This window comes from Salvelinus fontinalis, chromosome 16, assembly GCF_029448725.1.
Source record: "Salvelinus fontinalis isolate EN_2023a chromosome 16, ASM2944872v1, whole genome shotgun sequence".
In the NCBI taxonomy this organism is placed as follows: Eukaryota; Metazoa; Chordata; class Actinopteri; order Salmoniformes; family Salmonidae; genus Salvelinus; species Salvelinus fontinalis.
Window position 1 is genome coordinate 17,681,275 of NC_074680.1, and position 72,089 is coordinate 17,753,363.

Here is a 72,089-nt window from a genome sequence, read left to right on the forward strand (position 1 = left end):
GAGGCTTTTGCAGCACTGAGTGTAGCTGACAGTAAAGTTTATGCTAAAGTTAAATCAGCAGATCTGAAGGTCTACGAGCTTGTGCCAGAGGCATATCGTCAACGTTTTCGTTACAGGAAAAAGTTAGATTCACAAACCTATTCTGTGTTTGTTTGTGATTTGACTTCTGCATTTAATCGTTGGTGTACAGCTTCTGAAGTTAGTACTTTTGAGGGTCTGTCTAATTTGATTGTGTTAGAACAGTTCAAAAATTCTGTTTCTGACCAGGTTGCTACATACATGAATGAACGGAAAGTTAAGTCTCCAAGTGATGCAGCAATCCTTGCAGATGAGTACAGGCTAACACATAAAAGCCATTTTGAGTCAAACAGTGACATGTACCATAAAAATAACTTTACTCCTAGGAATAGGAGGTCACCTTTTTTTGGAGATTTTTTCAAAAGACCTCGGCAGAAGTTTAAGTCTGGAGGACTTAAAGGACCGGTTAATGCTAATACCTGTCGCTACTGTTTAGTTGAAGGACATTGGAAGAAAAATTGTCCTCTGCTTAAATCAAAACAGTCAGTTCAAGTTAAACCTGCTGTGATGGCAAGTCCTGTTACAGCCTCTGACCACCAGGGTGAGCTGTTTCAGCCACTAGTTGAGTTTGATTCTCAGTTTTCCCGCTGTGATTTTTCAGCCTTTATTTCAGATGGTGTAGTGTCCCTGGTAGATGGCAACCAGAATGTTAAAATCAAGATCCTAAGAGACACTGGAGCTTTAGATTCTTTTATTCTGGAATCTGTTTTGCCGTTCTCTAAAGAGTCTGATACTGGCCGTTGTGTAATGGTATGTGGTATGGGTTTAGTTCCATTCTCTTGTCCTTTACATGAAGTTACCCTAAAATGTGGTCTGGTAGAGGGTGATGTAGATGTTGGGGTTAGACCTCAGTTGCCAGTAGAGGGAGTACACATGATTTTGGGGAATGACTTGGCAGGTAGTAAGGTGTGGGCAGATGGCAAATTAAACATCTGTAAGAAGCAACCTTCAGTGTCCCCTGCAAGGGAATCTCCGGATCAGAACTGTGTGTCTCCTGAGGTATTTCCAGTTTGTGCGGTTACCCGCGCAGCCTCTCGTAAGGAGATTGAGAGTAAGCCAGAAAGTCTTGAGTTGCCAGTCAAACTCCAGACAGAACAGTTGACTAGTTCTAGAGATTCATTGATGGCTGAGCAAAAAGCCGATATTACTTTGGCTGATCTGTTTGATAAAGTGGTTCCTGATTCAGTGGTGAGGAATAGTGCTCAGTGTTATTTTCTTCTTGATGGGCTGTTGGTCAGGAAATGGGTTCCACACTATGATCAGGGTCTAGGAGAACCAGTCTTTCAAATAGTTGTACCTACTACTTTGCGAAATAAAGTGTTGCAAACTTCACATGGTGATGTGGCAGGTCATATGGGTGTTCGTAAAACTTATGATCGCATACTTCGTTATTTTTTCTGGCCACGTTTAAAGCGGGATGTATCTCAGTTTATTAAAACTTGTCATACGTGTCAGTGTACAAGTAAGCCAAACCAGGTCTTACAAGGTCGGTTGAAAAACTCTCAGACTTTGCAAAACCTTGGTTTTGGTAGATCATTTAGACTCTGAGAAACGTGATGAATTGGTAGCTCTTATTAGAAACTACCCTGTTTTGTTTTCTGACACTCCATCACAAACCCACTTAATTGAACATGATATAGACATCGGAGATGCTAAGCCTATCAAACACAGATTTTATCGTGTATCTGAGGAGAAGAGACTAAAACTGGAAACAGAGATGCAGTCTATGTTGGACAATGGTATTGATTTGGCAAAATGTGAGTTTGCCAAAGCTACAGTCACATACCTAGGCAAGGTTGTTGGTCAGGGATTTGTCTGTCCCGTAGAAGCCAAGGTTCAGGCTGTGAAGCAGTTCCCACAGCCCTCTACAAAGAAAGAACTGATGCGCTTCCTGGGAATGGCGGGGTACTACCGTGCTTTTTGTAAAAACTTTTCGGTAGTAGTGTCCCCACTGACCAATCTGTTGAAGGCCAAGGCTGAATTTATCTGGTCCACCCAGTGTCAAGAGGCATTTGATGCAGTTAAGACTCTTTTGTGTTTGGCACCTGTGTTGGCAGCACCAAATTTTGGGAAACCTTTCAAATTGCAGGTAGACGCCAGTCAAATCGGTGCTGGGGCTGTGCTTCTCCAGGAGAATGACGACAAGGTTGAGTGTCCAGTCAGTTTCTTCTCCCGAAAATTTAATAAGAATCAGAAAAACTATTCTGTAATTGAAAAGGAGGCTTTAGGTCTCATTTGGGCTTTACAGCACTTCGAGGTCTATGTTGGTTCTGGTTTGACCCCTTTAACTGTGTTCACTGACCACAACCCACTGGTTTTTCTGAGGTCCCTGCAAAACCCCAACCAGCGCCTGATGCGTTGGGCTTTGTTCTTGCAACCATTCAACCTTGATATTAGGCACATTAAGGGTAAGAATAATATCATTGCTGATGCTCTGTCCCGTGCTCCTTTAACCTAGCTTGTACCTTTTCTCTGTTGACCCCTACGGGCTGTCTGTGCCTCTTTTCTCTTAAATTGCTCCCCAGGTACCAGGGCTGCTGAGTTTGAGGGACGGACAGTCGGCTGGGGGACACGGGGCTACTGCTAGGAGCCGGGATTGTTTTGTTGTTTATTTGTTTTTTTGGGAAATTTGAATTATTTTGAATATGTTGGAGGAAGTTGGGTTGAGGGTGGGACCCTCATTTTAAGGAGGGGGGTGTCACGGCTCCTCCTCTGCAGTGCAGGGGGCGGTTCCTCCTGCAGGCAGAGGAGGGTCGTTAGTGATTGGAGCCACCTGGGCTCAGGGTATAAAACTGCTTACTAATCACCTCTCTCTCTCTGTCTTGCTCTCTCTCTCTCTGCTCCTCCAGGTATGCTCATGATTTGTTTGTTCCTTTTTAGTTTTGCATAGTTTCCACTCAGTCATGTTCACACACACATATTCATGCACTCATGCACTTTACATACACCTTACATTATGATACATCCACACCTCATTCCTTTTTCTTAGTTTAAGTTCATAGTTTGTTTAATAATAAAGAACACTTTTAAATTGGCCTATACCTGTTGTTCGTGTCCTCTCATTTGTCACAGGCTATGAGCCGGCTTGTGACAAATGTGTATAGCCGAATCCACTAATTTGAAGAGGTGTCCACATACTTTTGTATAAATAGTGTATCATCACGTGGCTCCAAGTTTACTTCGATATAATGGTAATTATATCAACATTTGTGCATAAAGGAGTTTCCACTGACATTTCTCACATAATTAATTTTACTCGCAAAAAAAGATTCCACTATGTGGAACAACCAAATTGTCTGTCGGCATTTATAAAATTGTACCGGTATATCCTGTTTCCATCAGCCCGGTCATTACTTTTTTAATGCTTCGTCTGCAAGAAATGGTTGGATGGAAACTTGGTTACTGTCCCAATGCTTTTGGAGATCACTGTATGTATTGTTGATGACACAAGTTTACTGGAGAACTGAGACGAAGTAGAGACTCTGGACAGGGTGGATATTCGTATAATAAAAAGCAGTTTTATTCAGAGGTAAAGATATCTGATACAAACATGCATGGACTCGTTCATTCAGCTCGTAAGGAACCTGCAGACAGAACCCAGATAACAGAAATACATAGTCATTTTATACAGCACAGAAAGTAGGTTGAGTCTGGTAGATCTGGTTTTCTGGTTGGTCCTGATCAGGTTGTTGTCTTCTCAGATTGGTCCGGATGAGCTGTGCGTCATCCTTCTGAGTCTTGTATCAAAAGTTCTTTGTTACCAAATGTTCAGCTAAAACAGGAGATTTAGGTGTGTGCGCAGATGTTCCTATCTAATCGGTGTTTATGAAAGGTTTACGTCAGCCCTCAGTCCTTGGTTATGTGTGTGTCTCATTATTTCGTGAAATACAGACCCAAGCACTCTTGCTCAAGGCCTTTCCTGCCTTATCAGTGTTGATGAATGTTCTGTGTCAGCCATCTGTCTCTGGGTGTGTGTGTCTCAGTTTCTGCTTGTGAGAAACCCTGTTTTTTAGAAAGAAGTTAGTTATAACAATGTAATAGCAATATGCTTGTGTTATTTACAATGGTATTTCTTACAGTATACAATGTATATTTTAGTATTGATATTATTTTGAGTTTATATAATACATTATTTATATTGGAATTTCAAATGTTTTTGTCACCTGGGTAATGGGTCAAACAATTGGCTTGACCAATACTTGGGGGTGCTAAGAAAATAGTTGATTTTCATGACTTCAGAGTTATAAGGAAGTTCTCGTTTTTTCAATAAAAGCAGATATGGCACACAGCACATTCGATATAAATGTAGTTTTTAATTGAATTTGGCCAAAGAATATTCAACAAAATAGCTATAAGCATAATACAAGTGACCACAAGGCAATGACAAAAACGTCTTTCACGTGCAAAGATGAAAGACTTCAGCTCATCCTCATTCTCAAGTCTTTTAGCACAATACAACACAATACATCCAAAATGCGACAACAACAAGAAGTGCATTAATTCCATTTGCATAATCAGACAACTGTGCATTGGTAATGTTTCGGATGAAATGGCTATCATAACGTCCAAAATGAAATTAATAATATCCAAAGCGCAGCCACAACGAGAAGTACAATGCATTTAGCCTACGCCTATTAACTGTGCACACACTTGTAAAACTAACTGGCTATCACAATCTTAGTGATTATATTTCTATTGCAAAAATACATGTAGGCCGACAATACGCATGCGTCTTCTTGTTCCATCCAGATCAGCGCAATTGAATCATGTTTCCGCTACCGGACAGGCGCGCTCTGTCAATAAATAAAAGGCCTTTCAGTTGCAAATTTAGAATAATAGATGAGGCTACGACAGGTGCACAATATACAAAATTACCCAACTTAATACCACATAATAATTTATCCTATGGCATATTTATAATAAATGAATCAGTTACTCACCAAGTGTAGTTTTATAGAAGGACGATGCGTCTGTTGTGGTTCAGTGCAAATGAGCCTATAATTTTCTGGACATCCAGGGTCTTGGTTCTTTCTGCGTGTATGGACAGGCAGGCAAGGTTGCTGAGTGGAGGGTTTGCCATTCTGTTTCTCAGGTAGGTTTTTACACGCCGCATGCAGGAAAAACTGCTCACATGACGCGGAGGTTACTGACAGTGTGACAGATACGTGTGACAACAAAATCCCCCGCTGGCTTCACGTTTCTGACACAGTCCACCAAAACAAGATTGAGACGGTGTGCGTGGCAATGAATGTAGATTGCCTGAGGGACCTCTTCTCTGAATTTCTCCTGGGCCCCGTTGTGAACGCCGGACATGACGGCGCAGTGTGATCAATGTTACATTTACTAACGCTTCGAACACACCGGCTGCGTCATTGCATCACTGCTGCATAACATTTTGCGCAACTAGGCAACTATACTGATGCAGGTACCTTTTGCAAATGGTCGCATGCGGTTGGACACATGGAGGAGAGAATAATTTTCGCAGTATCCTCAAAACCGTGTCTTTTTGACACAGCTGCTGACAGCTACAGGGACATAAACACAAAAAATGCTGCTTGGAGACAAGTGTCCACGATAGTAGGATTGCCAGGTCAGTTTAGTAGTGAGCTTGTGCTAGATGTGGCTAGTTAGCGTTAGCTAGCTAGCTAACCTAGCTTGCTAACCTAACCAATGAGGTGTGGGTGAAAGAAATAGTCATACCACCTTCCTCAACGTTGGTCTCATTGTTGAAAGAGCCTACTCTGCCTATCTTGACTATTTATTATTGCATTTCGCTCAAACTGCATTTTGGAGGGAAATTATATTATAGGCTCTCACAATTAATTTGAGGATGTCATCGAATAAATAATATACTTGGCAAATAAATAAATAAAAAATGTAAAGAAATTATGCAATCAAACTGTTTTTATGTAATCCCACCTTTTTACTGAATATGTGCAACAAAAAAAAATCTACATTCATATTTTGCTACTTTCTGTCAAGTCCACTCATACAATTTGATGCATACGTTCGATTTATCGAACGTATGCACCACACAGAACGCACTGCAACTGCCTCTGCAACGCAATGCTGCAAGGCAAATGCAGCGTTCCATTGGAAATGAATGTACTTCTGGTGTATCGAAACGCAATGACGCAGCCGGTGTGTTCGAAGCGTAAGAGTCTCTTTGATCGTAGCGAAAAGCGACTCGGGATCTAAAGAAACTCCTGAGGTCCTTACTCTCATCTACCATCAATGCAAACAGCTTAGCATCTTGTATTTCACCACTTATCAGATCCCTAATCTTATTTGCCATAATGTCTAGTATTTCATTCTGTATATCATGATGCGTGTACTTAGTATTTCTAGGATTATCTGATATTTTCTGTGCAACTGTTTTGTCGAATTTGCCTATGACCTGTAAAAGGTCAAGGAAGTTTCCCTGGTTGACAGCCATGTCGTTTTCTATGTCTCCTCTCTGTGAAAGTCCCTGGTATGCAGTGTAACGCAATGACTTCACAACTGCTCTCATATACTCTCTGTTGTCTCGGACTATTTTCGAATGTTCATCACTTAGAGCATTGCATATTGTTGAGCCAGACACTTTCTGAATAGTCCACTCATTCCACGCTGTCATTGCATATTTATGCTCCACACTAGCATTGTGTGTCTTGAACGAACCTGTCGCCTTCTTCCAGTTCTGGTTGCCATCGTGGGCAAATGTCGCTTTCTCTCCACCATGGTTTCCTGGACGTTAAAAGTGGCGGCATGCAAAGCAGAAAGCATGCTCCTTTGAAATATACTATTTCAGCCATGTATAATCCTCATACATCTATGATTGAAGTAGCGATCCTGCTGTCTAACTTTTGTGGCTGGAAAACGCCGAAGAAGAGGGCGCATTGGTTCTTCAACAGGTGACTGGCTTAAATCGGAGGGGGCGGTGGCTGTGCTAACAGTGCAAGCTAACGGTGGCTGACGAACTGCTCTGGTGCTCACCCCTCACGTCGTGGCTCCCGAGTTTCTCTCTACGACTTCTTTTTCTTATCTCCCTCTTCTTCTTTGGCACCCTCGGAGACAGGATCTGGATTTTCAATTTCTACCCGAACTCTTCTCTTGATCAGAAAACAGCCCATTGTAACGGGGCGAGATGGGCGACTAACAAGCTAGAAGTTAGTTCATTTAACGTAGCCTAACGTGCGCGAGCACACTGTTGGCCTAAAACATGTATTGTCAAATAAGTAAAAATAGCCTACATGAAGCCGACAAATAAAAACACAGTAGGAAATATACTGATTAAAATTCTGGTTATTTCAATCACATTCATCTCTCTACTCAGCCTGTCTTCCTCCCTTTTGATCTGTCTTGACTTGAGTTATCGCTAGCAAAATTGCAACATTGTATCAACTCAGTGCTTCGCAGTGCAACAGATGTCAGATGCAACAATATAGACCCAGGTTTGGTCCCGGGCTGTATCACAACCAGCCGCGATCAGGAGTCCCATAGGGCGTCGCACAATTTTCCCAGCGTCGTTAGGGGAGCGTTTGGCCGGGGTAGACCGTCATTGTAAATAAGAATTTGTTTTTAACTTTCTTGTCTAGTTAAATTAAATAACAGCGCAATAATTGTCGGGAGAAAGTTTAGTGGATTCTGAGAGCTGAGCGCATGCATTCTGGAGAGAGATGCGCCTATAAACTATCTTTCGCCTCACATCTTCTTGTCTCAACATTTTAAATTAGACTCGAGACACATTATCTTCACACATATTTCAGATGCTTTTCACTGACAGTCGCAACTCAATAATCACCTAGGTCTGGTGTGTGAGCTGCATTGACCATCTCTGAGTTCCATGCGCTCGTTTAGGCCGTTTAGCCAATGATCACAGTGTATCAATGTGTCCGTATGGCAGAGGCTAGTGCTTTCACATTAGTTAAATTTTAACTTCGATATTTGTGTAATTTGTAGTAAAATGTTTATGATTAACCACGTGAAACCATTGTCACATGGTTAATCATAAACATTTTACTACAAATGATACAAATAAAACTAAAACGTTATTATTGAAATGGAACTGTTCCACATATGAAAATCAAAACTGACACACATTGAGGCAAATTCAACACAATACATTACTGGTGTTAAAGAAATTAAGAGAGTTGCATTCACTTTTTAAATACAATTTTGTTTTCCGGTCCAACTCATCCCAAACCATCTCAATTGGGTTGAGGTCGGGTGATTATGAAGGCCAGGTCATCTGATGCACCATTCCATCACTCTCCTTCTTGGTCAAATAGCCCCTACACAGGAGGTGTGTTTTGGGTCATTGTCCTGTTGAAAAACAAATGATAGTCCCACTAAGTGCAAAGCAGATGGGATGGTGTATCGCTGCAGAATGCTGTGGTAGCCATGCTGGTTAAGTGTGCCTTGAATTCTAAATAAATCACAGACACTGTCACCAGCAAAGCACCATCACACCTCCTCCTCCATGCTTCACGGTGGGAACCACACATGCAGAGAGCATTCGTTCACCTACTCTGCGTCTCACGAACACACAGTGGTTGGAACCAAAATTCTCACATTTGCACAGATTTCCAGCGGCCTAATGTCCATTGCTTGTGTTTCTTGGCCCAAGCCAGTCTCTTATTATTATTGGTGTACTTTAGTAGTGTATTGTTTGCAGCAATTCGACCATGAAGGCCTGATTCACACAGTCTCCTCTGAACAGTTGATGTTGATATGTGTCTGTTACTTGAACTCTGAGAAGCATTTATTTGGGCTGCAATTTCTGAGGCTGGTAACTCTAATGAACTTATTCTCTGCAGCAGAGGTAACTCTGGGTCTTCCTTTCCTGTGGCGGTCCTCATGAGAGCCAGTTTCATCATAACTCTTTATGTTTTTTGCGACGGCACTTGAAGAAACTTTCAAAGTTCTTGAAATGTTCCTGATTGACTGACCTTCATGTCTTAAAGTAATGATGGACTATCATTTCTCTTTGCTTATTTGAGCTGTTCTTTCCATAATATGAACTTGGTCTTTTACCAAATAGGGCTATCTTCTGTATACCACCCCTACCTTGTCACAACACAACTGATTGGCTCAAATGCATTAAGAAGGAAAGAAATTCCGCAAATTAACTTTTAACAAGGCACAACTGTTAATTTAATTGCATTCCAGGTGACTACCTCATGAAGCTGGTTTAGAGAATGGCAAGTGTGTGCAAAGCTGTCATCAAGGCAAAGGGTGGCTAGTCGGAAGAATCTCAAATATAAAATATATATTTTGATTTGTTTAACACTTTTTTTGGTTACTACATGACTCCATATGTGTCATGTCATAGTTTTGATGTCTTCACTATTATTCGACAATGTAGAAAATAGTGAAAATAAAGAAAAACCCTTGAATGAGTAGGTGTGTCCAAACTTTTGACTGGTACTGTATATATACAGTGCATTCGGAAAGTATTCAGACCCCTTGACTTTTTTCTCATTTTGTTACGTTATGGCCTTATTCTAAAATTGATTTAATAGTTTCCCTCCCCTCATCAATCTACACACAATACCCCACAATGACAACGCAAAAGCAGGTTTTTAGTAGACATTTTTGCAAATGTATTAAAAATAAAAGACTGAAATATCACATTTACATAAGTATTCAGACCCTTTACTCAGGACTACGTTAAAGCACCTTTGGCAGCGATTAGAGCCTCTAGTCTTCATGGGTATGACGCTACAAGTTTGGAACGCCTATATTTGGGGAGTTTCTCCCATTCTTCTCTGCAGATCCTCTCAAGCTCTGTCAGGTTGGATGGCGAGCGTAGCTGCACAGCTAGTTTCAGGTCTCTCCATAGATGTTCGAACGGGTTCAATTCCGGGCTCTGGCTGGGCCACTCAAGGAGGTTTGGTGGTTCCAAACTTCTTCCATTTAAGAATGATGGAGGCCACTGTGTTCTTGGGGAACTTTAATGCTGCAGAAATTGTTTGGTACCCTTTCCCAGATCTGTGCCTTGACAATCCGGTCACACACCTGTCTATATGTGGGGTGGCAGATAGCCTAGTGGTTAGAGCATTGGGCCAGTAACCAAAAGGTTGCTGGATTGAATCCCTGAGCTGACAAGGTAAAAATCTGTCGTTATGCCCATGAACAAGGTAGTTAACCCACCTGGAAGGCCGTCATTGTAAATAAGAATGTGTTTTTAACTGTCTTGCCTAGTTAAATAAAAGTATAAATTATTATTTTTAAAAATAAAGGTCCCACAGTTGACAGTGCATGTTTGGGCAAAAACCAAGCCACGAGGTCGAAGGAATTGTCCGTAGAGCTCCGAGACAGGATTGTGTTCGATGCACAGATTTGGGAAAGTGTACCAAAAAAATGTGTGCAGCATTGAAGGTCCCCAAGAACACAGTGGCCTCCATCATACTTAAAAGGAAGAAGTTTAGAACCACCAAGACTCTTCCTAGAGCTGCCCGCCCAGCCAAACTGAGCAATCGGGGGAGAAGGGCCTTGGTCAGGGAGGTGACCAAGAACCCAATGGTCACTCTGACAGAGCTCCAGAGTTCCTCTGTGGATATGGCAGAACCTTCCAGAAGGACAACCATCTTTGCATCACTTTCCGTATGCACTGTAAATGTAAAATAAATAGTAATTTATTCGTATAACAAATCCCTAATTTTGTGGATTATTTGCATCTCAGGTTAGCTCTGTCTCTTGTAAGTAGGCCTAGAAGTTTGTTGAAACTGCTATAATATTGTAGTTGCACTGACCATAAGGATTGCTGTGATGGCTGCTGGACCTGCTGATGTCCTCTTACCACGGAGGAAACATATTTTGGACCATCACAAAAAAATATTGCCTTTCAAACAAAAAACATTTACTGCACTTCATAAAGCAGAAAAAGGGAACAGATTTATGAATTGATTAATTCATGGATTTATTGGCTTTATATAATTTTACACTGTCTGCAATATTTTTCCTACAGTATGAGTAACTGCTGTATTATTTTATTGTTTGTTTCAAACAAAACAATGAAGAATAGAGGATGGTGATTGTCTTGACAACGAAACCAATGGCATTGGGAAGAGAACAAACAGATCTGGAACCAGGCTAGCTAGTCTGTTCACATTCTTATCTAAATGTGTTGCCAAGGGTGCACATTTTATCCAGTTGTATCTGATTACTGATGATGGGCAGTTGTTTGCTAAGGAGTGGACTCAACTCATTCACTGTTAACTGTAATTTTTAGATTAAAAAAAGAGCGAAAAAATCCCATGGAATCGACGGTAAATGTTATTTTACTGAGCAAGTGGTCTTTTTGAAAGCTGAAAGGGTCCTACAGTATCAACCAAAAACTCCTGCTTCAAGGTTTTACCCAGAATTGTAATATATTTTCAGCATGTCTTGGTTCACATGATTTTGTCATGTGCTGGTGTCACAGGTGATAATACAGTCATGTTTTTTTTTTAAACAAAGTTGTATGTGTTCTGAGTCCATCTTTGACAGATCTATGTGTTGACTCAACATAACTAAAGCAGAATATGAAATTGAGTTTGACAATGGTACAGTGGGGCAAAAGAGTATTTAGTCAGCCACCAATTGTGCAAGTTCTCCCACTTAAAAAGATGAGAGAGGCCTGTAATTTTTATCATAGGTACACTTCAACTGACAGACAAAATGAGAAAAAAAAATCCAGAAAATCCCATTGTAGGATTTTTAATGAATTTATTTGCAAATTATGGTGGAAAATAAGTATTTGGTCACCTGCAAACAAGCAAGATTTCTGGCTCTCACAGACCTGTAACTTCTTCTTTAAGAGGCTCCTCTGTCCTCCACTCGTTACCTGTATTAATGGCACCTGTTTGAACTTGTTATCAGTATAAAAGACACCTGTCCACAACCTCAAACAGTCACACTCCAAACTCCACTATGGCCAAGACCAAAGAGCTGTCAAAGGACACCAGAAACAAAATTGTAGACCTGCACCAGGCTGGGAAGACTGAATCTGCAATAGGTAAGCAGCTTGGTTTGAAGAAATCAACTGTGGGAGCAATTATTAGGAAATGGAAGACATACAAGATCACTGATAATCTCCCTCGATCTGGGGCTCCACGCAAGATCTCACCCTGTGGGGTCAAAATGATCACAAGAACGGTGAGCAAAAATCCCAGAACCACACGGGGGGACCTAGTGAATGACCTGCAGAGAGCTGGGACCAAAGTAACAAAGCCTACCATCAGTAACACACTACGCCGCCAGGGACTCAAATCCTGCAGTGCCAGACGTGTCCCCCTGCTTAAGCCAGTACATGTCCAGGCCCGTCTGAAGTTTGCTAGAGAGCATTTGGATGATCCAGAAGAAGATTGGGAGAATGTCATATGGTCAGATGAAACCAAAATATAACTTTTTGGTAAAAACTCAACTCGTCGTGTTTGGAGGACAAAGAATGCTGAGTTGCATCCAAAGAACACCATACCTACTGTGAAGCATGAGGGTGGAAACATCATGCTTTGGGGCTGTTTTTCTGCAAAGGGACCAGGACGACTGATCCGTGTAAAGGAAAGAATGAATGGGGCCATGTATCGTGAGATTTTGAGTGAAAACCTCCTTCCATCAGCAAGGGCATTGAAGATGAAACGTGGCTGGGTCTTTCAGCATGACAATGATCCCAAACACACCGCCTGGGCAACGAAGGAGTGGCTTCGTAAGAAGCATTTAAAGGTCCTGGAGTGAACTAGCTAGTCTCCAGATCTCAACCCCATAGAAAATCTTTGGAGGGAGTTGAAAGTCCGTGTTGCCCAGCAACAGCCCCAAAACATCACTGCTCTAGAGGAGATCTGCATGGAGGAATGGGACAAAATACCAACAACAGTGTGTGAAAACCCTGTGAAGACTTACAGAAAACGTTTGACCTCTGTCATTGCCAACAAAGGGTATATAACAAAGTATTGAGATATACTTTTGTTATTGACCAAATACTTATTTTCCACCATAATTTGCAAATTCATTAAAAATCCTACAATGTGATTTTCTGGATTTTTTTTCTCATTTTGTCTGTCATAGTTGAAGTGTACCTATGATGAAAATTACAGGCCTCTCTCATCTTTTTAAGTGGGAGAACTTGCACAATTGGTGGCTGACTAAATACTTTTTTGCCCCACTGTATATGTCAGTATGCTTAATGTCAAACATGTTTTGTCAGTCCAAGCTGTCATTTGTCCACTTGCTCTTAGTTGGATGTAAATTCATATACAGTTGAAGTCAGAAGTTTACATACAACTTAGCCAAATACATTTAAACTCAGTTTTTCACAATTCCTGACATTTAATCCTTGTAAAAATTCCCTGTCTTAGGTCAGTTAGGATCACCACTATATTTTAAGAATGTGAAATGTCATAATAATTTTTAGAGAGAATTATTTATTTCAGCTTTTATTTATTCCATGACATTTCCAGTGGGTCAGAAGTTTACATACACTCAATTAGTATTTGGTAGCATTGCTTTTAAATTGTTTTAACTTGGATCAAATGTTTCGGGTAGCCTTCCACAAGCTTCCCACAATAAGTTGGGTGAATTTTGGCCCATTCCTCCTGACAGAGCTGGTGTAACTGAGTCAGGTTTGTAGGCATCCTTGCTCGCACACACTTTTTCAGTTCTGCCCACAAATGTTCTATAGGATTGATGTCAGGGCTTTGCGATGGTCACTCCAATTCCTTGACTTTGTTGTCCTTAAGCCATTTTGCCACAACTTTGGAAGTATGCTTGGGGTCATTGTCCATTTGGAAGACCCATTTGCGACCAAGCTTTAACTTCCTGACTGATGTCTTTAGATGTTGCTTCAATATATCCACATAATTTCCCTCCCTCATGATGCCATCTATTTTGTGAAGTGCACCATACACCCTCCTGTAGCAAAGCACCCCCACAACATGATGCTGCCACCCCCGTGCTTCACGGTTGGGATGGTGTTCTTCGGCTTGCAAGCCTCCCCCTTTTTCCTCCAAACATAAAGATGGTCATTATGGCCAAACAGTTCTTTTTTTGTTTCATCAGACCAGAGGACGTTTCTCCAAAAAGTAGGATCTTTGTCCACATGTGCAGTTTCAAACCGTAATCTGGATTTTTTATGGCGGTTTTTGAGCAGTGGCTTCTTCCTTGCTGAGCGGCCTTTCAGGCTATGTCGATATAGGACTTGTTTTACTGTGGATATAGATACTTTTGTACCTGTTTCCTCCAGCATCTTCACAAGGTCCTTTGCTGTTGTTCTGGGATTGATTTGCACCTTTTGCACCAAAGTACGTTCATCTCTAGGAGACAGAACGCGTCTCCTTCCTGAGCAGTATGATGGCTGCGTGGTCCCATGGTGTTTATACCATGGGACGTGGTACCTTCGGGCGTTTGGAAATTGCTCCCAAGGATGAAACAGACTTGTGGAGGTATACAATTATTTTTCTGAGGTCTTGGCTGATTTCTTTTGATTTTCCCATGATGTCAAGCATAGAGGCACTGAGTTTGAAGGTAAGCCCTGAAATACATCCACAGGTACACCTCCAATTGACTCAAATAATGTCAATTAGCCTATCAGAAGCTTCAAAAGCCATGACATAATTTTCTGGAATTTTCCAAGCTGTTTAAAGGCACAGTCAACTTAGTGTGTGTAAACTTCTGACCCACTGGATTTGTGATACAGTGAATTATAAGTAAAATAATCTGTCTGTAATCAATTGCTGGAAAAATTACTTGTGTCATGCACAAAGTAGATGTCCTAACCGACTCGCCAAAACTACAGTTTGTTAAGTAGAAGTAGAAAAAAATGAGTTTTAATGACGCCAACCTAAATGTATGTAAACTTCCGACTTCAACTGTAGCCTATATGCTGTTCATATTGCATTTATCTCCTGGGTATTTAGTGGTACAAAGCTCCTCTATGTTGAGTTGCAAGGCCAAATGTTTATTTGTCATGGTTACTAAGCTGCCAACAAAACTGGGTGTGTGTCTAGTTCAAAGGAAAGAAACCTGTTCCGACATGAATAGTGGTTGAAAAATTTGTTTTAATGACGCCAACCTAAGTGAATATAAACTTCCGTCTTCAACTGTATGTTGAAGTATGCACAACAGAGAATTCTTAAATGTTTTTACAATAATGGATGCGTCTCTGTTGGGGGCTATAAACAAAATTCTTTTTTATGATCAAAATATAATGGGGTTGGATCTTGATTTACAGCAAAAACTGAGAAGAGAAGTCATACAGGAAACACTACCTTTTAAGGAATGGAATGGAGCGTCATGGAACCTGTTAGAGGGTGCAGTCAAGGTGTGAGAAAAAGAAGAAAAGTACAGTAGATGGCGTAGATCTGTGTTCATTCATTCTTCAAGACACTTTGTAAGACACCAGTGCCCATACTGCTGCCGATTCATTGAAGGACTTGAATTTTATACTGGTTAAATACAGTGAACCCTGTCATGAGCTGGAAATCCTGGGTCGCTCAAAGATGTTTTGTTTCTCTCCTCATCATCAAGGCATCATATTCTGGTAAGACACTTCCATGGTACACCTTCTTTTACGGTCAATGGTGACTAACTACTTTAATGTAATGAATAATGTATCTAATAGAAAGGGTCACTGTAATCATGCCATCTCTTAGATGGGGTAGTAAGATTGTCTGTGTCCCTCTGTCTATAGTTGAATTTGAGATCAGTGTTCCTCGTGAGCCTCAACTTGCCATCGTGGGGCAGTATGTGGTCCTAGACTGCAGCTTCCCAGTGGGAAAGGCCTGGGACCTGGACAACAGTGTGATTACATGGCAGAGAGAACAGGAGGTGATACACAGTTTCTACCACGGACAGGACCAACTGGACAGACAGAGCAGTCACTATACCAACAGAACCAGCCTGTACCACTCTGAGATGGAGAGGGGTAATGCCTCTCTCAGGCTGGACCGTACCAACCTAGGGGACAAAGGAGACTATACCTGTTCCGTGAGCACACAGCTGGGCAGTGAGACAAAAACCTTTGTCCTGAAATTAGCAGGTGTGATATCATATTAAACATGGGTTTCTGCTTTGTGGACTGAGAATTTACTGATGTACTAGAAAATGAGTAATTTGACACACCTATTAGGGTTCCTTGTGATGTACTGTATAATGCTTACTGAGATACTTGTATATTCTTTCATGCCATTAAACTGTGTCCATTGCCTCTTATTTCAGCATACTACCCTGAGCCACACCTGAAGTTCACAGCATCTCCAAGAGATGTGGAGCTACTCTTGACCTCACAGGGAGGGTACCCGCGACCCTCAGTGCATTGGCTGGATGACAGCGGTGATGATGTCACCAATAACACAGTCACAAACATCTCAGAGGACACACAGGGACTATACACTGTGTCCAGTACACTAAATCTACAGGGACAAGTCAACGAGACCATCACCTTCGTCTTAAAGAACAAGGACCTGGGACAGGAGATCAGGAGAGAGATCACACTCCACTTAGGTACATAGACAATATCCTGGATTTGAAAAACGCTTGACATTGCCTTTTTACTGAACGAGAGAGAGAGGAGAGAGAGCGCGAGCGAGCGAGCGAGCGAGCAAGAGAGAAAAATAGAGTTCAGTTGTTTAGACATACAGTATAATCACAATGTCCTAAATTTCTCTTCACAGCAAATGAGAGGTCGTCAGTGGAAAAAGGCAGAATTTCTGGAGACAACAAGAAGAGATGGACAATTCTTGTTCCTATAGTGACATTTGTACTGCTGTTGTTTGTACTATTAATGCCAGCACTGAGAAAAACATGCCATGGCCATCACAGAAACCATCACCTGTCTACCAAACACCATCAGGCATTACAAATGCCTGTTAATGTACTTTATAACAGAGAAAAAGACAAGACATGTAGGAATATATAATGAATGGATCTATGGCGTCAATATGATTCTTGCCAGTGTTTGCAATACAGCCCGTAGTATCTTTCCAAGGAGTTACTGCCATAGTACTTTATAGTTTACCATGTAAATGTGGGTGCTACATAGTTTCTTTTCAAACACAGACATGTTTGCCAATTTATTTATTCAGAGAAAGAGACAAAAAGCTGAATAATACATATTTATTTAAATGTATGGATTAAGTGCATCACAACCTTTACTGCGTCTCAGTAAAGGTTGTTAAAGACGCAGTAAAAGTTGTTAAAACTGAATTCTTATAGTGAATAGATGTACAATATATCCAGTTAAAAGGTACAGTGTTTGTATTTTACTTAACCTTTATTTAACTAAGCAAGTCAGTTAAGAACAAATTCTTCTTTACAATGACGGCCTACCTTGACCAAACCCTAACCCAGACGACGCTGGGCCAATTGTGCCCTATGGGACTCCCAATCACAGCCAGTTGTGATACAGCCTGGAATTGAACCAGGGTCTGTAGTGACGCCTCTAGCACTGAGATGCAGGGCCTTAGACCGCTTCGCCACTCGGAAGCCCCTGTATGACTCACTCACATTTCAGACCAACCGTCTCTTCATGTCATGTTAATGGAATGTGACAACGGTTATGCATAGCCTACTGTACCTGTATAGTACACACATAGTCATTTTATTATGGCCCTTATGAAGCACTTAGTGGGGATATTGTGGTGACCACATATCTACACGTGGTTTTTTATCCCATCATAAGTGTTGTGGTTGAAACAATGTTGCACTTTAACACACATTAAGCTAGTCATAGGATGTACAAGCAAATATTGAGGCCAATTGTCTGACTGGGAAAATAATGGTATCTATTGATGACTGTAGAGGCAGTTAGTTACCTTATCAACATACCAAGGACAAGGAAATTACTGTTGTAAGTTTAGCTAAACATACTTTGCTTCTTTCATAGATGTTAGTTCAGAAAGTATTATTTATCAGGGAAATGTCCTAACCAAATCCATTTATCTTAAAAATTTAAGAGGAGTTGTATTGACTTTATTTAAATTTTGTTTTTACTTCAAATGAGTCAGGTGTACAGTGGTATAGAAGTCTATGGTGTTGAATGAACCACTGTATGGTCTCTCACTGACTCTACCGCCACTTGAAACGCCAAACCCAGGCAAGTCTATTCCACCGACAATCCCGGTCTCTACCAGTTCATCATAATCAAATCAAACGTTATTTGTCGCATGCACCGAATGCAACAAGTGTAGACCTTACCGTGAAATGCTTTCTTACAAGCCCTTAACTGACAGTGCAGTTCAAGAAGAGTTAAGAAAATATTTACCAAATAAACTAAAGTAAAAAATAATGGAAAGTAACAATAAAATAACAATAATGAGGCTATATACAGGGGGTACCGAGTCAGTGTGCGGGGGTACAGGTTATTTTGTTAATTTGTACATGTAGGTAGAGGTGAAGTGACTATGCATAGATAATAAACAGCGAATAGCAGCAGTGTACAAAACAAATGAGGTGGGGGCAATGTAAATAGTCCAGTGGCCATTTGATTAACTGTTCAGCAATCTTATGGCTTGGGGGTAGAAGCTGTTAAGGAGCCGTGCGGTAGCAGAGAAACCAGTTTATGACTTGGGTGACTGGAGTCTCCGACAGTTTTATGAGCTTTCCTCTGACACCGCCTATTATATAGGTCCTGGATGTCAGGAAGCTTGGCCCCAGTGATGTACTGGGCCGTACGCACTACCCTCTGTAGCGCCTTACGGTCAGATACCGAGCAGTTGCAATACCAGGCAGTGATGCAATTGGGCAGGATGCTCTTGATGGTGCAGCTGTAGAACTTTTTGAGGATATGGGGACCAATGCCAAATCTTTTCAGTCTCCTGAGGGGGAAAATGTTTTGTTGTGCCTTCTTCACGACTGTCTTGGTGTGTTTGGACCATGATATTTTGTTTGGACCCGACCACTACAGCCCAATCGATGTTAATGGGGGCCTGTTCGGCCCGCCTTTTCCTGTAATCCATGATAAGCTCCTTTGTCTTGCTCACATTGAGGGAGAGGTTGTTGTCCTGGCACCACACTGCCAGTTCTCTGACCACCTCCCTATAGGGGTCTCATCGTTGCCGGTGATCAGGCCTACCACTGTTGTGTCGTCAGCAAACTTAATGATGGTGTTGGAGTCGTGTTTGGCCACGCATAAGCCACGATCTCCCCACAGACTCCGCTCTTCGTTCCTTCCCCTTATCCAGTAGCTGCTCCTCGCCCACCCAAAATCCCTATTCCTTCATGGACTGTGAAAGCACCTCTTCCTGTGATACAGACTTCTTCCCCATCCCTGATCCCAGGGATCAGGACTCTTCATTCCCTCGCACTAGAGCCCTCCTCCTCTATCAACACTGATCCCTCCCACTCTCTTTAAACTCTGCCCCCTCCTCAGCTCTAAACCCTGACCATCTCCCCTTATCAACTCTAAATCCTTCATATCTTCCCCTTTCTAAATACCATCTGAACCACGTCTGACTCCTCACCCTCTAAGGGCACGGCTTCATCCTCCTCTAAATGTTGTTCATTTTCCGTGGAACGAGTGTAGCGCAGCTCTTCCTTATCACAATACTTCTCCACATCAAAGGTTCCATTATATCCTTTGGGTTGTCAAACTCATCCATTTTCCCATCCATTTTGATGTCAAACCAGACAACATCTTCATCATCATCATTGACCAGTGAGGGACTGACTGGTAGGAAACCACCCTTTGGTGTGGATAGCTGATCTGAGAGCAGCAGAAGCCATATGCCCGAGAGGCAGCGCCAGAAATGTTTTTTTTTTTGGGGGGGGGGCACGGGGAGATTGGCGGAGTCAGGTAGGAGACCTGAGCTAACTCCCCGTGCTTACCGTGCTGAGCGTCGTACTGGTCAGGCACCGTGTTATGCGGTTGAGCGCACGGTGTCTCCAGTACGTGTTCATAGCCCAGTATGTTACATCGCAGCTCCTCGCATCTGCCGGGCGAGAGTGGGCATCGAGCCAGGAAGGAGTGTGCCAGCCCTGCTCTCCAGGCCTCTAGTGCATCTCCTCGGCCCGGGTTATCCTGCGCCAGCTCTGCACACTGTGTCTCCAGTGCGTCTGCATAGCCCAGTGCGTCCTGTGCCTGCGTCCCGCACGTGCAGGGCCAAATTCACCATACAGCCAGGACGGGTTGTACAGGCTCTGCGCTCGAGACCACCAGTGCGCCTCCACGGTCCAGTGCATCCGGTGCCTCGGCCAAGGACAAGGCCTCCTGCATGTCTCCCCAGCCTGGTGAGTCCTGTGCCTGTGCTAAAATCTAACCCTCCTGCATGTCTCCCCAGCCTGGTGAGTCCTGTGCCTTCTCCCAGAGCCAGGCCTCCTGTGTGTCTCTCCATTCCAGTGATGATCCATGGCAAGAAGCCTTCAGTGATGATCCATGGCACGAAGCCTCCAGTGATGATCCATGGCAAGAAGCCTCCAGTGGTGATCCATGGCACGAAGCCTCCAGTGATGATCCATGGCACGAAGCCTCCAGTGATGATCCATGGCAAGAAGCCTCCAGTGATGATCCATGGCACGAAGCCTCCAGTGATGATCCATGGCACGAAGCCTCCTGTGATGATCCATGGCACAAAGCCTCCAGTGAGGATCCATGGCATGAGGCCTCCAACGAAGGAGGTCAGTCCGGAGCCTCTAGCAACGCCTTCTAGTCCGGAGCCTCCAGCGTCGCCCTCTAGTTCTGAGCCTCCAGCGACGCCCTCTAGTCCGGGGCCTCCAGCGACGCCCTCCAGTCCGGGGCCTCCAGCGACGCCCTCCTGTCCGGAGCAGCCAGAGTCTCCCTCCTGTCCGTAGCAGCCAGAGTCTCCCTCCTGTCCGGAGCAGCCAGAGTCTCCCTCCTGTCCGGGGCCCGCTGCGAGGGTCCCCGGTCCGGGGTCGGCGGTAAGGGTCCCCACTCCAGAGGCACCACCTAAGTGGGCCAAGACTAAGGTGGAGCGGGGTCCACGTCCCGCACCAGAGCCGCCACAGCGGTGAAATGCCCACCCAGACCCTCCCCTATAGGCTCAGTTTTTTTGCGGTTGGAGTCCGCAACGTTGGGGGGGGGGGGGGGGGGGGGGGTACTGTCACGCCCTGAACCGTAGAGATCCTTTTTATGTCTCTATTTTGGTTGGTCAGGACGTGAATTTGGGTGGGCATTCTAGTGTCTGGTGTTCTATGTTGTCCTTGTTTTGTATTTCTGTGTGTTTGGCCTGGTATGGTTCTCAATCAGAGGCAGCTGTCTATCGTTGTCTCTGATTGAGAATCATACTTAGGTAGCCTGTTCCCACCTGTGTTTGTGGGTGGTTGTTTTCTGTTTTGTGTGTTCACCTTACAGGACTGTTCGTTTATCGTTTTTGTTGTTTTGTCAAGTGTTTCATATTTTAATTAAAATAATGAACACTTACCACGCTGCACTTTGGTCCTCCTCTTCTCCTCTATACGACGATCGTGACAATATGGAAATAAACAGGGTTAGAAGTGTTATCACCACTGGAGGACTTATCATCACTACTCACGACAAATCACTTAGTCCCATGGCCTATTTGAGCACAAAGGAGATGTCAGTGCTGTTTACCAAAACCAAACAGAGGTAGTGTGATTATGGGTTGTTAGGTTGACAGTCACTCACCATCCATCATAGCTCTTTTGGGTTTGGACGTCACACATTTGGAGTCCGTAATGATGTACGCTGAGAGTCGGGAAGCAAGTTCAGGGAGTGAATACATTTAATAAATAAACGAACACAACAACAAAAACAAACAGCGCACCGACATGAAACAGCAACAATGACGACTGGGGAAGAAACTAAAGGGAGTGACATATAAAGGGCAGGTAATCAAGGAGGTGTTGGAGTCCAGGTGAGTGTCATTATGTGCGTAATGCTGGTGACAGGTGTGCGCCCTAAAGAGCAGCCTGGTGACCTAGAGGCCGGAGAGGGAGCACACGTGACAGAGTCACAGCAGTCACATATGGAATCCTCTTCCATGAGAGATCTCCACATACAGAAGGGGAGTCAGAGACTTACATTTACATTTTCGTAATTTAGCAGACACTCACCCAGAGCGACTTACAGTTAGTGCATTCATCTTAAGGTTTATAGGTATGAATACCACATCTCACAGTCATAGTAAGTAAAACGCCCCTCAATAAAGCAGCCATCACCAAAGTCAGTGATAGTAAGAAAATGCAAGTGTTAGTGCATGAAAGGTGTGTACGGATGTAAAGGGCAGACTGTACATTTCCTAGAGTGCAACATTTACCTTGCGTCAGCATACCTGTTTGCTCGGTAGGTGCATGAGTTGTGCATGGGGCTGGGGTCCCCTGATGTCACATACAGTGAAGGAAGACCAAGAGGAGATGAAAAGATTACCTTTGATACAAGAAATTGACCAATTTGCGTCAATTATTTTATTGGTCAAAGGCTGCAATTTGCTTTATTCTTTACAATAAAGAACACTGTGTATTGCATAGATGCAACAGAAAAGTCCAGAGAGTGATTGAAATTCAATGATAGATTATAAGTCTCCCATGCTCACCGGTGTGTCTGGGTTAGAGGTAAACTGGAAGGCGCTGAGGGAGAACCGGAGGGCACAATCAGTTCTGGGGGTGAGAAACAGAGCCACCAGGGTTATTTTGGCTCTCCAGCATGCAGCTGTGGATCAGAACAGAATGGGTTTTGTTATAGGATTTTTATGAATAATGACTAAATTATGTATACATTTAACTTAGAACTATAACTAAACAGAATACTACTATGTTACTGTATGGATGTATGAATCTTATTATAATCATAATACTGAATATAATGTGTGTAGTTTTAGTCAAGAATTAGAACAAGGACTTTCTGTTCCTTGTTAGAAACTAATGGAGCTACCGTCAGACCGGCTGGAATGCTGTGTTCCCTACAGGACATTCTGTCTCTACCCAGGGAGGGGAGATACCTTGGGCTAGTAGTAGATTGTTTAACAGGTGGCAGACAATGTGGGAAGGCTTGTGAACTATATTGCCATTGTATCAGAGGAGGAAGGACATTTTAAAACCTATGACGTCAGTTTTATTATATAACCTGATGTAAATTGTACTATGATCAGTACTCTCGAGAATAAACGCTATTGATAGATTGATTTTGAGACTGGTTTCTGTCCATTTTATGCAAATTAGTATCTTACAAATTCTTAGGAATGGACAGAGTGTTTTAATTGAATTGGTTGATGAACATATAGGAATAAAATTCCTTTAACAGGTTTGCACTCAGGTCATGAATAATAATAATTTACTTATTGTGTCCTTTTTGGGAAAGGTGTATTCCCAGTGAGCACCGTCCGACACCGATGTCCATGTTGGCTCTGGCATTGATTTCAACGTCCACAGGACAAACACAGACGTCTATAATTGGATCAGATTTGGTCCGGTCCAGCCTTGATTTCAACGTCCACCAACGTTCTGGTCTAGACCGGCCTTGATTTCGCCCAAACATAGAGATCTATGATTGGTTCAGATTTGTTCCGGACTGGACCAAATCTGAACCAATCATAGATGTCTATGTTTCACAAGTTTGGACAGCACAGTACAGTAGTGCACAGTACAGTACAATGAGTAGCCAGCCAAATAGAAAAAGTAGTCAGCCAGGAAGTTCCGGCCTGTGAATTTTGGATATCACCTAGGCCTAGATGATCAGGACCATTTTCTAAGTAAGAGAACCTTTAACATTAAACCGGTCTTCTCTTGAGATTTAATTCATATTTACAGTTTTTCTGAAAGATATGAATTGCCACAATGATGATTGTCCTTCAAATTACGGGTATTTGGTTCCGCTGCTGTGGACACTTAAGCTAAGGAAACCAATGTGTCATTTTGTAATTTGAGTGAATTATCTCTAACAGTTTAGCCTCTCAATCAATCACTGTAGGTGGGATTGTCAGGGAAGGGGGCAGGATATTTGTGAGTCAGAGTTGGTAGGGTTTAAGACCGGTCACTGTGGGTGGGATTGTCAGGGAAGGGGGCAGGATATTTGTGAGTCAGAGTCGATAGGGTTTAAGACCGGTCACTGTGGGTGGGATTGTCAGGGAAGGGGGCAGGATATTTGTGAGTCAGAGTCGGTAGGGTTTAAGACCGGTCACTGTGGGTGGGACTTTGAGGGAAGGTGATATATTACTGTTTTGTCAAGAAAACATCTATTCCCTGTTGAGAAACAATATAGAATTGCAGGGAATTGCATCTTTAATAATATCTTATAGGTATTATGACATTAGCTTTTATAACCTTTAATCTGTTTATCATATTTTGGACCAGAATGAGGCAACTCTTCACTACCTATTGTTCCTGCAGTGAGGACTCAATATCTTCATCGAATGCAGATAATAGCCAAAAAGCAGTGGTAGCCTACCAGTATGCAAATTAGAGAGCCTCTCTCACCGATGCGACCCGTTCAAAAAGAGCTGTTCGTTTGCGAACAACCCATCACTAGGCTGCACTGATGAGTCACTTTAGCGGTCACTTGCAAGTCTCGACATGGGCTTTGAATCCTAGGAAAATACAAAGAAAACCTTTAGTTTACGTGTCCTGATGCAATACCATGGACATATAACTACGTTGTTTGATTGGTTTATGAATAGCAAAGGGGTGTAGGAGATTGACTTTATTCAGTCAGTTCAACCCCTTTCATAAACTATTCAACACAAGCTGTTGGTCCTCAATAAATGAACAGTACATTTTGCCCCCGATTCTGCTGGTCTGCAGATGCATGATGTTGTGGTTGTAACATTTAATGGACATTGCACTAGAACAAAAACTAGCTAGCTATATCAGATATACAGTGCATTCAGAAAGTATTCAGACCCCTTCAATTTTTCCACATTTTTGTTACGTTACAGGCTTATTAAAAAAATAAAAATAATCTACACATAATACCCCATCATGAAAAACCCAAAACAGGTTACAATGATTTTTGCAAATGTAGTAAAAAGAAAAAAAGAAATTGCTTATTTACGTAAGTATTCAGACCCTTTGATAAGAGACTCGAAATTGAGCTCAGGTGTATCCTGTTTCCATTGATCATCCATGAGATATGTCTACAACTTGATTGGTGTCCACCTGTGGTAAAATTCAATTGATTGGACATGATTAGGAAAGGCGCACACCTGTCTTTATGAGTTCCCACAGTTGACAGTGCATGTCAGAGCAAAAACCAAGCCATGAGGTCGAAGGCATTATCCGTAGAGCTCCAAGACAGGATTGTGTCAAGGCACAGATCTAGGGAAGGGTACCAAAAAATGTGTGCAGCATTGAAGGACCCAAGAACACAGTGGCCTCCATCATTCTTAAATGGAAGAAGTTTTGAACCACCAAGATTCTACCTAGAACTGGCCAAACTGAGCAATTGGGGGAGAAGGGCCTTGGTCAGGGAGATGACCAAGAACCCAATGGTTACTCTGGCAGAGTTACAGAGTTCCTCTGTGGAGATGGGAGAACCTTCCAGAAGGACAATCATCTCCACAGCTGTCCACCAATCAGGCCTTTATGGTAGAGTGGCCAGACGGAAGCCACTCCTCAGTAAAAGGCACATGACAGCCTGCTTGGAGTTTGCCAAAAGGCCCCATGAGAAACAAGATTATCTGGTCTGATGAAACCAAGATTGAACTATTTGGCCTGAATGCCATGCGTCACATCTGGAGGAAACCTGTCACCATCCCTACGGTGAAGCATGGCGGTGGCAGCATCATGCTGTGGAGATGTTTTTCAGTGGCAGGGAGTGGGAGACTAGTCAGGATTGAGGGGAAGATGAACCGAGAAAAGTACAGAGAGATCCTTGATGAAACCTGCTCCAGAGCGCTCAGGACCTCAGACTGGGCGAAGGTTCCCCTTCTAACAGGACAATGACCCTTAGCACACAGCCCAAAAAACGCAGGAGTGGCTTCAGGACAAGTCTCTGAATGTCCTTGAGTGGACCAGTCAGAGCTCAGACTTGAACCCGATCGAACATCTCTGGAGAGACCTGAAAATAGCTGTGCAGCGATGCTCCTCATCCAACCTGACAGAGCGTGAGAGGATCTGCAGAGAAGAATGGGAGAAACTCCCAAATACAGGTGTGTCAAGACTTGAGGCTGTAGTCGCGGCCAAAGGTGCTTCACCAAAGTACTGAGTAAAGGCTCTGAATGCTCATGTAAATGTGATATTTAAAAAATATATATACACTGCTCAAAAAAATAAAGGAGGAGGCCGTAGGAGGGCAACAACCCAGCAGCAGGACCGCTACCTCCGCCTTTGTGCACGGAGGTGCACTGCCAGAGCCCTGCAAAATGACCTCCAGCAGGCCACAAATGTGCATTTAGTATGATATGTTATGTTTCGTATGGTATGTATTAATTTGTGGATGTCCATGATCCAATTCATATGATATGTTTCGAATTACAATTCGTATGAAGTTACAAATTTGCAAAATGTACAATATGTTACGAATTCCAAGCTAGGTGTCTTCTTTAAGGTTGCTGCCTCTATCATCGCCAAGCCTTTCTCTGACCTTTTTAACCTGTTTGTCCTCTCTTGGTAGGTTCCTATTGCTTGGAAGGCAGCCACACGCGTTGTATATTTAAAAGGGGAGATCCTAACTGTTATAGGCCAATTTCTATTTTGCCCTGTTTATCAAAAGTGTTGGAAAAACTTGTCAATAATCAACTGACTGGCTTTCTTTATGTCCATAGTATTCTCCCTGTTATGCAATCTGGTTTCCGTTCAGGTTATGGATGTGTCACTGCAACCTTAAAAGGATTGGACCTTTTTTTCCATTTTCACCTAAAATGACATACATAAATCTAACTACCTGTAGCTCAGGACCTGAAGCAAAGATATGCATCTTCGTGATACCATTTGAAAGGAAACACTTTGAAGATTGTGGAAATGTGAAGTTAATGTAGGAGAATAACACATTAGATCTGGTAAAAGATAAGACAAAGAAAAAAACTAGTTTTTAAATTTATTTTTGTTCAATCAACTTTGAAATGCAATAGAAAGGCCAAAATGAATTATTCCAGCTTAGGCGCAATTTAGATTTTGCCCACTAAATGGTAGCAGTGCATGTGCAAAGTTTTAGACTGTCGTAAAAGTATTGGTTATCTTCATGAACCCTGGCTAACAAGTTGAATCAGCAATACAAAAATTGGCTTAATTATTTATTTACTAAATAATCACACATAATTACATATACACAGGATGGATAATACATACATTACTAATCATGTCATAAAAGTAAAAGTCCCTAGAGGACGAAACCGATATGACAGCTGGTTACACAAAGAAAGGGGGTTGGGTTTGAAAGAAAGAGCAGGAAGACTGAGGGACAAGTGGAATTAGGTCTCTATCGGACCTTGAGAAGCTATGCTAACGTAAATACAGAATGTTATGCATTCTAGTAACCGCCCATTCCGAAAAGGAAAATGCAAGATATATATTTACACTGAGCTGCGCTTCGATAGATGGGTCGAAGATGGAAGATTGATTTGCCCAGCAGAGATTGCCCTTGTCCTTTGTAGAATATTTCTGGTCGTAGTGTTGTAGAGAGGATACGTTGAAGTACCCTGTCGTTCTCATAGGAGATTGTCTGTCCTTTCCTAGGCCACATACATTTACAGCTGCAGCTGATAACTAGACTTCTAGGATGTATCACTTCTTCTTTAGTGAATAAGAGTTCAAAGTTCATACCATTTTGCCATAATCAGTTAGCGCTGAATTCTGGCTGGTCTAGTAGAAATTCATCCTTCATCCTTGATCGTCACCTCCACGTTGAAATGAGCCCTTTAAAACGTATATGGACACCAGTCCTCACGTCGTCGTGAACTAAGATTGCCTTCCGTCAACGGGCTTTTGTATTGGGGGAGAGAAGGGCGTTTTTCATAGTTCTCAACCAATGTCAGTTCACTTGGGCGTGGCCACTGAGTGAGCATAGTTCACTTATGAAAACAATTCTCTCATTTAGAAGCTAAAATTACATTTAATCTTTTTACAAATAGTTTATTTAAACATTTAAATTGCACAACAATTCCATGTGAATCTGATAACTAGAATATGTAGACTTTCCAAATTACAATTTATGTCGTCCTATCTTCAGATATAATGACCCATACACCAACTGATCTGACATCATATTCTTTAAGTACCAACGGACACTTTCAACTGGTTGGATTACAGAAATATTGTACATTTCCCCAACCTTTTGATGTTAGCATACTCTCTCTATGTTAACAAAGGGCTTTAAAAGAGTCCATTCTGTAGGGTGGAGAGAAAAATGGGAAAGGTATTGATGGGGGACATAAACCTCATACAACAGGTCAACGTCATGACACTACCATGTTGTTGTCATGTGTTGCTACCATGCTATGTTGTTGTCTTAGGTCTCTCTTGATGTAGTGTTGTGGTGTCTCTCTTGTCTGATGTGTGTTTTGTCCTATATTTTTTTTCCAGTTTTAATCACAGCCCCGCAGGAGGCCTTTTGCCTTTTGGTAGGCCGTCATTGTAAATAAGAATTTATTCTTAACTGATTTGCCTAGTTAAAAAGGTTAAAAATAAGAATAAATAACACAGTGAATTTTCCGAGATCCATAATTCGTACAGGGCTTAACGTCAATGTTCTAACTCAACTGTTAAAGGCTTAATAATGACAAATAACATTGTCATAAATGTCATTCTTAATGTAAGGAAAGGTAGTGTTTCATGTCAAACGATCTGTGAAGACACCAAGCATTAACTCATGAATTATGGACAACTCATGAAGTTGTAAAACATGTTTTGATTCAACTCATCATGTAATCAATGTAGGATACCTATTTTGCCTGTGTTCATGTGTTTAAAATTGCTTTGGCTGAGACGGTAGGCTACCCGCAGTGGTGTAGGCCTACACTAGGCCTACGCAAGTAGTAAACGCTTAAGTAAATGCATTGAAAGTATATGGAGCATTCATTTTTTTCACCGCCACCGGCAGAGTTTACCCACTTATTATTATTTATTTTTTTACACATCACTGGCTACCGGTAGGCCTATTTGAAGTTCATCTTAATACACATTGTAGCATAGTTTATTAAGTTGACGTGTATGTTTGTGTGCCTATCCCGTTTTTCCCTGCACAGTTTCAGACCCATTTTAGGTGTCCCGATTTTTCAGGCTACAATTTTTAAAAACATTTGTCAGCAAGACGCATCAGTTAATTACACTTAATTACACTTTTTTTCACATCAGTTAATTACACAGTTAGTTACACTTTTTTGGTGTTTATAACAGATGTCTATTTCCAATAATCAAATGGTGCCAGTTTGGATGCTGGATTTATTAAAGAGTGGATTAACTTTTTGAAGTGATTTGTTTTGACAATCAAAATAAAATATCATGATTGGTTGTGTTCATGCGACATTAAATGGTAATACATTTTTACAGTTTAAATTAAGTATTTATTAGGGCCATAAAAAAATGTGCATGCGCAAACATGTAGGCCTACACCAAAACAGCACCATTTTTACTTGAGAGAGGAGCACATTGGATAAGTCCCTTAAAAACTTCTTATGGCTGCAAGGGGCAGTATTGAGTAGCCAGTTAAATCGTGCCCATTTCAAACGGCCTCGTACTCAATTCTTGCTCGTACAATATGCATATTATTATTACTATTGGATAGAAAACACTCTCTAGTTTCTAAAACCGTTTGAATTATTTCTCTGAGTGAAACAGAACTCATTCTGCAGCACATTTCCTGACCAGGAAGTGGAATGTCAGAAATCGATGCTTTGTTCAACTTCATGCCTATACATGGGCAATGAACGTAAGAGTCTACGTACACTTCATACACCTTCCCCTGGTTGTCAATAGACGGTGAGAGAAGAAATTTCGTGTCTATCTTGGTCTGAGGTGGAATTAAAGCTCTTTGTATGACGTGACCATCCATTTCCTGTTTCTGGAGCGCGCGAAAGAGGACATGGATTTGCCTTCTGTTTAGCTGTCGTTATGGACGACTAACATCTCCGGTTTAGATTTTATTTGATACATGTGACCATATCATCGTAAGGTATGTTTTTTCAATATAGTTTAATCAGATTATTGAAATTTTTTCGTGAGTTTTGCCGTGTTCCGTTCTCTGACTTTGTTGACGTTGGAGAGATCCGTGCCACTTGGCAAGTGCCCATGCTAAATCAAGAGGGTAATTTGTCGTTCCAGATCCAAACAACGACTGTTCTGGACAAAGGACACCTTGTCCAACATTCTGACGGAACATCACCAAAAGTAAGAAACATTTTATGATGCTATTTCTAATATCTGTCGTGCATGTGAACTGGTCGTCGGCGCCCAAGTGTTTCTGGCTATTGTGGCTACGCTAATATAACGCTATATTGTGTTTTCGCTGTAAAACACTTGATAAATCGGAAATATTGTCTGGAATCACAAGATGCCTGTCTTTCAATTGCTGTACACTATGTCTTTTTCAGAAATGTTTTATGATGAGTATTTAGTTATTTGGCGTTGGTGTCTGTAATTTTTCTGTCTGCTTTCGGTGCAATTTCTGACTCTAGCTGCAATGTAAACTATGATTTATACCTGAAATATGCACATTTTTCTAACAAAACATATGCTATACAATAAATATGTTATCAGACTGTCATCTGATGAAGTTGTTTCTTGGTTAGTGGCTATTTATATCTTTATTTGGTCGAATTTGTGATAGCTACTGATGGAGTAAAAAACTGATGGAGTAAGAAAAGTGGTGTCTTTTGCTAACATGGTTAGCTAATAGATTTACATATTGTGTCTTCCCTGTAAAACATTTTAAAAATCGGACATGTTGGCTTGATTCACAAGATGTGTACCTTTAATATGCTGTGTTGGACTTGTTAATGTGTGAAAATTAAATATAAAAAAAAACATCTTTTGAATTTCGCGCCCTGCACTTGAGCTGGATGTTGTCATAAGTGTACCGACGTCGGGCTGCAGCCAAAACAGGTTAAAGTAAGGGTTCAAAGTTCATACCATTTTGCCATAATCAGTTCGCGCTGAATTCTGGCTGGTCTAATGGTCTAGTAGGCCCTTAATAAAGTGTACTTAATGTTACCACATTGTAGACTACTTACTAGCCAAAGAAAATTCGCCTGGCTACCCAAACTCCTTGCTGCGGCCAAACAACAAGCCACGCCCACGGACGTTAGCTTCTTCTCCGCAATGAGACTTGATCCGAGTAGACTACCTCCCAGACGATTTCTGAAACTCAGTCTAACCGTTCTGATTGAACTCAGAAACTGATGGGTTGGATCAGAACACACTTGGGCAAAGCGGCGTTTTGAAAATGTGTCATTGGCTTTGATACTCCGATTGGTTTGAAATGATCCATTCGCTAATGACTGTTTGAACAACACCTTTAATTTTTACATAACCACAAACGTTTTTACAAGACCAGATGAAACATGGGGAGGGGTAACGCTGACAGCGTGGCCACTGCCCTTGAAGCAATTAGTGACGTATTTCAAGACACACCTCGCCACACCCACCAAACGCCGAGTACAAAACACCTAGGAACTCGGGAATCTCCGACTTCCGAGAGTTCAAAACTACTGGGAACTCTGAAAAAAACGAGCTCCGACTGGAAAAAAAGAGACTTCAACGATCATCCAACTCGGAATTCCGGGGCTCTTTCTAGAGCTCTGCCTTTTCGACCTGGAGATCACCGACGTCATTATTTGACCTTGTATTTTTATTTTGAATGTGGCATAACTACCTCAAAGTCTGTTCAAGAACGTACAAGAATATTTTGGGGAAACGTGTCGTTCTGTACAAACCGTTCCGCAACGTAACAAACGTTAAGGCGAACTGAATGCGCCTTCATCATGAAGTAAACTATGCAGCGAACATAGAGCAGCGGAATAATTTAGTCAGGAAAAAATAAAATAGACACGGTTTAGGATTTGTCAAAGTTAAATATTACAGTACTTGAGACATTCAAAAGTAAAAATCGTTTTTAGAGTTCTGAGTTTTGATACGTCATATAAACAGTGTTGTGGAGTAGTACGCTACATGCAATTTAACTAGAAATGTAACTACATTTTGCAGTAGCTTGGTAGTAGTTGAACTAACTTTGATCTTGGTAGTGTTTTCAGTAGTTTATTACTTTTTGCCATTTATCCAACTACCGGAACTACAAACAACTTTTTTTTTTAAGTATTTGTTAAGTAGGCAATCATTTCCATTCTTTTTCTGAATCAGACCTACTGGATTCTCACTTGAAGCATAGTTTGTATATTTAATAGGCGAAATGATTATGTTATGACATTGTTAACATCTGACTACAGAGTGATCTATATTTCAGATTAATATCCCAACACTGCTGATAAATAGAAAACTTGGCTTGGGTCTGCTCAAAGATTTATACAAGAATAAATACAATCAAAAGGATTGTTTGTCACATTACACACAACATTCACAAGATCAGGACAGCCTCAACTGACAATACTTCTAAATAGGTAAACAAGTTAGGACTTTCTAAATACAAAATCAGCCCATTACCTTCTAATAAAAGTCACATAATTCTGATTATCATACAACACACATGCATGTTGTATACACACACACACCCAAATAAACTTGTCTATACAAAAATGCACACATCCATATTCACAGACAAGTGTATACAGATTATGAAATGTGCCAAATTAGTAATGCATGTGCTTTCTTTAACTAATTTCAATAAATGGTTAGTGAAAATGCTGTGCTATTAGGCTCTAAATCTCTCCATACAGTTGAAGGCATCAAACATTTCAAGTTAGAAGTGAGGTCGTTAACTCAAACTCGTTAGAAAGCGTTCCCACTCTCCAAGAAAGGTTCTACCTTTTAAAGGTTGACTTTGGGAGAAAAATTGTATATGAATGCACCATGATACCATGTCAATTAATGTTTTAAAACAAAAATGTTTTAAGATATTTGGCTACAGAGATGCCATTTCTTACCCATCGCTGACTGGGGAAAAAAATATCGATTTGAGTGGTCATCCAACTCAGAATTTCAACTCGGGCCTCTTTCTAAAGCTCCAACCTGAAGATCACTGACTTCATGATTTGACCTTGTATTTTTCCAAGTTCCCAGTCTAGCTCAAGTGGCTAGCTTAGCTGACAAACTATACTGAACAAAAATATGAATGCAACATGCAAAATTGTTACTGAGTTACAGTTCATATAAGGAAATAAGTCAACTGTTGTAAATTAATTTGGCCCTAATCTATGGATTTCACATGACTGGGCAGGACATGGGAGCCAGACCCAGCCAATCAGAAGAAGAAAATAATCCCCACTAAAGGGCTTTATTACAGACAGAAATACACCTCAGTTTCATCAGCTGCCCAGGTGGCTGGTCTCAGACGATCCCGCAGGTGAAGAAGCCGGATGTTGAGATCCTGGGATGGGGTCTGCGGGTGTGAGGCCGGTTGGATGTATTGCCAAATTCTCTAATAACATTGGAGGCGGCATATAGTAGAGAAAATAACAGTAAATACTCTGGCAACAGCTCTGTTGGACATTCCTGCAGTCAATATGCCAATGGCAAAGTTGGACTGTTCTGCTCAGTCAACCTTTTTTAAAGGGAATTCTTGGCACCGTGTGAGAGAAACAACTTTGACCAAATAGAATTTAGTTAAACTGTTATACAGAAAATCTCATTGCAATTACAAGGTTTCCAAAGTACAAGATGTGTTGTTAAGGCAGTAATAATGTGGAATTCAGCTAGCCTAGATACAGTAAGTCTGAAATCCAGACATCATTGGCAATGTTAATGAGTTCATTAAGGTTAGAGTTTCTTTTTCAAGGTTCCTTTTCCCCACAAGACACCAATATAATTCCAGTGAATGGATGAGATTGTCTGAAATGGAACAGTTTTTATGTGCTCTCCACATCCCTAAAGAAAGGTATTACTTGAGATAAGTGACAATTATTTTCATTAAAACGTAACCATATAAACAGTCTAGATAGAACAAGTTACTGGTATGCCCTAAAATTAGGACTGAAATCTTCCCTCTATGAGGACCATCCTATCTGGATGGAAAGTATTCTTTTTTTCCTCTACTGAGAAAGGCTTCCCACCCTTTGACCTAGTACTTGGTTCAGGTAGACAAACATCATTCAAATTATAGATTTGAAGGGTCAATGCCCCCCCGCCCCCCAAAAAATCCCAAACCAATGTTTGTTATGCAAACAGACACAAAAACCAATACCACAAATACATAGTACAGTAGGCAATAGACAGGGCACAGAGAGAGCGATGACTCAGAATGTCCAATAGGGGTCTTTAAGCCTGTTGAATCCTTTGGAGACTAGGGCCATTCGTGTAGAATCAGGTAGGAAGCAACCACAATGTGGTCTGGTTTTTCTACTGTTAGTTCCAATTACACCCAAAACACTCCAGCCTGCCAGTGCAAACACGCGGGACAGTTGTGGCCTTTCGGCTGGACCCCCTCCTCTCCCAGGGCTCCTACACAACGCTCCCAAGCTCTGTATCGGAATCCTGATTGCTGTCCCTGTTTCAGAATAGGAACACAGCCAAGAGTTAAACAAAGGACTTGGCTTGTTCAAGATGGTTCTTATTCATGGCAGAGAGGCTAATGCATAAAGCGTGTCCTTTGCATTTAGCTGAGGTATAGAGAAAGATGCCAGAAAGGAACTAAGTTCAGTGTCCCCCTGCAAGATCATTTAGTTCGCCAGTGCATTTAATTTAGGAAAAAAATTGCTTGGGTCGTGCATGAACACTGTTCTATGACAATGAATGTCTGGCTTAGATACCACCAATCAGCCCTAATCGTGGGTGTTTGGCCCGACTCACCGCATCTCCTGCAGTAGTTTCCTGTTGCCTTGCCTCCTCTCCTCGTCGATGGGGTAGGTCTTGAAAATCAACAGCCCTAGGAATATCAGAACAACAGGAGCAGCTGAGACCAGCACCTTCAGGGTTAAATTCACTGCATCAGGTTGCGAGCAGCTTCTTGTCACATAGCCGGCAAAGCTGAACAAAATTTACAGGGAGAGAGAAGAAAAGAAAGCGGACATAAGGTACAGTTGGGCTTGATTATGAATGTGAGGATTATGTTATGGTTCACCACACGAGTGGCCCGGTGGCCCAAGGAAAATGCAGCTATTCTACAGTAGAAATTAGGAAGTAAAAAAAAAAAAAAAATTATATATATATATATATATATATATATATATATATATATATATATATATATATATATATATATATATATATATATATATATGATTCACTAAGCTGTTAGGAGTCCTACAAAATAGAGTTAATTTCAAACTAAGCTCAGCATGCTCAGTTTATCATGTACAATACAAGCAAGAGAGCGAAACCCACTTACTCGAGACTGAGAGTGGAGATGCCGAGGGAGATTCCTGAGGCAAACTTGGTGAAGAAGACATAGAAGGAGTAGAAAATGGCCTCGTGGCCACTAGAGTCTGGATTCTTCACTTTGAAATCATCCACCACATCTGGGAGCATTGACCTGAGAAACAGAGAAAGACGTGAATGAATACAAAAAAGGCAAGACCGACCATAGACTGGACATGCGTAAAGAGACACTGGAGATATGACAGAGATCTATAGGTTGCTGTGGGTATACAGAGGTACATTCAGACAGTAGGCTACTTACCAGGGTAGGAGGAAAGCTGCAGCCACACTGACTCCTGCTGCCACAGAGACCACATAGGCCACAATCAGACTACTCTCTATGCAGACGATCAGGATCATGAAGGGCACTGCCCACTGCGGAGAGAGACATGAATAAAACAAGCCATAAGAGAGCACCCCATACACACAAACCAGCTTAGAGATGAAGCGTCACAACACACACTGCTTACCGTGATGCCAATGTAGACTGCAGTCTTTTTCCCAAATCTGGTCAGGAACCATTGCCAGAATGGAATGGACAAAGTCCCAGAGAGCTAAAAATGAAACACCAAAGAAGAGCATTAAGATATTTAACGTTTTGAACCATTTCCATAAAAATACTCATCTAAGCACTGAGGGCAATGTGGGAACAGAAAAGGTCAGACTGACCAATAGGCTAAAACATAAAGTGAGAAGGACACAATATGAAAGGGCTCTTTATTTAAACCTGCAGGGGGTCTATGACCCTTGACCTCTTATAGAGGTATGGTCAACCCATGTGTCAAATGACCACACAAGGTTTAGCTAGCGGCTGAGCACTCAGCAGTATTAGAAATATCTAACACTATGCTGACCAAAACCAGCCTTCCATGTATGGCAGTTGGAGGAGTTGACTAAATCACAAACAGATCTGGTGACCGGGCTACTAAGGACCTTTCTAAACTCCCACATTTCCTGCTCCAGTGGCCAGGGCGGTGCAGGGCAGGTCTACATCCTACTCAGGCAGAGGGAAAGGTAAATTGGAAGGAAATGCCAAAGCATGTTCGTTCCCATGGCAGTGCTGACAGATTGCCTGAGCAGCAAAGTCCCCTCTGTGCTCCTTTCTCACCCCTGCTCTCTCTAATAGAGTGTGAGAGGGTGACAGGTTCCCAGGGACCACAACCATCTCACCCCCAAAAAATGTGCCCTTTCCATTCGGACCTGTCGTGGTAATTTCCTGTATTACTAAATGAGGAGAGTTCACAAACAAGTCAGTTATATTTTAAAGTCCATCTTTAATTATATGAGCTTCACCATAGCCCTTTGACTCTGATCAATTCAGTGTCTATAAATGAATTCTGAGAGTGCTTACAAAACAATTCTTAGCATCTTTTATAGCCAAGATACACCCCTCTCAACGTACATAACGAACCACAGATCTTAGGAACTTCACAAAGGGCCTTTTACTTGAAAGAGGAGTATCCCATAGCCAGATAGCATAAGCTATAAATTATCGTTCAGTTTGGTCTCTTAGACAAGTTTATACTTCTCGTTCTTGGTACTTCCTAGTACCAAAACATTACCTCATCCAATGGCATGTCAATTGTCAATTCTAGATACTTCCATCTCAAATACACCCCCTCTTCTCCCCACTCCTGGAGAAGCTCACTAAGGGGAGTGAACCTCTAGGTCATATACTATTAAAGATAAGTTCAACATCAGAGGGGTAATACAATGTTTCCAGACACTGCCATACTACTCCACCCAATGGGAAAATGAGGGAGTGACTGGAGTACAGACATAGTGGAGCCCTTCACATGGTTTCACAGATATATTAACATATGCAAGACAATGTTCAAACCTGACTTCTCCCTTTCTGATATTCTGCATATTACCAGACATGTAAAAGACAAGCCTGACCTCTCCCTTCTCTGGGCCCCAAGTGACTTTTCCCTAGAGAGAAAGGAAAATGCAACTTCCAACAGTATAGTCCAAAAGAAGACATTCTAATGACAAGTATAAAATAAAACATCTTATTTATCTATGTTACCTAACTAATTCAGCTATGACAGACAAACAGTCACGGAAACACATACGTTACACCACCCCACAAGGCAACCTTTCAGTCAGCACAGAATGTACAGGTCTTAATTAAAGTACAGAATATACATTAATATAATTAATGTACATTCACTGATGCCTTTGTGTTACGCCTCTAGTGGGAGGGATCCCTAGACTCACCATAATGACCAGGAGAAAGTTCTGGAAGTCATTTTTGAAGCCCATGGTGTAGCTGATGAACAGGGCAAAGTTCCCCTCCAGGAGCTGCAAGGAGAGCAATGACATGCACATCAACCACTGAACATACAGGAAGTCATATACTGTTGATGTCGGAAGTTTACATACACTTAGGCTGGAGTCATTAACACTCGTTTTTCAACCACTCCACAAAATTTCTTGTTAACAAACCATAGTTTTGGCAAGTCGGTTAGGACATCTACTTTGACAAGTAACTTTTCCAACAATTGTTTACAGACAGAATATTTCACTTATATTCCACTGTATCACAATTCCAGTGGGTCAGAAGTTTCCATACACTAAGTTGACTGTGCCTTTAAACAGCTTGAAAAATTCCTGAAAATGATGTCATGGCTTTAGACGCTTCCGATAGGCTAATTGACATTATTTGAGTCAATTAGAGGTGTACCTGTGGATGTATTTCAAGGCCTACCTTCACTCAGTGCCTCTTTGCTTGACATCATAGGAAAATCAAATCAGCCAAGACCTCAGAAAGAAAATGGTAGACCTCCAGAAGTCTGGTTCATCCTTGGGAGCAATTTCCAAAAGCCTGAAGGTACGCCGTTCATATGTACAAACAATAGTACGCAAGTATAAACACCATGGGACCACGCAGCCGTCATACCACTCAGGAGAGATGAACGTACTTTGGTGCAAAAAGTGCAAATCAATCCCAGAACAACAGCAAAGGACCTTGTGGAGATGCTGGAGGAAACAGGTACAAAAGTATCTATATCCACAGTAAAACAAGTCCTATATCGACATAAGCTGAAAAGCCGCTCAGCAAGAAGCCACTGCTCCAAAATCGGCATAAAAAAGCCAGACTACGGTTTGCAACTGCACATGGGGACAAAGATCCTACTTTAGAGAAATGTCCTCTGGTCTGATGAAACAAAAATGGCCATAAAGACCATTGTTATGTTTGGAGGAAAAAGGGGGAGGCTTGCAAGCCCAAAGAACACCATCCCAACCGTGAAGCACGGGGGTGGCAGCATCATGTTGTGGCGGTGCTTTGCTGCAGGAGGGACTGGTGCACTTCAAAATAGATGGCATCATGAGGCAGGAAAATTAGGTGGATATATTAAAACAACATCTCAAGACATCAGTCAGGAAGTTAAAGCTTGGTCGCAAATGGGTCTTCCAAGTGGACAATGACCCCAAGCATACTTCCAAAGTTGTGGCAAAATGGCTTAAGGACAACAAAGTCAAGGTATTGGAGTGGCCATCACAAAACCCTGACCTCAATTCCATATAAAATTTGTGGGCAGTACTGAGAAAGCGTGTGCGAGCAAGGAAACCTACAAACCTGGCTCAGTTACACCAGCTCTGTCAGGAGTAATTGGCCAAAATTCACCCAACTTATTGTGGGAAGCTTGTGGAAGGCTACCCGAAACATTTGACCCAAGTGTAACAATTTAAAGCAATGCTACCAAATACTAATTGAGTGTATGTAAACTTCTGATCCATTGGGAATGTGATGAAAGAAATAAAAGCTTAAATAAATTACTCTATTATTCTGACATTTCACATTTTTTAAATAAAGTGGAGATCCTAACTGACCTAAGACAGGGAATTTTTACTCAGATTTAATGTCAGGAATTGTGAAAAACTGAGTTTAAATGTATTTGGCTAAGGTGCATGTAAACTTCTGACTTCAACTGTACATAGAGCAAACCAAACACCACGGGTACACAGCCTATAGCTTGTCATAAATCATTTTTGGTGCAACTGTATCCCATTCTAGTAGTATGAGTCACCATGAAGGCCAGCGACGTGAAGAGAAATCCCATAACCAGTTTGACATACGGCCCATATCCCATCACCATCCTCATGCCCTCAAAGAACGACATGGGCTCTGTCTTCAGACGCCCACACTCTATGACCAAAACAAAGATGGTGATTAAAACTGATTAGATGCACTGTGCCAAACATCAGCTGAATACTTATCCGATGTGCTTATCCCTCGTCTATGACATTTACTGACTGCCAAAATGTGGCCCTCTCCTAGTTACTTGTAACATTTTAGGGTTGAGAGGAAAAGGAAAGGATTTGAGGATAACATACAAAGCTGTTGTACTCTAAATATGAGAATTTTATTTACATTAATTACATCAAATATACTTATGTAAACAATTTCCATTAATCAATTCCCACCTTCCTGCTCTCTGACGCCCAGGAACAGGACTGCAGCACAGAGAACGTACATGACACAGATGACTGCTGAGGCGATGAGGTAGGCTCGTTTCTGTTAGAGGGACAGGAGGAGCAGGGTTAGGGTCAAATTACACTTCTAACATTGCCATTACAATGTTACACAACATGTCATCCCTGGGGTCCCCCTCTCACCGTGTCATCCAGGGATATGTGGGAGATGTTGACGTCTGACCCCAGCAGTGTGGTGTTACTGTTGTCAAGGACATCCAGGTCACCCGGGAGACAGGGTGCGATCGCCCCACCCACAATCTGCCCCTGGATCGCTGTGCCAACCACTGTGCCCAGCACCTCCACCGTCATACCTGGACAAGAGAGAAGGGATGAAGAGAGCGAGTAGAATGAAGACATCATATTACAATCACATGAGATGCTACATAACTGCAAAGATGTACAGGATGACTTACGGTAGGCCGTGGCAGAGTCTCTCTCTTTCTGGTCCGTGCTGATGAACATGGTGAGCGCTGAGTATGGCACATGGAAGCACTGCACACAAAAACAATCAATTCCTGGCACAAAATAACTATGTAGAAGTATTGTTGCCTATTACTTTTTCCCTACCCTGATTGGAGTAAACTATTACAAAAAAGGGATTAGAAATGACAAAATTATATTTCTACAACCCACATAATTAAAGCAGATCTACCCCCCCCCCACACACACACACAAATATATTGTTTAATTACAACCATATCACAGTTCAATGGGGGTTGAGGAGCAATGTATTGTAACATGTGCCCCTTCTTATTAATAACACATTTGTTCACTAACAATAGTGTGTGTGTACAGGGGAGACTGACCGTCTGCAGAGACTGGAATAGGCAGTAGAAGATCAGATACCACAGGACCTTCCACTGCTCCACTTGAGGGACATACCAGATCAGGAAGTACGCGAGTACTGCAAAGGGAGTGGAGATGAGGATCCTGTGAGGAAAACAGAGGAGCATTTTAATGTTTTGGTATCTAAGTAGGTCTATTTCATCTGTGACTGGAGAAAATATGATATACTATTTAAAAAAAGAAAGGAGTTTACAGTATTGAAGCAGTAAATATTTGTTCTCTCAATTATGATTTCCATGAGTCCCTGCCAGGCTAAGTGTGGCACCTAGTAGTGATGGCAGTAGTGCTACCAAATTTTGGCCACTAACTTGTCATCGGCATAGGGTTGAGATATATAAACACTGAACAAAAATATTAGAAACAACAATTTCACTGAGTTACAGCTCATAAGGAAATCAGTCAATTGAAATAAATTCCTTAGGCCCCAATCTAGGGCTTTCACATGACTGGGCAGGGGTGCAGCCATGAGTGGTCCTTGGGAGGCATTTTTATTTAACAATGCAAGTTGTGATAGAGCCCGGGATTGAACCAGGGTCTGTAGTGACACCTCTAGCACTGAGATGCAGTGCCTTAGAACACTTGATATGCAACACCTGTCAGGTGGATGGATTATCTTGGCAAAGGAGAAATGCTCATTAACAGGGATGTAAACACATTTCTGCACACATTTGTAGAGAAAAGCTTTTTGTGCAATTTTCTATTTTTATTTCAGCTCATAAAACAAACAATTTACATGTTACTTTATATACTGAAAAAATATATGAATGTATCTAACTTTATTGAAACTAGGCAAGTCAGTTAAGAACAAATACTTATTTACAATGGCCTACACCGGCCAAACCCGGACAACGTTGGGCCAATTGTGCGCCGCCCTTTGGGACTCCCAATAACAGCCAGTTGTGATACAACCTGGATTTGAATCATGGTGTCTGTAGTGATGCAGTGAGTTACACTGCTGCGCCACTCAGGAGCCCTTGAACCCTGTCGTTCTCTAATTTACTTACATTCCCCTTTTTATTCTTTCTTTGCATTGAGATCTATAACCCTTAATCCCCTGTTTGGGGCTGTGTATGGAGAAGGTGCTCAGAATGGGCTCAATGTGGCCCTTCTCTCTGCACCATGCCTGCCGACGGGGAGACTGTGGTGGGCTGTCCTTATGGTGGCGCCATACTGACTCGCCTCACCCCACAGGCACAATACACCTGACCAGCAAACCAATCCACTCCAGCTAGAAAAGCAGAACATCCATAGAGAACAAAGGATCCACTATTGCAGTGGTCTTCCAACACGTAGACCAGTAGCTCAACAATCAATTCTGAAAGTACATGCATTCTATCTCAAACATAAAAGCTCACAGCTACCATCCAATCAAAGCAACATTGACATTATCCCACCCCTGGTTAGCCACTATTGGCTTAAAAAAGCCAAATGTAACAATATCTGCCAGTTCATTTCCAGCAATATTGCCCTTCTGTCTGTTTGGTGCGTACAGTTGTCCATCAGTCAGTATGTAGCCAATTAGCGATGTTAATGATACCCAGCATCTTGTGGGTAGACGGTCTTTCCCCAAAAACCTTCTCAATTAAATGTAAACTGCAAAGTTGGCTTCCCTGACAGAACTATATCATGATTAATTAGGTCATTGTTTTGCAAACTCTGCCATGACGTGTACTGCAGCAGTAGGCCTTATTGCTAAACCGACACATTACTCACTCGTTTTGATCACGCAGACTGGGATATGTTCAGAGTAGCTTCAGAAAATAATATTGACACGGTGAATGAGTTGATTAGGCAGTGCATAGGAGATGTTGCACCCACCGTGACTACTTAAACCTACCCCAAACAGAAACCGTGTATAGATGGGAGCATTTGCACAAAACTGAAGGCGCGAACCACCGCATTTAACCAGGGCAAGAAGACTGGGAATATGGAATAATACAAACAGTGTAGTTATTCCCGCCGCAAGCAATCAGGCTAAACGTCGGTATAAGGACAAAGTTGAGTCCCGGTTCAACGGCTCAGACACGAGACGTATGTGGCATGGTCTACAGACAATCACGGATTACAAAAGGAAAGCCAGCCACGTCGCAGACACCGACATCTTGCTTCCGGACAAGCTGAACACCTTCACTTGCTTTGAGGATAACACAGCGCCACCGACGCAGCCCGCTATCAAGGACTGTGGGCTCTACTTCGCCGTGGCGGCCGTGAGTAAGACATTTAAGCGTGTTAACCCTCGCAAGGCTGCCGGCCCAGATGATATCTCTAGCCGTGTCCTCACAGCATGCGCAGACCAGCTGGATGGCGTTTACAGCTATATTCAATCTCTCCCTATCCCAGTCTGTTGTCCCGACATACTTCAAGATGGCCACTATTGTCCCTGTACCTAAGAAAGCAAAGGTAATTGAACTAAATTACGATCGCCCCGTAGCACTCAGCTCTGTCCTCATGAAGTGCTTTGAGAGACTAGTCAAGGATCATATCACCTCCACCTTACCTGCCACCCACTTCAATTTGCTTACCACAGAGAATGCAATCGCCACCACACTGCCCTGTCCCATTCTATGTAAGAATGCTGTTCATTAACTATAGCTCAGCATTCAACACCATAGTACAAGCTCATCTTCACCCGCGAGGCCCTGGGTCTGAACCCCACCCTGTGCAACTGGGTCCTTGTCTTCCTGACGGGTCACCTTAAGGTGGTGAAGGTAGGAAACACCTCTTCGCTGATCCTCAACACTGGGCCCCCACAAGGGTGCGTGCTCAGCCCCCTCCTGTCCTCCGTTCACCCATGACTGTGTGGCCAAGCACGCCTCCAACTCAATCATCAAGTTTGCAGACAACAGTAGTAGGCTTGATTACCAACAATGATGAGACTTCAGGGAGGTGGTGAGGGCTCTGGGGGTGTGGTGCCAGGAAAATAACCTCTCACTCAACGTCAACAAAACTAAGCAGATGATCATGGACTACAGAAAACAGCAGAGGGAGCACCCCCTTATCCACGTCGATGGTACCGCAGTGGAGAAGGTGGAAAGCTTCAAGTTCCTCGGCGTACATGTCACTGACAAACTGAAATGGTCCACCCACACAGACAGTGTGGTGAAGAATGCCTCCTTAACACCTATAGCACCCGATGTCACAGGAAGGCCAAAAAAGATCAAGGACATCAACCACCCAAGCCACTGCCTGTTCACCCCGCTACCACCTGGAAGGCGAGGTCAGTACATCAAAGCTGGGACCGAGAGACTGAAAAAGAGCTTCTATTTCAAGGTCATCAGACTGCTAAACAACCATCACTTGCACAGAGGCAATTGCCTATAGACCGATTAGGAATCACTGGCCACTGTAATAATGTTTCTGTATCTAGCATTACTCATTTCATATGTATAAACTGCACTCCACCCCATCTTAGTCACTTCTAAATTGTGTTTACATGTTGCGTCACCCATTTCATATGTCTATACTGTATTGTATTCTATACTACACCACTGACTGTTAAACAGCCATCTCCAGCACATCAGAGGCTGCTGCCTATAGACATAGATTAGAAATCACTGGCCACTTTAAAGAAATGAAACACTAGCCACTTTTATAATGTCTCCGTATCTTGCATTACTCATCTCATGTGTAAACTGTACTCTATAATATCTTAGTCACTTTAATTGTGTGTAAATATTGCATCACCCATCTCATATGCATATACTGTACTCTATAATATATGCCACTGTTTCTTAGTCCAATGCAGCTCTTACATACATGCACAGTTGAAGTCAGAAGTTTACATAAACTAGTTAATGACTCCAACCTAAGTGTTTCAACCACTCCACAAATTTCTTGTTAACAAACTATAGTTTTGGCAAGTCGGTTAGGACATCTACTTTGTGCATGACAAGTAATTTTTCTAACAATTGTTTACAGATTATTTCACTGTATCACAATTCCAGTGGGTCAGAAGTAAACATACACTAAGTTGACTGTGCTTTTAAACAGCTTGGAAAATTCCAGAAAAGGATGTCACGGCTTTAGAAGCTTCTGATAAATAATGTCAAATAATGTCAATTAGCCTGAGTCAAGAGGTGTACCTGTGGATGTATTTCAAGGCCTACCTTCAAACTCAGTGCCTCTTTGCTTGACATCATGGGAAAATCAAAAAATGTAGACCTCCACAAGTCTGGTTCATCCTTGGGAGCAATTTCCAAATGCCTGAAGGTACCACGTTCATCTGTACAAACAATAGTATGCAAGTATAAACACCATGGGACCACGCAGCCATCATACCGCTCTGTCTCCTAGAGATGAACGTACTTTGGTGCAAATCAATCCCAGAACAGCAAAGGACCGTGAAGATACTGGAGGAAACAGGTACAAAAGTATCTATATCCACAGTAAAACAAATCAAATGTATTTATATAGCCCTTCTTACAGCAGCTGATATATCAAAGTGCTGTACAGAAACCCAGCCTAAAACCCCAAACAGAAAGCAATGCAGGTGTAAAAGCACGTCCTATATCGACATAAGCTGAAAGGCCGCTCAGCAAGGAAGAAGCCACTGCTACAAAACCGCCATAAAAAAGACAGACTACGGTTTGCAACTGCACATGGGGACAAATATCCTACTTTTTAGAGAAATGTCCTCTGGTCTGATTAAACAAAAATAGAACGGTTTGGCCATAATGACCTTCGTTATGTTTGGAGGAAAAAGGGGGAGGCTTTGCAAGCCGAAAAACACCATCCCAACCGTGAAGCTCGGGGGTGGCATTATCATGTTGTGGGGGTGCTTTGCTGTAGGAGGGACTGGTGCACTTCACAAAATAGATGGCATCATGAGGGAGGAAAATTATGTAGATATATTGAAGCAACATGTCGAGACATCAGTCAAGCATACTTCCAAAGTTGTGGCAAAATGGCTTAAGGACAACAAAGTCAAGGAATTGAAGTGGCCATCGCAAAGCCCTGACCTCAAACCTATAGAACATTTGTGGGCAGAACTGAAAAAGCGTGTGCGAGCAAGGAGGCCTACAAACCTGGCTCAGTTACACCAGCTGTCAGCTGTAATGGGCCAAAATTCACCCAACTTATTGTGGGAAGCTTGTGGAAGGCTACCCGAAACATTTGACCCAAGTTAAACATTTTAAAGGCAATGCTACCAAATACAAATTGAGTGCATGTAAACTTCTGACCCACTGGGAATGACAAAATAAATAAAAGCTTAAATAAATCACTCCTATTATTCTGACATTTCACATTCTTAAAATAAAGTGGTGTTCCTAACTGACCTAAGACAGGGAATTCTTACTAGGATTAAATGTCAGGAATTATGAAAGCCAAATACATTTTAAACTCAGGTTAAGGTGCATGTAAACTTTCGACTTACACTGTATATTCTTAATCTATTCCTTACTTAGATTTACGTGTATATGTTGTGAAACTGTTAGATATTACTGCACTGTTGGAGCTAGAAGCTACACCCACAATAACATCTGCTAAACACGTCTGTGACCAGTAAAATTTTATTTGATAGATTTACAATTATAAAAAAGGGGAATTACACCCCCAAAAATCTAAATGTGATTTTTTTCCAAACAATTGTCTTCTGATGCGATTTCAGCATTGACATGACTCAGAACATTCCTTTCCGCTGTTTTTCTATGAATAATTGTTATACTGAGAGTAAAAAATAAAAAAAATAAACAGGAAGAAAACTCGAAAAATACTAAATAATTTACTAGATAATTTGGCATGACAGGCCCCATAAAATTATTTATTAACCATTAGATTACCAGGTATATTGATAGAAAACACATTATATACCAAAGACCCAGGGAAGAGAAGAATGTGCATACCTGAAAGTAGCTACCATGCTAGAAAAGGTTGGAGACCCCAGCACTACTGGGTTTCCAGCAGACCAGTCCACTCAAAATAATAGAAGTCAGGGGCATTGCTGGCAGGGTATTTTGGAGACAAATATTTATCAACAAAGACATTTCTATGCCTGCAGGGCAGTGGGCGTTCTATTTGTCTGATCCTCTCACTAGTCTCCGCAAAAGCCACAGTTGAGAACAGTGGTTGCTGTAACATTGCATGCTCATCTGCCAAGTGTTTTAATCACTACAACTGCATTAATACTTTATAACAATCTCTTGCTAATAAGTAATGTTTCTTTCTATCCATAATCTATGCTTGACATGCAATTATGGTGCCTACAGTCCTCAGGGGGCCTATCAGCTAAATTAACTGAAAATGCATGTTTGTCTGACATGATGACCCCACTCACAAAATGGTGAGTCAATGGGAATGGCCCAACCTCTGCAGCCCACACCAACTGAACTGGATAATCCCCCTCCATCTTCCTCCTTAGACTATGTGGGCTGACAATGGGGTTAAGTCTCAATAGGCTGATCTGACTCGAAATAGAGGTCAGATTTCTCCTTGATTGTCTGCATTTTTTAAACCGTCACTCCGGTTTAATACACAAAGCTCCCAGCATGAGCACGACGGCAGCCCAACACCAATGACCTTGAAGCAAATACATACACAACCCACCTCAGGGGGTAGGGCAAGATAAGAGAGGAAAAGGCTCAAGGTTTTATTTTGCTGACTGGATCATCTGCCTGTGAGAACCATTCATGTGCTTGTTCAAGTTGTCAACATTGTCTTATCAATATCATAATACTTAAAAAGCAAAACTATTAAAGTACTGATCAGCAGAGCCCATTAAGATAACATTGTGTTCCCTCTTATAACAATGACCCTTTTGCAGGCGGATACATGGAAGAGGTTCTAGAATTCCACAGAGTTTAGGACTAATGAATACAATTCTGGGAAAAACCTCTTCCACATATAGTGCCAATTAAAAAGGCTGGAGCATTCAGATGGGAAAAGAGCTTTAGTCAAGGTTTAGTTAAGAAATGCATTATTGATAGTGGGGAAGACCTCTAAATCGCCTCGTCTGTGCTAAGGTGCGGATAACATGCTTGGGGCTTTCTGGTGGTTTGTACAGGCCAGAAAACTGCCACCTAACAATGACCCACCTCGTTGACAAGCAGCCAAGAATCTCCCCTCTACTTGACCTGTGATAACTTCCCTGAATTAGGCAAGCTCCCTCCCCAACTGCCATTCTGGAGTCACATACACTTCAGGCCCCCCATTGGCTTAAATCCAGTGGTGTGTTGAGGGTTGGACCAATCAGAGCGGGAGAAGCCAGTTGTCTCCACCTGGAATCCTACATTACACGCCCAGGGTCCTAAGATATCAAGCGAATCCAGCTACCTTATCATGAATCATCTGTCAACAAGAATTCCTGGACAGTCACAGTATAATGCCAAATATAAATTTTAACCACAATTTCACTCCGTCCTCTTGTAGAGGAGTGTGTGGAAATATACATTAGTGTGTTATATGGATGTCTGGATGTCATAAGGTGAATGCACCAATTTATAAGTCGCTCTGGATAAGAGCGTCTGCTAAATGACTTAAATGTAATGTAAATGTAATATAGCAGTGGTCACCATGTTCCCTCTGGTTTAAATAATTTTGGTCTGTGCAGGGTCACACAGTCGCAGCACCCAAAGGCCAGAGAGGGATCAGTGTTTCTCTTGACCACATGGGGTCATATAGTTTCACCGGTGCATATAAAGTAGGCTGCAAAGTGCTAGGTAGCAGGGGTAGGAGGCTGTTAGAGGATCTAACACCATCGAGATCATCTCTTTACAAACAAACAGTCTCACAATGTTAAATACCTCCCATTATGGAATTCCTACAACCAAATGTCAAATAAAAAAAACTATTGCCTTGATAGAGCAATAGCAACAAAACAGTAACGGTTAACAATGGCGTTTGACGCGAGGATTACTTTAGCAGTAGCATTGCCAAATCTTATATGCAATGCTCATGTGTTTAGATGATCAGTGTGTGACACTGGAGCTCTGGTTTCATCAACTAGTGACAGCCATTCTGGGCGGTTGTACTCACTCCAAAATGCACTCCTATTACTTTAGAGAGGGAACTCATCGCTTTCTTCTATTCCTGACACATACCACCCACCACTTGGCTTAACAGTCTCGATTAGGGCACCTGGGGAAAAAAATCCTAGCATTTTTACCACCCAGAGCTTTCCGTGGAACCTCACAGTGGTAGCTCAGAACAAAAAAAGAAAGCACCTGGGTATTCTAAAACTAACTAAAATAAGATTTAGCCTCATTCCAGTCTGTCCTGGTTTGCACCCAGAGGAGAAGTTAAAAGCTACTACAATCCAAGACAGATAGTACCCAACTGCAGATAAAGATAGAGTAAGTGTCAGTGGATACTGAGGTCGAATAGAGAACAAGTTATGTATATCAGTGACAGCTTGTTCTCTCTATTCAATCTGTTTCATTTCAGCTTCGTTGTCACGATTACCACCTATATTTCAATTACTGTTCTCCCTCGAGGCGTAATGAGGTTATGCTTTTAATTTCTGAATGAATCTCCTCTCCCCCTTCCTCCATTCAATATCCTACTCTTGTTTATGTCCCCTTTTTGTTTTCATTTCCTCTTTCATTCCTGCCTGCTGTAAGGATGTCCACTGGGTGACCGAGGCGGAGACACCTACCAGGGCATCATCCGGCCACACCGGGTCCATCTGCTCCGGCTCACCAGGAAGCCCACAGTTGGGTCTGTCACTGCATCCCAGGCCCGGCCCACAAACAAAATGATAGAGGCATAGAAGGGGTCCAGCTATGGAGAGACGGCGTTAAAGGGAGAGAAATAATTAATTGTCTGGCAGACCACTACAACCACAGACATCAGCCATCCCCTCTCCTCACAGGAGTGGCCATTGACACAGAAATAAAAATAAGCCATCTTTTGCATCTTAGCAACAAAATGACTAAGGATATTTGGAGATTTGCCAAGATTGTGTAAGAACAGTCAGGGATACATGGCGTGGCCACATTGACAACATTACCATCAGAACATTGTGATGTTTAAGACAATTCCAAGGAGCTCATTATCTCTCTGGTTGAATGCGTTGTATTCAGTGTGCACAGTTTATCACTTGCTAATTGAGACAAAGCAAAGCAGTGGGAGTCAGAGTTAAACTGCTTCACTAGATGAGTCATGCCAGAGGCTGGCAAATTGAAACCAGCTCTTTGGCCTTCCCCTTAAAATCATCAGTTCCTCTTTTACCTTTTAGTGACAGTGAGCTCAGAAATTTGACAGTATTCAGAAAATAAATGACAAAATATATACACTGACTTTCTATGTTATGCTTTAAATGACAATTTCAAGACAAGGACTGATACAGTACGAAGCTCATTAGATGGATACCGAAATGCTGAACGTGAACTATAATTCTCAGTTCTGCCCTAGGAGCTGACTGGAACACTGATGTACTGTGCTCTTTGTCTTGGGGATTTATTACAGTGCCTATATAGAGATCAGTGGTGGAAAAAGTACCCAACTATCATACTTGAGTAAAAGTAAAAATACCTTAATAGAAAATGACTCAAGTAAGTCACCCAGTAAAATTCTACTTGAGTAAAAGTATTTGGTTTAAAATATACTTCAGTATCAAAAGTTAAAAATAATTTCAAATGACTTACATTAAGCAAACCAAATGACATCCATTGTATTTATGGAAAGCCACAGGCACACTCCAACATTCAGACATAATTTACAAACAAAGCATGTGCGTTTAGTGAGTCCGCCAGATCAGAAGCAGTAGGGACGACCAGGGATGTTCTCTTGATAAATGCGAATTTGACTATTTTCCCATCCTGCTAAGCATTCAAAATGTAACGAGTAGTTTTGGGTGTCAAGGAAAATGTATGGAGTAAAAAGTAGAATATTTTCTTAAGGAATGTAGTGAAGTAAAAGTAGTCAAAAATATAAAGTAAAGTACAGATACCCCCCAAAAATGACTTAAGTAGTACTTTAAAGTATGTTTACTTAAGTACTTCACACCACTGATAGAGATGCCTAGCTTGGGACTTCTAACCCAAGCCTAATATGTCTCCCACCCTGGTGTTGCCCTCAGGCTCAACCCCCGTCTCACTCACCTGGGCCACATCCAGCAGGTAGATCTGGAGGAAGAAGCCCAGAGCACTGCCAGTGATCTGATAGGGAGCCCCTCCAATGGCATAGCACAGCTTACTGCACACTGACAGACGGCCGCTTTCGTCCCGCCGCTGGAGAATAGGGAGAGAAGACTCACATAGCAGGACGATAGGACAATGTTTTGTTATACACTAAATACAGAAATGAAGAACACTGGATTTTAATAGGTTGCTATCGATACACAATTTGGCTGTGTTGTGATGCGGGGCTCTTTGTATGTCCACATCCAACTTGTATTAAAAGCTGACAAAATGTGGGAGGCATTTCATTTATTTAGCCATGATAGTCCACTAACAATTGCTACAGCTTTCTAGAGAGTCCTGGATTCCATTTGATCAATAAAAACACATAACACACCATACACAGAAGCATACATACAACAGCACAGCTAAAATCACAGCATACACAGTAGCACACACTTCATACTTGGTTGGAGACTCCCACCTGAACAGGTCTGACATGTATTCATGCAGTTTGTGCTGTGTCACCTTGGAAACAGTCAGTGTGTTGTAATGGATCATGTTCGTCAGTGGTTTGATTCCAGCTTTTTGCACACAAAAAGAAGTCTGTGTTCCCTCCGTGAATACCCAGTCATGATAGAAGCAGCCCTATTGATGATACGTTGTAGCTGGTTAAGACCAGTCTTATTGCACTGATGCATGGTGGGAAGCCACACTGTGGTTTATCACTTAATAATGAACAAACTTGATCAGTAAAAACTAACTGGTAGGTCTACCTTTACTTTTGTGAACTGTCATCATCCTCCCTTAAGGATGTTGGTTTTTGATAACAGCACAAGGCAACGTTTCTTAAACATACAGTATGCAAACAATTCAACCAAAACTAAATAAGTGTTGATATTAGTTGGTAGGGGTATTTATGTCAACATTATGTTTGGATGTATTTCTAATACCTTAAGACTTCCTGCTATATGTCATCTAAGACCCATTTTCCATCTGTTTGACCAGAAATCATAGCCTTTGCTTAGTCCTAATGTTTTGGATGGAAAATGGTTGAAAAATGTAAATGCCTTAATTTCTCAAAAATAGACTTCACTTTCATTTGACATGCTCCTAGACGTTTCCGCTTCACAATAATAATAATAATAATAAAAATAGTAACACAATGTCCATTTGACATGCTCCTATGAGCTTCACATGTTGGTCCTCATGGGTCCTTTTAGATAAAAATTCCCTAAAACATTGTGAGGCTAACATTGGCCAACCCTCCTCACCCCATTTTTAACATCAGATTAGCACCAAATCCCTCTGACTATGCAGTCTGGGCCACAAGGAGTTTAGAAAGTGGTGTGAGACTGGGAGGTCACTGCACAACTCTGCTTGGTGCCGGAGGCAGCGATTGTCTCTGGCTATGTGATGAGGCATTCTGAGGCATTAGCGGCCTGAGTGCCCCAGCAGTCTGCAGACAGTCAGGAGCGCACACACACTCCTCCTTCCAATCACAAAAACATCCTACTGGTCAATGAGTAAATAAACCCAGTCCAATAGCCAATCAATAGTATCTATTCTGACACTGTCCTGTCAGTGTTGTTATAACCACCTCTGACCTATTCATAGTACTTTCTCAGGTGAAATATGCCCACATAGAACAGGAATTACATCCCACATTGCTTTCAGGAATGCAGCCTGAAGATATCCTGTGTAGGACAACTTGTATGGAACATACTTTTGTTTATGTGGACACCCCTTCAAAATAGTGGATAAGGCTATTTCAGCCACATGCCTTGCTGACAGGTGTATAATATCGAGAACACAGCCATGCAATTTCTGCCCTGCTAGAGCTGCCTCGGTCAACTGTAAGTGCTGTTATTGTGAAGCGGAAACGTCTAGGAGCAACAACGGCGAAGTGGTAGGTCACACAATCTCACAGAATGGGACCGCAGAAGCATGTAGCACATAAACATTGTCTGTCCTCAGTTGAAACACTTACTACCGAGTTCCAAACTGCCTCTGGAAGGAACATCAGCACAATAACTGTTCGTATGGACCTTCATGAAATGGATTTCCATGGCCGAGCAGCTCTACAAGCCTAAGATCACCATGCGTCAGCTGGAGTGGTGTGAAGCTCACCGCCATTGAAGCAGAAGAAACACGTTCTCTAGAGTGATGAATCACGCTTCCCCATCTGGCAGTCTGGGTTTGGCAGATGCCAGGAGAATGCTACCTGCACCAATGCATAGTGCCAACTGTAAAGTTTGGTGGAGGAGGAATACTGGCCTGGGGATGTGTTTCATAGTTCGGGCTAAGCCCCTCAGTTCCAGTGAAGGGGAAACTTAATGCTACAGCATACAATGACATTCTAGACAATTTTGTGACAATTCTGTGCTTCCAACAGTTTTGGGAAGGACCTTTCCTGTTTCAGTATGACACAGCCCCCATGCAAAAAGCAAGGTCCATACAGAAATGGTTTGTCGAGATCGGTGTGGAAGTACTTGACTGGCCTGCACAGAGCCCTAACCTCAATCCCATCGAACACATTCGGAATTAATTGGAACGCTGACTGCGAGCCAGGCCTAATCGCCCAACATCAGGGCCCGACCTCACTAATGTTCGAGGCTGAATGGAAGCAAGTCCCTGCAGCAATGTTCCAACATGTAGTGGAAAGCCTTCCTAGAAGAGTTGAGGCTGTTATAGCAGTTGGGGACCAACTCCATATTAATGCCCATTATTTTTGAAAGAGATGTTCAATAAGCAAGTGTCCACATACTCTTGGTCATGATAGATATCTATGCACACACACTCCAAAAATGTGTGTGTGCATAGAGGTACTTCCAAATGCAACAAGCTAATTTCTCACATTTTTGTACACAAATTTGTTTACATCCCTGTTTGTAAGCACTTCTTTGCTAAGATACTGTAAATCCATCCACCTGACAGGTGTGGTATATCAAGAAGCTGATTAAGCTGGGTACAATAAAAGGCCACTTCAAAAATGTGCAGTTGTCACACAACACCACAGATGTCTCACATTATGAGGGAGTGTGCAATTGGCATGCAGACTACAGGAATGTACACCAGAGCTTTTCCCAGAGAATTCAATGTTAGTTTCTCTACCAACATCATTTTAGAGAATGTCAGTAGGTCCAACAGGCCTCACAACAGCAGACCACGTGTAACCATGCCAGCCCAGGACGTCCAGATCAGTCGTCTTCACCTGCGGGATCGTCTGAGCCCAGCCACCCGGACAGCTGATGAAACTCTGGGTTTGCACAATCAAATAATTTCTGCACAAAGTGTCAGAAACCATCTCAGGGATGCTCATCTGCGTGCTTGTCGTCCTCACCAGGGTCTTGACCTGACTGTAGTTCGGTGTTGTAACCGACTTCAGTGGGGAAATGCTCACCTTTGATGGCCACTGGCATGCTGGAGAAGTGTGCTTCTTTGAACTTCTGTGAGTAATGTTTACTCTTCATTTTTATTGTTTATTATCTACTTAACTTGCTTTGGCAATGTTAACATATGTTTCCCATGCCAATAACGCCCTTAAATTGAAATTGACACAGACAATCAGAGACACCGCTTTTCCTTGTAACAGGTTGATTAACGGTGTGTAATGTTTTGGCTGCTACGTCAAAGTTTAGCCTCATCTCCGGTCCCATGCCAGTCTCAGCTGCTTGATGTGCTCAAAGGCTATTTACCTTCCATTCTGACTGGCAAGGAGGTGCAATGTGTCACAACACCATTTTAGAGGTTAATCAACCTGTTACAAGGAAATCCAGTGCGACGGCACATCACAGATGCTGCGTTCAAACACTAGTTGAGACTAGGAAACTAAGAAATGTCCAACTTGCTAACTGGTTAAACGCAGCACATGTAAGTAGCAAGTTGTAAATGTATTCGTTTCCTAGTTGCTACTAGCACCTGAACGCAGCATTATGGTGCTTTCAAGACAACAGGGAACTCAGAGGTTGAATCATAACATCAGTGATGTGTGAGGTCGGAGCTCTAGGCCAGAGACCCGACTTGGAATTGGAAGTTGGATGACCGTTAAACAAATTTTCCCGGTCGCAGCTAGTTTTCGTCGGAGTTCCCAGTTGTCTTGAACGCACTGAAGTCAGAAATTTCCCAGTTCCGATATCCCAGTTATTTTCAACGCGGCCCATCGAGACAATTACTGACGTCATATCAGTGAACGTCAGTAAAACATTTGTATTCGGTTCTTATTATAGACACATTTAGGACAACTGGGAAATCGGGGTGGAAAAAATCTACCTCTGATTGTGAAAATGTGTTTTGAATGGTCATCCAAGTCCGAATTCCAAGTCGGAAACTCTGGCCTAGTTCTAGAGCTCCGACTTTCCAAGCTGAAGATCACTGATGTTATGAGTCAACCAAATTTTTTCCCAGAGTTCCCAATTGTCGTGAAAGCACCAATAGGTGTTCTTTTGAGAGTTTGAGTACGTCAGCTGGTCAACATTATCCTTCAGACAAAATTAATCATAGCTAAAATACAGGTTTAATGAATGCATGTCCCTTTAAAACCGGTGAAGTTTTTTTTCTCTGAAGACCTACACTCAGATTGCTCTAACGTGGTGATATTCAAGCCCCATCAACGAAACTGGAAGGCATTAGTGTGCCATGTCAACTATGGTTAAGTCACAATTGCACCAGTAACCAGTAAGTAACCAGTATGCACCAGTAAGTCACTCATTGTAAATGCCTATCATGTGAAGGCTATTTGACGTTTGAAACGTGACTGCAGTAAGTAACTAGCCCAATTACAACAGCATCACATGCCCTCACTGCCAATTACAGCGGCTTTCTTAATAGCCTAATCAAACCGGCCTCAATTTTATCTTGATATCACGGTCAAAATATTTCTGTGATTGTGTGCGTTTAAAAACCCATGATAAAAATGCCTATTTAACCTACAATACAGCCCATATTTATCCATGTGGATATGGTAGTAAAATAATACCCTGCAGATATCCGTATAGCCTACATAACAGTATTGTGAAGATAATTTTAGGCCATAAATTAATAGAATTCCTCGCACTTACCTTGGCAATTTTGTTTCCATCTTGACTTCTTGTTTTTTTTGGTAATAGATTTGACGCGGAATATTGCTCCGCGCCCTCTCCTTTTACCATATCGTTTTAAATCGATAATTTCTTTCAAAAGCCTTTAATTTTTTTTTGCTTCTCACTCAGTATTGAAACTGCACGAGTAAGCCACGGTTCAAAGCTCTGTGTGTTAAACACTCAATTTGGGGGGCTGGTCTCCTTGGTTTGATATGGATGGGAAGAGCGCGTCTCTGCCCTCCCCCACTCATTCATCCACGCTTTTAAATACTACGCCTCCGACGTCATGTTAACCCTTTAATTGACTAATATGCTGACGCGACTAATGCAATTCGATGCAAGGTAGCCTACAGTAAAGGAAACATAACATACCAACAATATAGGCAGAAATATTTGCCTGCATCAATTTTATATTATGACATAGTGCACTTTAGTTTTAAAAGTGTGGGGGGGACATGACCTGGCGGGTGGGAGGGTCCGCCCCCAGAATTTTTGTGGCATCTAAAGCAAATTTCTGACATTTTTACACAATCAAATATGTCTTCTCTATTTGCAACTAAAAGTCAGCAAAAAATCCCACAGTCATCAAGCTAGGTAAAAAGAACGTGCTCTGAATGGGAAAATTTATTTTGAACGGTCATCCAACTCCGGATTCCAAGTTGGGAACTCAGGCCTCTTTCTAGAGCTATGACTTTCCAACCTGAAGTTCACTGATGTTATGATTCAATCAAATTTTGGGGGTCATCTAAAGCTAACTTCCTGTATTTTTCACAATCAAATATGCCATCTCTAGTTAGAACAAAAAGTCAGCAAAAATGGCCATAGTCATAAGAGATCATTACTAAACATGTTTAAGCGATTAATAAGACTGAACTAGATCAAAGGCAATTCAATAATAAATATTGTGTTACACCTTTAACCAATAGCCTAATACATGAACAACTCTTGAAAAAATACAAATACTTTTGATTGTCTTTATTAAGACATCCTCTATATCAACTTTCAGCCAGACCGACCAGCCAGCCCGAGCCACCTGCAACCCCGACCCCCACCAGCCTAGTCAATAACTCAACTTTCTTCTAACACAATTTCCTTCCCAGTTCACACCTTACATTCTTTTATTCCCAAGGAAAAGGATTGGAAAACAAAAAACAAAAAACCCACATACACCTCAAATATGCATTAACACACAGAAACAGCAAATCCTCCATATAACTAATATCATAGGACTAATAGTACTGTAGAGCTCTTTTTACTTGCACACAAATAGCTTGGTCGTCCAGTCCTGTCCCTAGGGGTCCACCACTCTGCAGGGCCCCAACCAAACACACCCCACTCAGCGTTAGGATCTTAATGAAGCACTCCTTATTGGTTTTAGGTGTGTTGGGCCAAGGCGAGAGTGACAACCCACAGGATGGCAGAGCCCTGGGCCCAGGACTGTGCAGCCCAGCAGCTAGTGATTGCCTAAATAGGTACAATGCATTCAATAAGTATTCAGACCCCTTGACTTTTTCCACATTTTGTCAGGTTACAGCCTTATTCTAAAATTGATTCAATTGTTTCCCCCCCTCAATCTACACACAATACCCCATAATGAAAAAGCAAAAACGTTTTTTAGAAATTTTGCAAATATATTAAAAATAAAAAACTTAAATATCACATTTACATAAGTATTCAGACCCTTTACTCAGTACTTTGTTGAAGCACCTTTGGCAGCGATTACAGTCTCGAGTCTTCTTGGGTATGACGCTACAAGTTTGGCACACCTGTATTTGGGGAGTTTCTCCCATTCTTCTCTGCGGATCCTCTCAAGCTCTGTCAGGTTGGATGGGGAACATCGCTGCACAGCTATTTTCAGGTCTCTCCAGAGATGTTCGATCGGGTTCAAGTCCAGACTCTGGCTGGGCCACCCGAAGCCACTCCTGTGTTGTCTTGGCTGTGTGCTAATGGTCATTGTCCTGTTAGAAGACAAACCTTCCCCATAGTCTGAGGCCCTGTGCGCTCTGGAGCAGGTTTTCATCAAGGATCTCTCTGTACTTTGCTCCGGCCCCGTGAGCATTCATCTCCCAGGGTAGGCATGAGTACTTCATCATCATCATCACCGTTCTCCACCAAACCCTGCCAAACCCTTCCTGGTTTACTGATCTGCCTCCGTCTGATGGTTTCACCACTATTATGGTTGTTGTGGACAGGTTCCCTAAATCTTGCCGTTTTATCCCTCTCTCTGGTCTCCCTACCGCTCTCCAGGTCACTGAGGAATAGTTCCAGCAGGTCTTCCGGCACTTTGGCCTTCTGAATGACATTGTCTCCAACCGTGGCCCCCAATTCACGTTGCAGAGCCTTCATGGAGAAGCTAGAGGCCACGGCCAGCCTCGCATCCGGGTACCGGCCTCAGTCCAATGGGCAGGTGGTGAGGAACAACCAGGAGCTGGGGAGGTTCCTTAGGAGTCACTGCCAGGACCAGCAGGGGTAGTGGGCCCGGTTCCTTCCCTGGGCGGAGTATGCCCAGAACTCACTTCGTCACTCCTCCACTGGGCTGACTCCCTTCCAGTGTGTCCTGGGATATCAGCCGACAATAGCCCTGTGGACCCTGAGCCAGACCGAAGCCAGAAGGATCAGGCAGACCACCACCACAGTGAGGCTCTCGTGTCCCATCCTGGTAATTGTGTCTGACTCTCCACCAGGAACCTCCCGCTCCGACTGCCCTGCAGGAAGCTGAGCCCCTGGTTTGTGGGGAGGGTCAACGTGGTAACATACCATTTACAACTCCCCTCAAACTACCGGATCTCACCCTCTTTTCATGTTTCCCTCCCCAGTCCGGTGGTTTCTGGTCCCGTGGCTGATGCCGTCTCCTGTGACAGCCCTCCGCCTCCACTGCACATTGAGGGGACCCCCGCCTATGCTGTTAGGTCCCTCCCTTACGCGCACCTGGACCTCATTATCACCTTGATTACTCCCCCTTTATTTAGCTCTCGGTAGCCTCAGTCTTCAGGCAGTAATGGTTTTGTCTCGTTCATGACTGGGCATTCAAACATATCTGTATCCATTCATCATCATCTATAGCTTATGTCAGGTCTTCCTCACATTTTTGTTTTATATATTTTGTGTCATCGGGAAAAGCCTCTATCAACCCGTGATACAGTTTGGAAATCAACTTTGGAGGTTTGTCAGACTGCCTTAAAATAGCATCTGGCTTATCCAGTGTTTGCTGCACAGAGAGAATAAAGTGTTGTATCTGCAGGAATTCACCAAAAATCTGTCACAGACTGGCCCTCTCTGGCTGCCTGACCCTGCTGAGACCACTGTCAACATCTGATCCTCCTAAAATGAGGCATGACAAAGAATTACCTTGGTGTAAATTTACAAATTATATTATCCAAGAATATAATCAATGGTTCAATAATTGAAATTACCATTATTCCCAGATCACAGACTGTAACTTTGAACTTAAGCTGCTGTCCTGTTGCTACTGATGGTTCTACAATTCAAGATGGGACTTGTATAATTCGCTGATATTGTAAATATACTGCAAAATTCACCTGAGCTCCGTAGGCTGGTCTTCCCTGGCTGTCTGACCCTGCTGGGACCCCTGTCACCATCTGATCCAGCTAAGCCATGATGAACATAATGTTATGTACAGACTGCACTAGACGGCTGCATTCCTGTGGGATGCCTGCGAGACCTGCAGGTCCCGACAGAGATCATTGTGGGCCCTCGTGGCCATGCTCCAGTCTGCATTTTTCATGCTGATGGTGGGAGCGGGCAGTCAGACAGACGACTTTGGGGTGAAAATATTCAATGTGCGGGGGTACAGGCTAGTCGACATAATTTGTAGGCTAGTTGAGAACAAGTTCTCATTTACAACTGCGACCTGGCCAAGATAAAGCATAGCAGTTCGACACATACAACAACACAGAGTTACACATGGAATAAACAAAACATACAGTCAATAACACAGTAGAAAAAAAAGAAAAAAAGTCTATGTACAGTGAGTGCAAATGAGGTAAAATTAGGGAGGTAAGGCAATAAATAGGCCATGGTGGCAAAGTAAATTGCAATATAGCAATTAAACACTGGAATGGTAGATGTGCAGAAGATGAAAGTGCAAGTAGAGATACTGGGGTGCAAAGGAGCAAGATAAATAAATGAATACAGTATGGGGATGAGGTAGTTGGATGGGCTGTTTACAGATGGGCTATGTACAGGTGCAGTGATCTGTGAGCTGCTCGGACAGCTGGTGCTTAAAGCTAGTGAGGGAGGTATGAGTCTCCAGCTTCAGTGATTTTTGCAGTTCGTTACAGTCATTGGCAGAAGAGAACTGGAAGGAAAGGCGGCCAAAAAGAGGTAGAGGTGGATCAGAGAATCACCAGCAGTAAGAGCGACATCATTGATGTATACGGAGAAAAGAGTCGGCCCGAGAATTGAACCCTGTGGCACCCCCATAGAGACTGCCAGAGGTCCGAACAACAGGCCCTCCGATTTGACACACTGAACTCGATCAGAGAAGTAGTTGGGGAACCAGGCGAGGCAATCATTTGAGAAACTAAGGCTGTTGAGTCTGCCAATAAGAATGTGGTGATTGACAGAGTCGAAAGCCTTGGCCAGGTCGATGAATACGGTTGCACAGTAATGTCTCTTATTGATGGAGGTTATGATATTGTCTAGGACCTTGAGCGTGGCTGAGGTGCACCCATGACCAGCTCGGAAACCAGATTGCTGAAACGCCCTGACCTTAGAGATCCTTTTTATGTCTCTATTTGGTTTGGTCAGAGAGTGATTTGGGGTGGGTATTCTATGTTCTATTATTTGTATTTCTATGTTTTGGCCAGGTAGGGTTCTCAATCAGGGACAGCTGTCTATTGTTGTCTTTGATTGAGAACCATACTTAGGTAGCCCTTTTTCCCACCTGTCTTTGTGGGAAGTTGACTTTGTTTGTGGCACATAGCCTTAAGCTTCAAGGTTTGTTTTGTATTGTTTATTGTTTTGTCTGCGTCGTTTCTAATAAAAAGAAAATGTACGCTCACCACGCTGAACCTTGGTCCACTTCATTCAACACCCGTGACAATTGCATAGCGGAGAAGGTATGGTGGGATTCTAAATGGTCTGTAATCTGTTTGTTAACTTGGCTTTCGAAGACCTTAGAAAGGCAGGGTAGGATAGATATAGGTCTGTAGCAGTTTGGGTCTAGAGTGTCTCCCCCTTTGAAGAGGGGGATGACTGCGGCAGCTTTCCAATCTTTGGGAATCTCGATACGAAAGAGGTTGAACAGGCTAGTGATAGCGGTTGCAACAATTTAGGCAGATCATTTTAGAATGAGAGGGTCCAGATTGTCTAGCCCGGCTGATTTGTAGGGGTCCAGATTTAGCAGTTCTGTCAGAACATCAGCAATCTGGATTTGGGTGAAGGAGAAATGGGGAGGCTTGGGCGAGTTGCTGTGGGGAGTGCAGGGCTGTTGACCGGGGTAGCCAGGTGGAAAGCATGGCCAGCCGTAGAAAATTCCTATTGAAATTCTCAATTATCGTGGATTTATCGGTGTGACAAACCTTATGGCTTAGGGTTAGAAGCTGTTAAGGAGACTTTTGTACCTAGACTTGGTGCTCTGGTACCGCTTGCCGTGCGGTAGCAGAGAGAACAGTCTATGACTTGGGTGACCGGAGTCTGTCGAATTTTTTGGGCCTTCCTCTGACAACGCCTAGTATATACAGTACCAGTCAAAAGTTTGGACACACCTACTCATTCATGGCTTTTCTTTATTGTTACTATTTTCTACATTGTAGAATAATAGTGAATACATCAAAACTTTGAAATAAGACCGGTGGATTCTCATTTTCCCACACTCTACTCCAGCCAGGTGTAAATTGGGGGAGGGACACAACAAATAAATAGCTTTGAATGTGTGGCTCCTTACCACAATCAATCAGTATGGCAAAAATAATCTCTGCTCAGAGGGCCTTAGAAATACTTTTTGCAGAGAGAGAAGCTAGTGTGGAAGGAACGTCTTCCACTTTGGGAGATGAAACATTTTTGGAATATGAGGATCATGTCTCTGTCAATCCGGAGTCTGACAGTGAGTTGGAAGAAGAGGATGAGATTGACCCTCGACCAGCTCGCCAGCAGCCAGCCCCATGACCAGCCCGTCAGCAACCAGCTCATCAGCAGCCTGCAGGAGGAGAAATATGGATGTCAAAAAATTGTGAAATTGAATGGTCTTCTTGCCCAAGGAATGAGCCACCCTGCATGGCTGCCAATGTGATAAGGATGCAACTAGGGCCAACGAGGATGGCGGTTATTCATGTGCAGGACATAAAGTCTTCTTTTGAACTGTTCAACCCAGACACCATCCAGAAAATCATTCTGGACTGCACTAATTTGGAGGGAAAGCGTGTTTTTGGAGAGCGATGGAAGGAGATGGACCAAACTAAGCTTCTGCAGCCATCGTGAGGAGGATTCAGGAGGAGAAGGCTGGTGCCCCATCCGCCCGACCCACAGAACCAACAACTCCAATACCGGAAGTAAGTGTAAGTGATGTTGTTGCATGTGTGTGTGTCTGACTCTCCTACCTTGACCTACTGTAATTATATATGTGAGTGAGATGTTAGTAAAATTCCTGAACTAAATGTTTTCATATTTCTAGATTGCAGCTGGTAGCAACAAGAAGAAGCGCTAGGATGTGTGTGGACCTAAAAAGGACAGGAAGACACAGTACACATGCATCAAGTGCAAGAAATACATTTGCAACACACACACACAGTAAAACTCTATCCCTCATGTGGTGTGTGGACCAGCCTTAATTTGTGTTCAATGGGCTCATTTATTATTCCATAAAATTTGTCCTAAATAAACATCAACAGTGATGAAAACCTTGTTTCATTTATATTTGTTCAAGATAAACATGATTTATTCCACCCATGTATTGATTATAATTGATTTTTGTTTACAGAAATCACATTTTATTCAAAAAACAAATAGCTCTTTTATTGATAAATGTGATCTAGCAGAGGTAAATGGCAAATATTAACCATGTATGCTGTCTATATTGCTTGTAATTGATATAAGTCAACATCTACAGTTGAAGTCGGAAGTTTACATACACTTAGTTTAGAGTCATTAAAACTAGTTTTTCAACCACAAATTTCTTGTTAACAAATCATAGTTTTGGCAAGTCGGTTAGGACATCTACTTTGACACAAGTAATTTTTCCAACAATTGTTTACAGACAGAATATTTCACTTATAATTCACTGTATCACAATTCCAGTGGGTCAGAAGTTTACATACACTAAATTGACTGTGCCTTTAAACAGCTTGGAAAATTCCAGAAAATTATGTCATGTATTTAGAAGCTTCTGTTAGGCTAATTTACATAATTTGAGTCAATTGGAGGTGTACCTGTGGATGTATTTCAAGGCCTACCTTCAAACTCAGTGCCTCTTTGCTTGACATCATGGGAAAATCAAAAGAAATCAGCCAAGACCTCAGAAAAAAAATATGTAGATATCTTGAAGCAACATCTCAAGACATCAGTCAGGAAGTTAAAGCTTGTTCGCAAATGGGTCTTCCAAATGGACAATGACCCCAAGCATACTTCCAAAGTTGCGGCAAAATGGCTTAAGGACAACAAAGTCAAGGTATTGGAGTGGCCATCACAAAGCCCTGACCTCAATCCCATAGAAAATTTGTGGGCAGAACTGAAAGAGTGTGTGCGAACAAGGAGGCCTACAAACCTGAGTCAGTTACACCAGCTCTCTCAGGAGGAATGGGTCAAAATTCACCCACCCAACTTATTGTGGGAAGCTTGTGGAAGGCTACCTGAAATGTTTGACCCAAGTTAAACAATTTAAAGGCAATGCTACCAAATACTAATTGAGTGTATGTAAACTTCTGACCCACTGGGAATGTGTTGAAAGAAATAAAAGCGGAAATAAATCATTCTCTCTATTATTCTGACATTTCACATTCTTAAAATAAAGTGGTGATCCTAACTGACCTAAGAAAGGGAATTTTTACTCTGATGTTTACTGAGTTTAAATGTATTTGGCTAAGGTGTATGTAAACTAAACTTCCGGCTTCAACTGTAAGTGAGTATTTGGTATTTTTACGTAAATGGTTTTGGCTGTATTGTTTTAAAAACCCAATAATGTTGTGGGAGCATCAGACCCCCGAACATTGGGTGAATAACAAAAACATGAAAACCACACAAGGGTTAATTGAGACCACACACGCAACTGATCTTGAAGGTATGGCTACTGAACTGGAAGCAGAGAGAATGATGACAGAGACACTTGCAATGTTTTGCATTGGCCTATAGGATATTGACTACCTTTTAGGTTGATGATTTGCAGGCAGAGACAAATAAATGGATAATCAATGCTTATTGAAAATGCGCAACGCTCGCTAACCATAGTAGCCTAACTATAGGCTAGTAATTATTATTATAGTAATTATAGCCACCTAATAGCGCTATCTGACAGATAACTAGAGGCTAGCGCTGACCTGGCTGTGGTAGCTACTAGCTAGCGTAGCTTATTCATTCACCTCAGTCGAGAGTGGATGAAACATTAGCTAACGTTACATGTCAGTTACAATACCAGCACAGCACTTTGAATAAACACTAGTTTAGTTATTTTCTGTTAAGTTAAACAGCAGTTACCTTACCAGCTACATCAGTCACCTAAATAGTAGCCAGATTCTGCTATGCTTGCTTTTACAACTCGGTGAAAGAGCATAACACATACACACTGAACTATGCTCAACTCTCCCTTACTGGTCCAGCCAGTCTTCCAGAAGCTTTGACTTCACACAGTCTGTCAGCCCGCTCTGTGGTGTCAGCGTAGTCCTAAATCCATACAGCGGAACACTCCAAATAGCCTACCCGACCACTCTGGAGGCATCTGCATGGTCCTAAAGCACACCCTAGCCGCTTTTTGTATCAGACTGCAATGATAAAACCCCCATCCTCAGTGAAAGTTGTGCCAGTGATATGGTGTGTAACCAAGGTACATCATGTGATAGCATGATGTGTAGCAACCTACATTATCTCACCTGCCACCTTGTCTTTCTTATATCCCTTTCACACAGACCAAAATCCCATTTATTTATTTTATTAATTTTATATTCCAATCGGCTCCTGATTGGCGCAGCAGTCTAAGGCACTTCCTCTCAGTGCAAGAGGCGTCACTGTAGTCCCTGGTTCAAATCCAGGCTGCATCACATCCGGCCGTGATTGGGAGTGTCATAGGGGGGCGCACAATTGGCCCAGCATCGTCCAAGTTTGGCCGGGGTAGGCCGTCATTGTAAATAATAATTTGTTCTTAACTGACTTGCCTAGTTAAATTAAAAATGTAAAAAATTCACACAGACTGAAATCCCACTGATTTACCATGCCTGCTTCTGTGTGTCTGCTTTCTGGTATATCTGAAAGGGGTAGACAATAAAAAAAACAACCTGGCAAATTAAAATCCACCTAAAGACCTAGTCAGGATTCCTACATTTTCACAGACCCTATAACCAGAACACAGGTATCGATCTGTGTAAGTGGTTCTCTGCTTTTTTGCAGGTAAATTCATTAAGACTTCTATTGTTTAACATCCCTCATTTGAAAATGCAAACAGCCCCCATGGTTTACCAACACCCCCCCGACCCCTCCCAATTTGCCTGTTACTCACTCATATGTATAAATAGGTTATACAGTACCTGCAAGAAAGTGGTAAATAAGGGGCTGTTTGAAAGGCTGTAGTTTTTTTTACAGGTAATATACCACATCTTCTGTCTAAAATGGGTATTAGGAATCATGAGTCACCCATAGGCTTACCCTCTCTATTTACACAGCAAAGGCCTAACTGAGTAAGGGTTTAAGCTTGGCTAATGGGATAAGTTTTGTAGCCTATGTTAATACACGAGAGATACTGACACGCTGAGAGGATTTCACGTATATGCATGTCCCTCTTCATACATTACAAGTCTTCAGTAGTGAATGTGTCATAGGAAGGATACAATACGTTTGTCTCGTATTGTAGGCTCGGCCCTAATTCATGTGCTCTCTGTCACCTGGAGTTGCAGGGAAAATGGTTCAGGAACACAAGGAAAGCACAAAGGATGGACTACCCATGGACTACTAGTCAACCCGTCCCCCTCTGAGGGGCCAAAATGTATCTCTCTGTTACAGTATCCAGAGGACTGACTATTGCATGTTTTATAGAATAATGCTATAGTATCCATGTTTGGTATATATCTGAAACTTGTTCACTAAGAATAACTCTGATGCTAACTATATGTATGTATGATCTCTGTGGTAAATTGTATTTGTACAGGGTGAACTCTGAATTACTCTATGCAAAGTGTCTTATTGTCCTCTTAGGAATTGTGTATTATTTACATTGGTCTCATCCCCCACACAATCCTTTAGATGCTGTGACACCCTGTGGAGATTAGGCCTTGTTGGTCAGGTTCCTGTAAACTTGGTATTGTTTGATTGGTCAATGGTTGTTGGTTTTGGGTTGAGAAGGTTACACCTTCAGATGCTATAAATTGAATTAAATGGCTTTGTTCTCTCTCTTACCCTGTATCCAGTCCATGGAGGAAGGTTGTATGATCATTTCTCATTTCCTAGGCTTCTAGGCCTCTGGCCTAATGGGCATCTCTTTGTTCATGCTTTGTCTTGTAAGTTAACTTTAGGATCTAAATGCCTATAAGTATGCTTTGTTGATGTCAGTATTGCCTTGTAACTTGAGCTTTATGCCTTGTATGTGAATCAATTCATTGTACAATGTAAATTAATTATCTACCTTTGATATAGACAATTCTCAGACCAATTCCTGCTAGTCAATGTCAACTCATTGCCTAATGCTTGTATATTTCTATCTATCTTAAGGAGTAAGATATTTCATTTGATGGGCTAATTGCATAGTCTTATTACAGTACGCATGTAAGGTATTTATAATATATTTATCAAATATGAACCTACAACAATATGACTGAGTGGCAGGTGCCACCTTCAGGTAGTTCCACTTCAGTGTTCTCAGGACCACTGAGGAAGGATTTACACTAGCTGTTCAGGCCTGTGGCAAAAATGGACCTGGTACATTGTGCAGAACTAGTGCACTGAAAGGTCTTAAACACCATTATATGAGGTCAAGAAGACCACCACATGTGGTCATTGCTTATCTACAAGTGGAGTGACACTTTTTATTATTGGTCCCTTGACCATTGCCTGTTGCACAGACAAAATATTAATGGGCCCAGCTGGGACAGCTGGAAAAGGGTCCTCAAAGGTGTTGGTAGAACTGTGGCAGTCCTCATTGGTCAATACCAAACCCAGCCTGCAGAGGAACTCAGTGAAGGGGCCTGGTCAGTAGAACTCAGTTTGCGTTCTATTCCTGAGTCTGGAATTTACAGATGTTGGATCTTAATTTGACCCATTTCGTCTCATGGGGGAAAATAATCATGCAGCAGGAGGATTTTAATGAATATTGAATATTTAGAATCACCACCAGGGGTCAGCTGAAAGCAATGTTTATAGGCTATAAAATAATTTAGACTGCAGGTCCATTGGGCATCAGTTCAAGTAGCTTATATAGGCTACTCATGTGAATTATTAGGTGGATTATAACACATTTGCATATTTGTAGGGGGTAGATGTATTTTTCGTTTAGTTTTTTTTTAGATCAATGGTTTTATTATATATTCAAGGCAAGCAATAGACCAAATATATTATTGGTTGGCTCAGTGCCTATATGATCTAGCAGTTAAAAATTAAACACATATGCCATTGTCTTCTTGTTTGAATCTTGCCTACTTCCCTTAGAATTTTTGGAGGAACTAGTACATTTCTAGTAAAACTCTGTGGGCTGTACTTGTACTCTTACTCAAGTAATTTCTGGAGGTAGTGACTTACTTTTTACTCCGTTACATTTGACCAAATCCCTTCAGTTACATAGATTTACAGTGCCTTCAGAAAGTATGCACACCACTTGACTTTTTCACAGTTTGCTGTGTTACAGTCCTGAATTTAAAATTGATAACATTTTACATTTGGTGTAACTGATCTACATACCACATAATGTCAAAGTGGAATTATGTTTTTAGAAATGTTTACAAAAACATGAAAAGCTGCAATGTCTTGAGTGAGTAATTACTTAACCCTGTTGTTATGGCAAGTCTACATAAGTTCAGGAGTAAAAATGTGCTTATCAAGCCACATAATAAGTTGCATGGACTAATTTGGGGTGCAATAATAGTGGTTAACATGATTTTTAAATGACTACCCCATCTCTGTACCCCACACATACAATTATCTGTAAGGTCCCGCAGTCGAGCAGTGAATTTCAAGCACAGATTCAACCACAAAGACCAGGGAGGTTTTCCCTATTTAACCCTCTGGCATTCATTTCTGTTCTGTCCGTGATTGTTTGTTTCATTAGTGGTTGTTGTTAGTACGTGTGTGTTTGTTATATTCCCGTTGTGGAATTTTTGCTTATTTTTGAGTAAACGCTGTGGTTTCGCTCAACACCTGTGTCCTGCGCTTGACTCCGCTACTTCTCTGCACACAACCCTGACAGAATCACGGACCGCTCAAATGGAGTCAGCAGGTGCAGCCAGCCCCTCTCTCCCAGTAGAGGAGCAAGTCCAACAGCACGCGACCATGTTACACAGTCTAGGGACAGCCATGGATTGCGTGCTGCAAACAATGGACAGATGGTAGAGAGGAGGTCTCCCGGTCAATCATACCACATCACCTCCGCCCGCACCTCAACCTACACCGATGTCCATCCCTCCATCGTCTAACCCTCTGGCATTCATTTCTGTTCTGTCCGTGATTGTTTGTTTCATTAGTGGTTGTTGTTAGTACGTGTGTGTTTGTTATATTTTCGTCAGGACCCAGTGGGATTCGGCTCTCGCTCCCAGGAGCGTATGACGGAACAGCAGCCGGGTACCAGGGGTTCCTACTACAGCTGGAGCTCTACCTGGCAGCTGTTCATCCGTCCCCTTCGGGATGCGAGAGGGTGGGCGCCCTCATCTCCTGCCTGACTGGTAAAGCCCTGGAGTGGGCCAACGCCATCTGGGGAAGGGAAGGCCTAACCCTGGATAACTATGATGACTTCTCTCGCCGCTTCCAGGCAGTCTTTGATCATCCACCTGAAGGGAGAGCGGCGGGAGAGCGATTGTTCCATCTGAGACAGGGGATGAGGAGCGCTCAAGAATTCGCCCTGGACTTCCGTACTCTGGCCGCTGGTGCGGGATGGTATGAGCGGGCCCTGATCGATCATTACAGGTGTAGTCTACGAGAGGACGTTCGTAGGGAGCTAGCCTGCAGGGACACCACTCTCAACCTGGACCAGCTGGTGGATTTATCTATCCGGCTGGATAACCTGTTGACCTCCCGCGGACGTCTAGATCGGGGTCCGCCCGTTCCATTACCCAGCCTCTTGGATCCTATACCTATTGAGTTAGGAGGGGCTCCTAGGAGGGAGACCGGAGGGGGGACCATTCCCTGCACCAACTGTGGCCGCAGAGGGCACACTGCTGGTCGGTGCTGGGGTGTTTCTCCTGGAAGTCGAGGTAGCAGGCGGAGCACTGGTGGGTCATCTCAGGTGAGTAGGCACACAACTCACCCAGAGCCCTCTGTTGCACACATGTGGTTACCCATAGAATTTCCTGAGTTTTCCCCGCATCCCCAGCATAAGGCGCTAGTAGATTCAGGCGCAGCTGGGAACTTTATTGACCGCTCTTTGGCACATAGATTAGGGATCCCTATTGTTCCTGTTGATGTTCCCTTCCCTGTACATGCCTTAGATAGTCGTCCTTTGGGGTCGGGGCTGATTGGGGAGGTCACAGCGCCCATTGCTATGAGAACACAGGGGGATCACGAGGAGAGAATTAGTCTCTTCTTGATCGACTCTCCTGCGTTTCCTGTTGTGTTGGGTCTTCCCTGGTTGGCCTCTCATGATCCGATTATTTCGTGGCAACAGAGGGCTCTCAAGGGATGGTCCTGTCAGTGTTCAGGGAGGTGTGTAGGTGTTTCCTTAGGTGCCACTACGGTGGAAAGTCCAAACCAGGTCTCCACCATGCGCATTCCCCCCGAATATGCCGATTTGGCACTCGCCTTCTGTAAAAAGAAGGCGACTCAATTGCCACCCCATCGACCGGGGGATTGTGCGATAGATCTCTTGGTAGACGCTGCACTTCCAAGGAGTCACGTGTATCCTCTGTCACAGGAGGAGACGGTGGCTATGGAGACATATGTCACCAAATCTCTGGGACAGGGATACATTCGGCCTTCCATCTCACCTGTCTCCTCGAGTTTCTTTTTTGTGAAGAAGGATGGAGGTTTGCGCCCGTGTATTGATTATCGAGGTATAAATAAGATCACGGTAAAATACAGTTACCCGCTACCACTCATAGCCAGTATGACCGAGTCATTACACGGGGCATGCTTTTTCACAAAATTGGACCTCAGGAGCGCTTACAACCTGGTGCGTATCAAGGGGGGAGATGAGTGGAAGACAGCATTTAGCACCACTTCTGGGCATTATGAGTACCTCGTCATGCCATACGGGTTAATGAATGCTCCATCAGTATTCCAATCCTTTGTGGATGAGATTTTCAGGGACCTGCAAGGGCAGGGTGTAGTGGTGTATATAGATGACATTCTAATATACTCCACTACACGCGCCGAGCATGTGTCCCTAGTGCGCAGGGTGCTTGGTCGACTGTTGGAGCATGACCTGTAAGTCAAGGCTGAGAAATGTCTGTTCTTCCAACAGTCCATCTCCTTCCTAGGGTACCGCTTTTCAGCGTCAGGGGTAGAGATGGAGAATGACCGCATTTCAGCCCTGCGTAATTGGCGGACTCCAACCATGGTAAAGGAGGTGCAGCGGTTTTTAGGGTTTGCCAACTACTACCGGAGATTTATCCGGGGTTTTGGTCAGGTAGCGGCTCCCATTACCTCACTGCTGAAGGGGGGACCGGTGCGACTGCAGTGGACAGCTGGGGCGGACAGGGCTTTTGGTCACCTGAAGGCTCTGTTTACCTCGGCTCCCGTGCTGGCTCATCCTGATCCTTCTTTAGCATTCATAGTTGAGGTGGACGCGTCCGAGGCAGGGATAGGTGCTGTGCTGTCTCAGCGCTCGGGTACGCCACTAAAACTCCGCCCCTGTGCCTTCTTTTCGAAGAAGCTCAGCCTGGCGGAGCGAAACTATGATGTGGGGGACCGGGAGTTGCTGGCTGTTGTCATGACTGAAAGCGTGGAGACATTGGCTTGAGGGGGCTAGACAGCCTTTTCTCATTTGGACTGACCACCGCAATCTGGAGTACATCGGGGCGGCGAGGAGAATGAACCCTCGCCAGGCAAGGTGGGCCATGTTTTTCACCCGTTTTGATTTCACCCTTTCCTACAAATCAGGTTCCCAGAACGTTAAGGCAGACGCACTGTCCCGGCTGTATGATACAGAGGAGCGGTCCACAGATCCCACTCCCATAATTCCAGCCTCTCGCCTGGTGGCACCGGTGGTGTGGGACGAGGACATCGAACGGGCGTCATGTGCAGAGCCCACTCCACCTGACTGTCCAGCTGGGCGTCTGTACGTTCCGTTTGATGTCCGCGATCGTTTGATCTGTTGGGCTCATACGTCACCCTCCTCTGGTCATCCTGGTATCGGTCGGACGGTGCGCTGCCTTGCTGGGAAGTACTGGTGGCACACTTTAGCTAAGGACGTGAGGGTTTATGTTTCCTCCTGTTCGGTATGCGCACAGTGCAAGGCACCTAGACATCTGCCCAGAGGGAAATTACAACCCCTTCCCGTTCCACAGCGACCGTGGTCACACCTATCGGTGGATTTCGTGACAGATCTTCCCCCGTCGCGGGGTAACACCACGATCTTGGTCGTTGTGGATCGGTTTTCTAGGTCCTGCCGTCTCCTTCCTTTGCCCGGTCTCCCTACGGCTCTACAAACTGCGGAGGCTCTGTTCACCCACGTATTCCGGCACTACGGGGTGCCTGAGGATATAGTTTCTGATCGGGGTCCCCAATTTACGTCTAGAGTCTGGAGGGCGTTTATGGAACGCCTAGGGATCTCGGTCAGCCTTAACTCAGGTTTTCACCCCGAGAGCAACGGGCAGGTGGAAAGAGTCAACCAGGATGTGGGTAGGTTTCTGAGGTCCTATTGCTAGGACCGGCCGGGGGAGTGGGCGGCTTACATCCCCTGGGCGGATATGGCCCAAAACTC

At 42.7% G+C, this 72,089-nt stretch overlaps 2 protein-coding genes and 1 long non-coding RNA gene across 10 annotated transcripts; 1 reads left to right on the forward strand and 2 right to left on the reverse strand.

Annotated features, from left to right (window-relative positions):
- Positions 1–3,572: 3,572 nt before the first annotated feature.
- On the reverse strand, positions 3,573–13,952 carry LOC129812751 (uncharacterized). Its single transcript, XR_008753069.1, has 2 exons — positions 5,019–13,952; positions 3,573–4,871 (listed from the first exon to the last, which is right to left on the reverse strand). It is a non-coding gene; the product is annotated as an uncharacterized LOC129812751 (long non-coding RNA).
- Positions 13,953–14,852: 900 nt separating this feature from the next.
- On the forward strand, positions 14,853–17,989 carry LOC129812750 (CD276 antigen-like). The gene is made up of 4 exons (XM_055864588.1): positions 14,853–15,577; positions 15,728–16,075; positions 16,255–16,539; positions 16,710–17,989. Exons 1-4 carry the CDS (start codon positions 15,508–15,510, stop codon positions 16,952–16,954), a joined length of 948 nt encoding a protein of 315 aa, XP_055720563.1. The 5' UTR covers positions 14,853–15,507; the 3' UTR covers positions 16,955–17,989.
- Positions 17,990–21,079: 3,090 nt separating this feature from the next.
- On the reverse strand, positions 21,080–56,114 carry LOC129812749 (sodium-dependent lysophosphatidylcholine symporter 1-B-like). Of its 8 annotated transcripts, none has more exons than XR_008753067.1 (18): positions 55,847–56,114; positions 50,769–50,897; positions 49,322–49,446; positions 40,692–40,815; positions 40,299–40,377; positions 40,027–40,196; positions 39,835–39,925; positions 39,438–39,556; positions 37,624–37,707; positions 35,874–35,957; positions 35,666–35,778; positions 35,375–35,518; positions 34,837–34,912; positions 24,395–24,533; positions 22,545–22,608; positions 22,284–22,378; positions 21,638–21,697; positions 21,080–21,443 (listed from the first exon to the last, which is right to left on the reverse strand). XR_008753067.1 is itself a non-coding variant. In XM_055864586.1 (14 exons), the coding sequence occupies exons 1-14, from the start codon at positions 55,934–55,936 to the stop codon at positions 34,403–34,405; spliced, it is 1,560 nt and encodes a 519-aa protein (XP_055720561.1). In that variant the 5' UTR covers positions 55,937–56,114; the 3' UTR covers positions 27,164–34,402. The 8 variants fall into 8 exon arrangements, 2 of the variants coding, with proteins under 2 accessions (XP_055720561.1, XP_055720560.1); XR_008753064.1 differs by having other exon boundaries at positions 22,269–22,378; positions 34,837–35,013; XR_008753066.1 differs by having other exon boundaries at positions 21,081–21,443; positions 22,284–22,329; positions 34,837–35,013.
- Positions 56,115–72,089: the final 15,975 nt, after the last annotated feature.

Coding starts and splice junctions, on each gene's coding strand:
- LOC129812750 (XM_055864588.1), top strand. CDS start 15,508: ATGAGCTGGAAATCCTGGGTCGCTCAAAGATGTTTTGTTTCTCTCCTC. Junction 15,578..15,727: donor CATCAAGGCATCATATTCTG/GTAAGACACTTC, acceptor CTCTGTCTATAG/TTGAATTTGAGATCAGTGTT. Junction 16,540..16,709: donor AGAGATCACACTCCACTTAG/GTACATAGACAA, acceptor TTCTCTTCACAG/CAAATGAGAGGTCGTCAGTG.
- LOC129812749 (XM_055864585.1), bottom strand. CDS start 55,936: ATGGTAAAAGGAGAGGGCGCGGAGCAATATTCCGCGTCAAATCTATTA. Junction 40,197..40,298: donor AGACTCTGCCACGGCCTACC/GTAAGTCATCCT, acceptor TCTCTTGTCCAG/GTATGACGGTGGAGGTGCTG. Junction 35,519..35,665: donor GCAGCTTTCCTCCTACCCTG/GTAAGTAGCCTA, acceptor TCTGTTTCTCAG/GTCAATGCTCCCAGATGTGG.